The following is a 72,089-nucleotide window of genomic DNA, read 5'->3' on the forward strand; positions in this document are numbered from 1 at the left end:
TACTGAAATGTACTTAGCTGATTTACATGGAGAGTTCAGTTGGGGATCAAGCTGGAATTTAAGTAGTGACTGTGAACAAATCAGACAGTATTTTAAAGCAAGTCTGTCTATCAGATCAGTAATCCTTTCTATTCTTTATTACTTCAACAAGCATAAGGAAATGTTTGAACTGTAAGTAAACTTTAATCTTGAGAGTAAAGAGTGCTCTGCACCACATTTTGTTGGCACTTTTTTTATCATGCGACTAAGCACTTCCTTGGTGATCAGAGAACCAGTTCAAGCACTCTGGTCCACAATCGTGTGCTCAGGGCACTGTAGAAACTGACAGGTACTTTCTTACTGGCAGTCATAGAATGGCAATTATTTTATGAACGGCAATTCTAAAATATATTATACTCAGAAAATAGCCAGTGACCAAGTCTTCAGGTGATTAGGAATAAAAATGATTATACTGCCCTGATGGACAACCCAATGTTGTTGCTGTCAGCAGAAAAGTTCTGCCACTAATAGCTTGATGTGACATTGTCAGTGTTAGGAAATTTACTTATTTTCCAAAAGCCACTAATCAGTCTGAAACTTTTAGAACAGTTTTAAATCTGTCTATTGGCTGTAGGGAAATTACTCTTTCTGCATGCTGAAGCTTTGGTACTATAGGCCCTTTGTAGCAATACATCCATTTAGTAATATTATGTTAGACTCATAGTTTAACCATGGTGTTCTTATAACATGTATCATCTATGAACCAAAACTCTAAACAAGGGTCTGTCTTTCAGATTTCAAGGGGGCCGGACTAGAGCCAGTGGGAAAATGTCCTGGCATCCAGTGGGAGTAAACAATGCCCTATCTTTGGTGTCAGTGGGAGGAATACTGCCCCATCGTTGGTGTCAGTGGATGAAATCTGCCCCATCATTGATGTCAATGGAAGAAATTCTGCCCCATCGTTGGTGTCAATGGAAGTAATTCTGCACCATCTTTGGTGTCAATGGAAGAAATTCTGTACCATCTTTGGTGTCAATGGAAGAAATTCTGTCCATCGTTGGTGTCAATGAAGGGAGTTCTGCCCCATCATTGGTGTCAATGAATGGAATTCTGCCCCATCATTGGTACCAGTGGAAAGACGTGTGCTCCACTGTTGATGTCATTGGAAAGAATTCTGCCCCATCGTTGGTGTCAATGGAAGGAATTCTGCCACATCGTTGATGTCAATGGAAAGAATTCTGCCCCATTGTTGGTGTCAATAGAAGGAATTCTGCCCCATTATTAGTGTCAGTGGGAGGAATAGTGCCCCATCATTGGTGTCAAGTGCCCAGAGGGCCGAATAAAGGCAAGCAAAGGGCCGCAGTTTGGAGACCACTGTCCTAAAGGCTGAATCACACATTTTCAATGCAGTTAATTGCAGGACTGTCCGTGTAAATTTTAAATAGCACCCTGTGACGAGACCCTTGCTCGCTCGCTTCCGCTCTCCCGACACTTCTCTGTTTCTAGTGAGTCAGCTTGCAGATCGCAACGTCTGATGGTTCGGTCAACCAAGGATCCAAGATCCGAACTACAGCTATGTGCCGTCCGGAATCCATTAGAACAAACACCAAGCAGGCTGTATGTAAGTTCAAACAGGAAGACAATTTATTGGAAGAGCATAGCACACTTTTATACAGAATTTGGAACATCCTGCCCCCAACAACCGCCCTCCCATTGGTCAATTGCAAAGTACCTGCAGTTCCCCTTCAGGTCCTCTCCAGCCATGCAAATGAGAACTTGAAAATGAGTCAACAGGGATTGGTCCAGGTTGGATAGCTTGACCAGAAGGACTGTTATGTCCAATGAGACAGAAGCCCCAGGGGGCAATCAATGTACACAATAGCCAGACACAGAACAATGGTTCCCTAACGAGCCCCCAATACACATTACTCTGAGTGTCAATACATCCCCTAGCAGACAACAGGTGAGTTCATTAGCACACCCGACAATAGGTGAATGGAAAGCCACCTCAGACAAAAGCAACATTGCCAGACAGTCCGTCTCCTCATTGAACTTCCTGGAATGACCATATTAGGAGTTGTACTTCCTGGCCAGAGATCTCATGGCAAATGGGAACAAATGACCTTGCTGACAAATATGAAGCAATTCAAACCATCACCCATCTGTCCTTAATTCCAGTGACGGTGAACACCGTCACACATCCCAACACAGCTCCTATGCGCATGCTCTGCAGTGCACCAGAACGTATGGTAACACACTACCATGCATTGCCTTGCCCTGCATTAGAAAAAAAAAGGCTGCATGTAAGTTTTCTGATCTGTGTTTGTGCGTTGGCAGCCCATTCAAAATAAATAGGCAGCTGTAACCCAAAAAAGTTAGGGCATGATAACGGTGCATTTATGCAATATACAAGAATGGCAAAGTGTGAATGAGCATTAAAGATTTGTATAATGACATTGCTAAGCAGCAGTTTACAGTAAATGGCATAATTCTGAAAACCACATTCCACCTTACACAAATTAACATTTGCTGTCACAATATTAAAGGGATTGTAAAGGCAGAATGTTTTTTTATTTTATCCTAATGCATTCTATGCATTAAAATGAAAAAACGTTCTGTTTGCAGCTGCCCCCTTCAGCCCCCTCAATACTTACCTGAGCCCGTCTTTATCCAGCGATGTTGCAGGAGTTTCTAAGCTGCCTGGGACTCCCTTCCTCATTGGCTGAGACCGCAGTGCAGAACGATTGGCTCCCTCTGCTGTCAATCAAAATAATTTAGCCAATCAGGAGAGAGAGAGGGGGCGGGGCTGGGTCACAACTCTGTGTCTGAATGGACACAGGCAGCTGTGATTCGGCTCGGGTGCCCCCACAGCAAGCTGCTTACTCCCTCAACAGGAGGGAGGGGGCAGGAGAGCCAAAGAGGGACCCGAGAAGAGGAGGATCCGAGCTGCTCTATGCAAAACCAACTGCACAGAGCAGGTAAAAGAACATGTTTGTTATTTAAAAAAGCAAAAAAATTAGTCTTTACAATCACTTTAATGATAGTTCAAATATGTGGAGGCCATTTATAGTTATTATGAATAGGGATCCTGGTGTATTTTTAGATTACCATTTCATATTTTGGTTTTGGGTGAAAATACACTTCAAACAAGAGTACAAAAATTAACAAAAGGACCTCTGCTCTGTACCAATCCTCTCTCATTAACTAAGCAAGCCAGCAGTCTAAAACACATATATAAAACCAGATCAAACATATTCACTGCAGAGCTGAACAAACCTATTGATAGTACATTCAAAAATTCCATCAAATAGTAAAAGTGGCAAAATTACTAATCATCACATACAGTATCTCACAAAAGTGAATACACCCCTCACATTTTTGTAAATATTTAATTAAATCTTTTCATGTGACAACACTGAAGAAATGACACTTTGCTACAATGTAAAGTAGTGAGTGTACATCTTGTATAACAGTGTAGATTTGCTGTCCCCTCAAAATAACTCAACACACAGTCATTAATGTCTAAACTGCTGGCAACGAAAGTGAGTACATCCCTAAGTTAAAATGTCCAAATTGGGCAAAAAGTGCCAATATTTTGTGTGGCCACCATTTTTTTCCAGCACTGCCTTAACCCTATTGAGCATGGAGTTCACCAGAGCTTCACAGGTTGCCACTGGAGTCCTCTTCAGCTCCTCCATGATGACATCACAGAGCTAGTGGATGTTAGAGACCTTGTGCTACTACACCTTACGTTTGAGGATACCCCACAGATGCTGAATAGGTTTTAGGTCTGGAGACATGCTTGGCCAGTCCATCCCCTTTACCCTCAGCTTCTTTAGCAAGGCAGTGGTCATCTTGGAGGTGTGTTTGGGGTTGTTATCTTGTTGGAATACAGCCCTGCAGCCCAGTCTCCGAAGGGAGGGGATCATGCTCTGCTTCAGTATGTCACAGTACATGTTGGCATTCATGGTTCCCTCAATGAACCGTAACTCCCCAGTGCTGGCAGCACTCATGCAGCCCCAGACCATGACACTCCCACCACCATGCTTGACTGTAGGCAAGACACACTTGTCTTTGTACTCCTCACCTGGTTGCCGCCACACACGCATGACACCATCTGAACCAAATAAGTTTATCTTGGTCTCATCAGACCACAGGACATGGCTCTGGTAATCCATGTCCTTAGTCTGTTTGTCTTCAGAAAACTGTGGGCTTTCTTGTGCATCATTTTTGGAAGAGGCTTCCTTCTGGGACGACAGCCATGCAGACCAATTTGATGCAGTGTGAGGCGTATGGTCTGAGCACTGACAGGCTGACCCCCCACCCCTTCAACCTCTGCAGCAATGCTGGCAGCACTCATACGTCTATTTCCCAAAGACAACCTCTAGTTATGATGCTAAGCATGTGCACTCAACATCTTTGGTCAACCATGACGAGGCCTGTTCTGAGTGGAACCTGTCCTGTTAAACCAACGTATGGTCTTGGCCACCGTGCTGCAGCTCAGTTTCAGGGTCTTGGCAATCTTCTTATAGCCTAGACCATCTCTATGTAGAGCAACAATTCTTTTTTTCAGATACTCAGAGAGTTATTTGCCATGGGGTGCCATGTTGAACTTCCAGTGACCAGTATGAGAGAGTGAGAGCGACAACACCAAATTCAACACACCTACTCCCCATTCACACCTGAAACCTTGTAACACCAATGAGTCACATGACACCAGGGAGGGAAAATAGCTTTCTGTGCCCAATTTGGACATTTTCACTTAGGGATGTACTCACTTTTGTTGCCAGTGTTTTAAACATTAATGGCAATGAAAAGATATAATAAAATATTTACAAAAATGTGAGGGGTGTACTCACTTTTATGAGACACTGTATATACTACAAATTAAAGTCTAATGGAGCATCAGCATATGCAGTAAACAAGGAATACTGAGCAGGGACGCCACAGTGGGTTCAAGCTCCTCCCCAACATGATGATGTCATCTAGGCTCTGCCCTGTGTATTGCATTCGGGTTTTTTAGGTGCCACCCACTGTACAGTGGCATTAGCGTCCTTGCTTATTGCATGGTGATTTCTGCATACATGTGGGTTGTTTTATCCCTATTTTTATAAAGTGAGTATTTTATGAAAAGCAGTATGAGATTTTTTTATGCTTTTTCCTGAGCTAAAATGTTACTAAAGGCATTTTTTTTAAATTAAAATAACAAACATGTTATGTCTACCTGCTTTGTGCTTTCTGGGGTCTCCTGTCGGCATTGTCCGCTCCTCCTCTTCTGTGTCTACCTCCATAATAAGCACTTGTTATGGGGGCAGACATGTGGGCTCGCTCCTGAGCCTGGATGTGTGTGTTTATAGACATACATAGCGTGGCTTGGACCCATCTCCTATTAACTCCTTACTGAATTTGATTGACAGCAGCAGGAACCAATAGCTCCCGCTGCTGTCTCTGTGCCTGTAAGGAGGGAGAGAGCAGCAACAGTGCTGGATCGAGATCAGACTCAGGTAATTATTAGGGGTGCTGGGGGGGGGGGGACTCATCTTGGAAGTTTTTTTCTTTGATTAAGAGAAAGCAATAAAGAACTATTTTTGGATAGAGCAAGGGAGGGTTATGATCTCAGTTTTTTTTTTTTCCACCATCTGTGTCCCATTGCAGAGATTTCCCTTCACTTCCTGTCCCATAGGCAAACAGAAAGTGAGAAGAAATCCATGTAAATTAAGGAAATCCTTGGGGGACCCCCAGGTCCCCATAACTAGTGTCCCCATTGGAAGATTTCCCCTCTATTACTTTTCTGGGGACAGCCCAAAATTTGGGATTATCTTTTACTTTGCACAGACAGCAATAAAGCTGACACATGTTCTAATCCCTCTCCACTCTATCCAAAATTATAAAAAGAAAGTTTTACCTTTTGTTATACTTTAAGGTAAAAAAAGTTTAGCCTTGGAAGTCTGGTGTTACTCCCTAAGATGATTTGGTGTGAAGTTTTCTGGAGGGAATCACAGAATATGTGTATAAAGGAGTGGGGATTCAACTGAACTATTTTACACATACTTTTTTTTCAGTATTTCACTGACATACATATTGTGGATTCATAATTAGCACTATGATTGCGATTTTCACCTATGCACTTTAATTTGTAGTATATATGTGATCATTTGTAAATTTGGCACTTTTTTTGCTTGGTGGTATTGCACATTTTTAAAAGTGAAGTATAGTCAAAGCCTTTTTGACCATACTTCTCTTTTTGGGTGATAGGACTGCACTTATTTTTGCACTTCTTTTACCCAGAGTCAGCCGACAGCTAGATTAAGGCTTATGTCACAGAACAGCTCTAGGCTTTGGAAGGATCCTGACCATATTGTCTGGATCCACCAGCTTCCTGATTGACAGCTGGATCTGTCTGTCAGTAAACAACTGAAAGTGGAAGCCAGCTGTGTCCAGTGTTGCCAACCTACCAGATTGAAATTTACTGACACAACACCCAAAATTTACTGGCACAGCCAAGTTTTTACTGGCATTTCCAAAAGTTCCAAAATTACAGTTTGAAGTGCAAATTTCAGTATTTAGGCTCCAAACAAGTACAATATGCAAATAAAAATGTGATTTACAGTAGGTATTAACCACATCCGGACCACCCGCCGCAGTTATACGTTGATACTTTGAGGTTAAATACCGGGTTTATGGCAGCAAATAGCTGCCATAACCCCGGTATTTTTTTTAAACTGCCGGTGGTCCTCTTTCACATAAGGGTGGTCCCAGTGTCGGATTTGACGTGGGATCACCCTTACGGTGTGGCTGAAGAGATGCCCCCCTCCCGCTGCTTCCCGGTCTTTTTCCCCGCTTACCGGACCCGCCGGCAGCGGGGAAAACGATCCGGTCCGGGCTCCTCACAGGCAGGAAGTCGAGGGAGAGCAAGATGGCCCCTACTCGACTCTATAGTCTTGGAGGACCGGAGCGACGTCAAACGTCGTCTCCTAACGATGCATTTAAAGAGCCCATTTTTTTTCATCATGAAAAAAATTACTCTTTTTTTTTTTTTTTTTTCTTTTTTAGTGTAGGTGTGAGATCTAAGGTCTTTTTGACCCCAGATCTCACAATAAAGAGGTCCTGTCAGGCTTATTTTTATTACAAGGGATGCTTACATTCCTTGTAATAGGAATAAAAATTATCAAAAAAAAAAAAAAAACTGTAAAAACAAAAAAATAATAGATAAAATAAATAGGAAAAAATTAAAATGCCCTGTCCCCGTTAGCTCGCGTGCAGAAGTGAACGCATATGCAAGTCCCGCCCACATATGTAAACGGTGTTCAAACCACACATGTGAGATATCGCCGCGATCTTTAGAGCGAGAGCAATAATTTGAGCTCTAGACCTCCTGTGTAACTCTAAGCTGGTAACCTGTAGAAATTGTTAAAATGTCGCCTATGGGGATTTTTAAGTATCAATGTTTGTCGCCATTCCACGAGCATGTGCAATTTTGAAGCATGACATGTTGGGTATCTATTTACTCTGTGTAACATTATCTTTCACATTATAGAAAACAATTGGGCTAACTTTACTGTTTTCTTATTTTTAAATTCAAAAATTGCATTTTTTCTAAAAAGGTTTAGAAGACCACTGCGCAAATACAGTGTCATAAAAAATATTGCTACGATCTCCATTTTATTCTCTAGGGTCTCTGCTAAAAAAAAAATATATAATGTTTGGGGGTTCTAAGTAATTTTATAGCAAAAAAAAAAAATGATTTTAACTTGTAAACAACAAGTGTCAGAAATAGGCCCCGGTCCTTAAGTGGTTAAAGCAAAAAAACATATTTTTATATTTTATTTTCAATATATATATATATATATATATATATATACAGTATATAGAAATTAGCTTAGGGACAGGACTCAGGAGGGCAAGAAAATAGAATGGGCAAGCGCCGCTCGGCTCCCTTGCACCATGACATCTAACGACACGCTCAGGCACCACCTCCACCAGACCCACTCCGTTTCGGCGCCATCCGAGCACACTGTAGCAGGCACTCGAATGGTCTCATCCGGTTCTGGACTGGAACTGCGCATGCGCAGTTCCAAGCCAAGCATCACAGCCATATTTTTTACTGGCAACCTTTTTCCTGTCACTGGCATTTACTTGCAGGAGTAAAAATGCACAGTTGGCGACACTGGATTGCGTCTGCCCTCTCTCCAGCCTGATAATCCAGTGAGCACTGGAGGAGCACAGCAGAGCCTTACGATCAGTGCCTTCTGCTCAGAGCTGACTGAAAACAATGCAATCACCTAGATCTCAGGCTTAGAGCCAACAGGGGACAGTTGCAGTATCAGTATCTTCTCCTTTAATCTATGAACATGGAACATTTGGAAATTGGGACTTCTGAGATTGTGGGCGGGGCGAGCAGCTGTGGGTGTGATGTTATTCTTGTGCCACATTGAATTTTAGGTGAAAACAAGTTGCACTAAACGTGGGGGGAGGAGGCCTAAATAATAATATCTAAAGTCTACGGTATAAAACCAATCAGTCTAAAAAAGCAAAGTATAGTTTTATAGCTTATGACAACCCTCTACTACTAAGAATGAACCAAAAACAACAAAAAGTAAAACTAGAACCATGTCTCTCTCTAGAAAAAAATGATTTATTCTTTATTATCATTTGTATTTCAAGGGAGATAATCACTAGTTTCCTGCTGGCCTGCTTGTGCTTCACCTGAACTGTTCCCCCTAAAGCATTACTCCACTTTTCATGAGAAAAAAACATTCCCCTATGGGTGATCTCTGTACATTGCAAGAATTTTAACAAACTTTGTTGCAGATTCCTACCTTTTGTTATTCTGAAGAAATCATTATTTGTTTCTCTGTGCCTCTGTGCTGAGTGGGTTAAATGGGAGTGGTTATATAATCATCAATAAGCTGTGCAGATGCAGAGCACTAATGAGGAAATCTGCAGGGCTTGCACCCCTTTAGATGTGTTCCTATTGGGAGTATCTCTCATTTTTGTTGCAGGCTGTGCCAGAAATCTGACTTGTATCTTAGGCAGACTTCTGGAAAAATTGATGAGCCAATCACACAAGCAGGAAATTATGTTTCTGGGGGTGTGGTCAGTATACATTCAGTGTACAGAACAGCTCCAGGTAGCCATATTGCATTGCACTTTCAGAAAATTACAGCGGCTGCAGATTGAAAAGGAAAGCTAATTTTTAATAACATTCAATTACAATATGATTTGTGTCGCAATTGTATACGATATATTGTCTTTTCTTTATTTGCTATTTTTTTTTCCGCATGAAAGTGGAGTTCCTCTTTAACCACTTTAAGACCGGAAGGATTTGCCCCCTTAATAACCAGGCCCTCAATTTGCGATTTGGCACTGCATTATTTTAACAGACAATTACACGGTCGTGCGACGCTGTACCCAAATAAAATTTACGTCCTTTTTTTCCCACAAATGGAACTTTCTTTTGTTGTTATTAGATCACCTGTGTGATTTTTATTTTTTGTGCTATAAACAAAAAAAGAGCGACAATTTTGAAAAAAAAAAACTATATTTTTCACATTCTGCTATATGACATTCTCAAAAAAAAAAAATTAAAAATCAAAATTTTTAACATTTTAGGCCAATTTGTTTTCTGCTACATATTTTTGGTAAAAAAAATCGCAATAAGCGTATTTTGATTGGTTTGCGCAAAAGTTATCGTATCTACTAACTACGGGAAACATTTATGTCATTTTTATTGTTTTTTTTTTTTTTACTAGTAATGGCCACAATCTGCAATTTCTTGCGGGGCTGCGACATTGTGGTGGACAGATTGGACCCCTAACTGACATTTTTGACACTTTTGGGGTGCCAGTGACATTACTACAGTAATCAGTGCTATAAATATTGCAGGGAAGGGGTAAACCCTATGGGTGATCAATGGGTTAAGTGTGAGCCTAGGGGAGTGATTCTAACTGTTGGGGGGTGTGGCTTGTAAAATGACCATCGAGACATGTGATCCTATATAGAAGGATCACATGAGCTCTGTGATCATTTCAGGGAGAAGAACACAGCTGGCAGTCCTTCTCTCTCAGCGGGGAGCGATTGTGGGTGTCAGGCGGCAGTCGGAGCCGCCAGACCCGTGCATCGGCTTCCCCACTGCCGAGTGAGCGGGAGCACACCACCAGCCGCAATGCGCTCGCCCCCTAGCTTCCCACGCGCCACCGACATAGGTCTACGTCGGTTTGCGCAGGAGAGCCACCCTGCTGCAGGAAAAAGGCAGCGGATGGCCGGGAAGTGGTTAAAGCAGTAATTTGCTCCCCCAGGCAAAGGCCCTATTTTTCACTGAAAGGAAGGGTATCTGCTAGGGCTGGGGAATATAATCGAAAGATCGATGCATCGCGATTCGACCCTTCGCGATTCTGCATCGATGCGGGCTGCCGGCATAATCGATTATACGAAATGACGTCATCAGCCGCGGCCACGCCCTATCGCGCAAGGGAAAAAAAATAAAAAATCACAAGATCGCAGGATCGGCAGCTGATTGGTGGGTTAGTGGCGGTAGCTTAATAAAAAGGCTCCGCCCCTCCCCTTCCTCCTCTTTGACCCGGGCCGAGGCGCAGCAAGACATCCCCCGCGTGTATCGGCGTCCCACCTGCGGCCTAGAAGCCAGCCAGCCATCCAAGCCAGAAGCCGCCAGTCCAGTGAGTCCACACACAGGAGCGAGGAGCCCCAAGTGCGTCCCCATCGCAGCCAGCCAGCGCCGCCAGCCTCACCTCACCTCACCGTAGCCGACAGGCCCTGGAGGCCCAGCCGCCACGCCACTGCCAGTGACGCCAGCCGCCCGCCACAGAGCCCAGAGAGCAGAACAGCACCTGTCCTCCTCTGCAATGCAGTGCACAACAACCCACACAGTCACACAGCAGGTATGTCCGAACAAATAATTGTGTAATCATTCATGGGGGTCTCTCGTCTGTATCTCTGGGGGATGTCTGTGATGGGGGGGGCCTGGGACAGGGGACGGTCGGTCGGGGCCCGGGGGTACTGTTCTGCTGTGGCAGTCTGGCAGCCAGGGGGGTCAGTCAGTGTCAGTGGGGGCCTGGGGGTCTCTGTCAGTGTCAGTCAGCTATGGGGGTCCGGGCAAGGGGGGGACTCACTCAGTGTTTGTCAGTGCTGTGGGGGATTGGGGAAGGTGTGGGGGACATCCAGGTCTCTGTCAGTGTGGGGGTCTGGGCAAGGGGGGGGACTCACTCTCACTCAAGTGTTTGTCAGTGCTGTGGGGGATTGGTGAAGGTGTGGGACTTCCAGGTATCTGTCAGTGTGGGGGTCTGGGCAAGGGGGGGACTCACTCACTCTCAGTGTTTGTCAGTGCTGTGGGGGATTGGGGAAGGTGTGGGACATCCACCCAGGTCTCTGTCAGTGTGTCAGGCTGCAGTCAGCTCAGCTGTGGGGGGAGGGGGGTCTCTGTCAGTGTCACTGTCACTGTCACAGGCAGCTGTGGGGTAAGGGGGGGGCCCCGGGGGTTTTGGCTCAGTGCATGCAAGGAAGGGAGTCTGACAGACAGACAGTCATATTTTATGAAAGATGTTGCTTGGTTGATTTGTTGCGGCTTAGTTTACAAGTTTTTTTTTTTTAGTTTTTTTTTTAAACACTGACAGAGTTTGGCAACTTACGTCATCCGTCTCCGTCACATACGTGGTAGTATGGTGGTAAATATGGCAGAAGGAGAAAAAGATTGAGAGATAAAAAATGCACCTAGCGTTTTACGAGCAAACATCTGGGCACATTTCGGATTTTACGAACACACAGGGAAGCGTGAGTTGGACAAGACACACGCCGTATGTAAAGCCTGTCACACAAAAATTAAATACCTAGGGAATACTACGAACTTGAGAAACCATGTTAGCCGTTTTCACTCTGAGTTAGTAACACCTGTCGCCACCAGCAGTGCCACCACTGCCAAGGAAAGACTGCTAGACCCAGATCAGCCAAGAATTGATGCCATACTGTCAACTTATCCGCCCAACTCAGAAAAAGGGAAGAAACTAACCAAAGCTGTGGCAGCTTTCATCGCCAAGGACCTACGGCCTTACTCAGTTGTGGACAAAGCCGGGTTTCGTTACCTTGTGAAGACGCTAGAGCCACGTTATAAGATCCCATCACCCAGGCACTTTACAGAAAACGTTATACCTGCACTCTACCACGACACCAAAGCTCAGGTACTTGCGTCAATGAACCAAGCCAGTCGAGTCGCAATAACGTGTGATTCATGGACGTCAGTCACAACGGAGTCCTATGTTACAATAACAGCACATTACGTTACTAAGGACTGGCAGGTCTTGTCACATGTGTTGCAAACAAGAGCCATTTATGAGTCTCACACAGGTGCTCATCTGGCAGAGCTACTGTCTCATGTTGTGGAAGAATGGCAGCTGTCTGATAAATCTGTAGTGCTTGTGACCGACAATGCGGCGAACATGATAGTTGCAGCTCAAGTTGGTAAATTTCCTCATGTTAAATGTTTTGCCCATACACTCAATCTTGCATGTCAGCGGGCACTGAAAGGGGCCATGCTCTCCAGGCTTCTCGCCAGAGTGCGACGAATATCCACATTCTTCCATCGCAGCACTAGAGCAAGCCACTGTCTAAAAGAGAAACAGAAATGTCTGGGCCTGAAGAATCATAAGCTAATAACTGATGTGCCAACAAGATGGAACAGCGCATATGACATGGTCGAGAGGTTCTTAGAACAACAACCTGCAGTTTGTGCCACCTTGCTGTCTCCAGAAGTCAGAAAAGGAGAGTCTGATCTCTGCACTCTCAATGAAACAGATGTGTCAAATGCAGAGGACGCTGTGAGTGCATTAAAGCCAATGAAGGATGCAACCTTGCTGATGTCAGAAGAGCGCAACCTAACAGTGTCTCTCATTGCCCCTCTAAATGCACAACTGCTCCAGAGCATGACAGACACCATGGGAGACACAGCCATGACCCATGAGATCAAGAATGCAATCAAAACAGATCTCCTGAAGAGGTACAGCAGTGAGGCAGAGAAGAAGATCCTTCATACAGCCTCTGCTCTGGATCCTCGCTTTAAAGGACTGCCTTTTATTCTCACAGAGGAGGAGAGATCGGAGATATACAGAGGAGTGACTGAGGAGGCTGCATCTTTGGAGGTAATTCGAATTTCATCATGTTTCCTGCCAGACAGCTAGAAGCTCAGCTACATTGTGTTGTGTAATAACATGCCCTGATTCACTGATGCGGTGTGGGAAGTGGAACTGTATGGTATGGATTACCGTGCAGTTTCCCACACCTCATCAATGAATCACACTCTTAGTGAGTTCAGCTCTTCTTATACTATTATCTTTTGTTCAAACACACAGATTACATCTAATAGAAGGACAAATGTGGATGAAGTGCCTAGGGTAAAAGCAACTGTGGAAGAAGAAACAACACCCATTGAGGACAGCCATTCTCCTCCCAAAAAAAAAGGCCACAACATCGCTGCTCATGACTTTGCTGGGGCAGTCTTTCACTGATGGTGCAATAGAACCTAAGACCCCCTATGCCAAGGCAGAAGACGAAATGGAAAAATATTGTAAAGCCCCACCTCTGCCTCTCACTGAGGACCCTTTAAAATGGTGGCGTGAGCATGAGGTCATATTCCCCCTCCTCTCTCAGCTGTCAAAGCAATACTTGTGTATCCCAGGTACAAGTGTATCTGCAGAGCGGGTTTTCTCTACTGCAGGAGATGTTATAACAGCGAAAAGAAGCAGTCTTAAACCTGAGCATGTGGATCATCTAGTGTTCTTACAGAAAAACCTACATGTTCCCAAATGCTAAGCACTGAAATAATTACTAATTCATGTTTTTAATGAATTAGTAATTACTAATTCAGTCTCCCGCCAGTCACCAGTAAGTCACATCACCAGTCTTGTTTTATAGCTTTATAGCACTGATGGTTTGTTTTTGAAGATTGTCCTGTCCAATGTGTCCATTTCCAATCCATAATCCGTTCCGTTGCTTCACACTAAAAGTGTCTAGGCAAGTACTAGGGGTTCATTTAACCCTCAACCAAATAAATAATATTAAAGTGTATTTTCTTCTAGACAACTGACACCAAGCCAGCCACGGTGCAGCATTATAGGAAGGAAAATCATTGAGAGAAATAACTTGTACATTTGAAGCTTAACCTCGAGTAAATCTTATCTTATTGGATCACAAACACCAATTGTGGATTCTTGTGTAATATACTATATTTGTGAGTTTGTGAATGTGACCCCCATAGGATTTCCTCAAGGTTAAGCTTCAGTTTACAATTTATTCTCTCAAGGATTTTCCTTCCTCTAATGGTGGCTTGTTGGCTAGCTTGGCTTCAGTTACAGATGTAATCGACATGGTAGAGTGCTGCTCAGTGTAGTGCAGGTAGAGTTTTCTTTCTGTAACGTGACTGACTGACTGTCGTGACAACTCAAGAGCTTATAACGCAGCTCTAGCATTAACTCAACACACACACACACACACACACACACACACACACAGTGTGTGTGTGTGTTGAGTTGATGCTGATGAGGCTGCGTATAAGCTTTTGAGTAGTCATGACACACACACACACACACACTGTGTTTAGTTGACTGGCAATGGCAGGGGCAAACACAATCGCAGTGAACCTGGAACATTTTATATTTTTTACAGCTTTTCTAGCACTGGAGAGATGGAGAATGGCTTGTTTTCAAAAATGGTCCATTCACATAAGTGAATTGATAATTATTTTAGCTTAAGCTTATATTTGTATAACTCCCCTCTAGCAGCCATCAACTCACTTCACTTGAGTTGACTGGCAGTTGCAGGGGGAAACAAACATCACGGTGAACATGGAAGTTATGCAGCAGTGCACTATTGCCAGGTTCACCTTTGATATTTGCTACTAGTCAGGAAGTGCTCTGTTTTGTAGAGGACAGGTTATGGCACACACCTGGAAATTATTGCAACGCATGTCTGTCTGCTGGTCTGTTGTACTCTGTAGCAATAGCAAGTGTAAGGGGTTCCCTCAACCAAACAAATACTAAAGGTAAAAGTGTATCTAGACAACTGAAGGCAAGCCAGGCAGCCACGGTACAGGAAAGGACATCCTTGAAAGATTAAATCAATCATACATTGAAGCGTAAAACCTTGATTAAATCTTTACTGGATCACAAATACACACAAACCTGACCTAACCTATATGCCTTGAGTTGTACCAGTGTGGCAATGCCAAACCTTTCTTCAGTTCTCATGATTCTGATGCAGACAATTGTGTTGTGTGTTTTTTTGTGATCCCATGAAGATTTACTCAAGGTTTAAGCTTTAGTTGATGATTTACTCTGTCAAGGGTTTTCCTTCCTCTAATGGTGGCTTTGGCTTGGCTTCAGTTGGGTTTAATCGTGGTAGAGACAGAGACTGTCTGCAGGACAGGTAACGTTTTCTGTAAAGTAAGTGACATAAAAGTGACAAGTGAATTGATAAGCTTAAAGCTTATATTTGTAACTCCCCTCTAGCAGCCAATCCATCAACTCACTTGAGTTGACTGGCAGTTGCAGAGGGAAACAAACATCACGGTGAACATGGAAGTTATGCAGCAGTGCACTATTGACAGGTTCACCCTTGATGTTTGCTACTAGTCAGGAAGTGCTCTGTTTTGTAGAGGACAGGTTATGTCACACCTGGAATTTATTGCAATGCATATTCACATAAAAGGATTTATATATAATGTTTTGTGGGAATTTATGATGACCATTTTCACAAGAATATTAGCTTGGCTGGCTGGCTTCTTCTATCTTGGCTTGCCTTAAAGTACAACTATAGGCCAAACTTTATCCAAAATCCAAAAAGTTATTTGTGACTGCTTGATTGTTTGTTTTTTTTATAAAGTTTTGAAAACCATTGGGCAGTGGGCTGGGCATGGGCATTGGGCAGTAATCGTGATGCATCGTGATGCATCGCGGAATCGAATCGTATCGAATCGCGACCCTAATAATCGTAATCGCATCGAATCGTGAGGTAAGTGAAGATGCACAGCCCTAGTATCTGCTGCATTACACAAGCTTTGATACTGTGCCACTGGTTGTTTGAATGCACCCTCGTCCTGGCCCTGAGTGGTAATAGTGGTAATATTGTATTATATTGCAGCTTATCAGTTCTTAGATGCAATGATTGCATTTGTTTCTTTTTTAAAATTTACCTTAATTTTTACCTATTGATTCTGCCAGCAAGTCTGTTATTTGTCAACTTATTTTAACAGACCAAGCTGTCCAGACAAAGTGGCAGTTAGAGGGTTGAGACAAACTATTTAACACTGATAGAGGTCAGTTTTTTTTTTTTTTATGTAAAACCCTAATTCCAAAAGAAACAAAACAATTGTTGCTGTAACTGCTTATAAAGTGTTAGCTGGAGTTTTGCTTTAATCACCTCAGCTCCGGAAGATTTTACTCCCTTCATGACCAGGCCATTTTTTGCTATTTGGCACTGTGCTACTTTAACTGATGATTATGTAGGAATCCAACGCTGTACCCAAAGGAACGTTATATTATTTTTTTTCTACAAATAGAAATTTCTTCAGTGGTATTTGATCACCACTGTTTTTTTATTTTTTGCAATATAAATGGAAAAAGACCAAAATATGTGAAGAAATATATTTTTTACTTTCTGCTATAAAACATATCCTATAAAAAAAATAGAAAAATCTAGTTTTTGATAGGTATCCGCTTCCCACTTCCGTTCCAAGTGCTGTGGCGCTTGGCAACAGAAGTTCTCCTTCCTCCCTCCCCCTGCAGTCTTCCGAGACACTGAAAGGTCCCAGAAGACTGCATCCATCATTCTCGATGCGCAGCGTGACTCGCGCATGCACAGTGGGCACCCAGCTGTGAAGCCGCAAACTGTCATGGCCGGGTGCCCATAGTGAAGATGGCAGGGACCGAAGACAGCGTGTGGGACTGACTAGGGTGAGCTCCCCGCTGGATCCTGGGACAGGTGAGTGGCTATTTTTTAAAAGTCAACAGTTTTTTTTTTTTTTTTTGCTGCTTTTACTAAAAGATCTCTCAGTTTCTAACAAATTGCTGTCTCTGTACAGAGCTCTGTGTTGTTTATCAACACAAAAGCTCTGGGCTGTGAGTGCACACAGCCGATCACCAGGTCCCATGAATCATTGCTGACATGCTCTTGCTGTGTGCAATCACAGCAGGTGCTGGGCTGAGGGGGGGGGGTCGCGTATGTGCATGCCCTAAACCTGGCAGTAGGCAGCAATGTACCCCTTTGCCTACTATGCTTTACATTGTAGGCAGGCACTGTACTGAGAACTGAGCGATCAAAGACCGTTCATCACTCTCTGAGCAGAGAGTGGTCACTGGCAGCTCTCTGCACTGCCCCTCCAGTGCTCACTGGAGCGCTGGGCTGTGGAGGGGCCTGGGTCAGCTTGCTCAGTCTCCCATTGGTTTGCTGAAAGGCTAAGCCAGCTGTTGATTCAGGCATCTGGCTCAGGATCAATTCAGAGCCTGGACCAGCTGAGGGAAGTTAGCCAATAACGGGCTGTAGCCCAGTGTGGGCTGAAAACAGGTCACTGGAGTGGAGAACTAACAGCACTCCTGTAATCTATAGGAAAAGTAAGGCCAAAATAGCTTTGGCTATATTTCTCCTTTAATTTTTTTATCCAAGTCCAATCTGCTAGAGCAATGCTTTCTCTACAGACTGAGACAGCATTTGATCAAGGGTGTCCCCATTGCGCCTCCATTCATATTGGAGACACCCTAACACAGGAAGTGCGTTACTTGCTGGATCACAAGGTGAAAATAGAAGAAAAAGCCTATAAAAAAGAAAACATATCGCAGCTTATCAAAAGGATTGGTAAGTTACAAAAAATTACATACAGTATTTGACTTTGGGTTAAATACCACTTTAAATTTAGCTTGAAAGCACCAATTAAGTTCTTAACCACTTAAGCCCCGGAAGATTTTACCCCCTTCCTGACCAGGGCCTATTTTGCGATTCGGCACTGCGTGACTTTAACGGACAATTGTGCGGTCGTGCGACACTGTACCTAAACGAATTTGACATCCTTTTTTTCCCACGAACAGAGCTTTCTTTTGGTGGTATTTGATCACCTGTGCGATTTTTACTTTTTGCACTATAAACAAAAAAAGACCGTCAATTTTGCAAAAATAACAATATTTTTCACATTTTTTTATATGAAATTCCCCAAAAAAATTTAAAAATCTAAATTTTGTAACATTTTAGGCCAATTTGTTTTCTGCTACATATGTTTGGTAAAAAAAAATTGCAAAAAGCGTATTTTGATTGGTTTGCGCAAAAGTTATTGCGTTTACTAACTAAGGGAAAGATTTTTGTTGTTTTTTTTTAACGCGTAATGGCGGCAATCTGCAATTTTTTTTGCAGTACTGCGACATTGCGGCGGACAGATCGGATCCTTGACTGACATTTTTGACACTTTTGGGGTTACCAGTGACATTACTGCAGTAATCAGTGCTATACATATGCACTGTTACTGTAAAATGACACTGGCAGTGAAGGGGTTAACTTTTTTTGAGAGGGAGGGGTTATGTGTGTCCCTAGGGGCGTGATTCTAACTGTGATTGGCTGTGGCTTGAGGTGTATGAACAGTGATCAACGGTCCTACATAGTAGAACCGTATGATCACCATTCATACACAGGGGAGAATGACAGGCAGCTTGTTTACATTCGCCGCCTGCCTTTCTCTAACGGACGATCGCGAGTAACCGGTGGACATCGGGTTCGCCAGTCACACGCGCGGGGGGGTCCGTGACCGCGTGGGAGCGGGAGCGGAACTGCGCCTCCGGCAGGGGCGCTCGCTCCCTAGACCCTCACAGGCTAGCGACGTAGCCCTACATCGCTCTGCCTGTGAGGGGCTGACTGCCGACGTAAATAGTCATGCGGCAGTCGGCAAGTGGTTAAAGAAACTTACCCTTGATGACCCTGACATGATTCCAATTTACATGCCAATTTCATAAGACTACAGATCAAAAACGATTCACTGACTACACTGTTTGAGGATTGTGGATAATACATTTGAAGGCTGAGCATCTGGACATGCAAGCTGGCACTGTAACAAGGGCTTTTTAGGCCTGGCTTCATATCCGCAGCTTGTTTTGATTGTGATGTTGAAATGCAAGCCAGGACTCTTGAACAGAAGCCGTAAAATGGTTTTCTGTTCTCTTGTAAACTAAAGTGCTTAAGAGAAATCCCATTTGCCTTATGAAGAATGTCTCTTACTTCAGCGTTATCAATCAGTAAGAGAATTCGTGGTCTCCGGAGCACTACAGCAATTCTGTGCCGAGACGTTTCATCAGTTTGGGATATATGTACACATATAAAAATATATATGTATATAAATATCTTGAGCGTCCAAAACATAGGATGATATTATTCATAAATGTTACAATTTGTTCCGTAACATTTTATGTTTTAATTTCCTTGCTTCCTCTTATAAAATCTACTGTGTGCAATATTACTGCATAAAGAAAACTACAACAGTTTCCTAACATCATTTTTTAGCATGTGGGGTATAAAATTCAGAATTTAGGTACATTATCCTGTTATGGTTCTGCCTTGCAGTTAACATATTCCATTTTTTTTTCAGTTGTGTTTTAGAAAGTTAATAGAGAACTCCATACAATAAAAAAAAAAAAAAACTTTGTGACTATTCTTATGTTTTTAATAATACTCTGTATACGGCCTGTAATACACTTTCATTGCAATCATTTTCAGTGCGAATTGTCAGTTTGACTGACTATTACGTGGCCATGCAGCATTGTACCTAAATACATTTTACTTCATTGATTTGAGTCAGATAAAGTTTACTTTTCATGGTATTTATCAGCTGTTTTTTTTTTTTTTTTTTTATTTATTTTACTATAAAAAAGAAAAAAAACCACCAAAAAGTTTGAATAAATCTGTTAACTTTCTGTTAAAATAAAAATTCCAGGACAGTGCTAACACCCCCAAAATGTTTTTTGAAAAGAAGAAACATTCTGGCATTTAGGGGGGAAACATTGGCCTTATGCCTCTTACACAAGCAACGATTGTTGGCCGACCGATCGGCCGTCTTTTGTCCAGTGTTGTTGTGTTGGTTGAAATGTGCTCTAGACTGCACACAAATTTTTTCGGCCAACAACAACCAACTTGAAGTGATGTCATGTACTGGTTAACTTTCCATGTGTTTTTTCTTCTCTGAGCATGCCCAGTCTTGCTCATCTGATGTTTGTCTGCTGAAATCTGTACTGACTGATGAACAATCGGCCGTTCTGGTGATGGCCATCAAAAATTTTATAGCATGCACACCAGATTTTGTTCGGCCGAAAAGTCGCAGTCGGTTGTCGGAAGCATCATACTAACAAGCCGAACATCGGCCGATCTGACGTTGGCCGAAAATTCACGGCCAACAATCGTTGCGTGTGTACGAGGCATTAGTAATGGTGCACATTATTGTACTTGTCATAAATAGAGGGAGGAGGAAGTGATGGAGTGAAAGTACAAGTAACATACAGTGTAAAATATTTTAATTACAAAAATGAGATGCTGCAACCCCTCAAACTTGCCAATAAGAATGAAAGAGCAGCAGCTATGCCCAAACCAGCCGCAAAAACTGCCAAACAGAAAATCCAAGCAAAAAGCTCCGCAACATAGTGTCTATTGCTCATAAAATCGTATTTATTATAAATCCATCAGGAGTAAAAGAATTCAATACACCGAAGATTGTTGACAGGTTTCAGCCCTGGTTATAGATTAGTCATGGTTACAACTAAAGCCTAGCAGGGTTGAAATGCGTCAATGTTGTTTCTGGGTTCTTGGTTTCTTTTATTCCTGATGGATATATGATAAAGAAGATTTATGAGCATTGGACACCGCGTTGCTGAACTTTTTGTTTGACTGCACAGTGGAGGGATGGAGATGAAGAAGGAGTTAATGTACAGATATGTGGGATAAGGGAGGTGAAGGGCTAATACATTTCATATACAGGGGCAGGCTGGAAATCAGATGTGCATGAAAGAAGAAGGGGGGGTGGAGTAAAAAGGTTAAAGAACAATCTCACAGTCAGTGAAAATTGGGTATTGGATCAGCAGATTCATTCTTTCATTCGCTATTCATAATTTACAGTTTATCTCCTCTTGTAAGAGAAATGGGATGAATCAACAGTGTAAACAGTAGCACACAATTGCTGTGATTGGCTGTGTTGTGGAAATTGTATTAGGACTAGTGTGGACATTTTTCAGGATGTCTATTATTTAGCTTGTCATTATGGCTCCTGTTGTCAGTTTGCTTGCAATACGCTCATTAGAGCTTGTACGGGTTAACCGGCATTGAGGAAAGACCACTGGCAGTGAAAACCTTCCCTTAGATGTATAGACGCATTCGCTCTACAAATAACTCTCCTCCGGCGAACATTCCGTGCGCTATGCGCAAATCTGTTTACTGGTAGAGATCTATGTGTATTGCGGTGTAGAGTTCAAGGATATGACCACCAGCAGGAGCCCTGTATAATGTGCAGATTTGTTTGCTCGGTGGGGATATGTTTGCTCTGTGAAGTCAATATTATTTTGATATCTATCTGCCTTTATGAAGGGATACGCGCTCATGTCTTTCTAATGTGCCTGATCACCATAGTGGAAACAGCATGGCTCTTTCCCTGCAGATAGCCTCACATCTATGGGAACAGTAGTATAATCCTATTAGTTATTGTTCTCTGAGCCTTGCTGAGTGGGATTCACACCAGTAGAAGTGGTGGGAATACATGCACGAGTAGGGTTGAGCGGACACCTAGATGTCCGTGTTCGACGGGTTCGGCCGAACTTTAAAAAAAAGTCCGGGTCCGTGTCCCGGACTTTTACCGAACTTTTCCCGGACACCGAACCCCATTGAAGTCAATGGGGACCCGAACTTTAAGGCACTAAAATGGCTCTAAAACACCAAAGGAAAGGGCTAGAGTGCTGCAAATGGCAGCAAAACGTAATTAAGAGCATGGCAAGTGCTCTGCAAACAAATGTGGATAGGGAAATAACTTAAAACAACAAAAAAAAACAGAAAAATAAAACAATGTTCTTCTTCATCTCTGAAGGACGAGGCCCATATGGAGTAGGAGGGAGGTTGAGGTGGTGGTGGATGTGGCGGTGACATAGGCATGCGCACAGGGTGTGCCGGGTGTGCCTGGGCACACCCTAATCACCTAGGGCACATAGCATTGCCAGTGAGGAGATGGGAAAGATCTCCCTCGGACCTGCTCTGCTCTATTTCTCTTTGCCTACAGGTACATGGCCCCGATACATTACTCTCCCTGCTGGCAAACACATGCATGTGTATTTCAACTTTGGGGTGCACACCTTAATGCAATAGGCTGCGCACACCTATGGGCGGTGTAGGTGGAAGCGGCGGTGGAGGAGGACCAGGGCCGGATTAAGAGCATCATGGGCTTGGTGCAGCACGAGTTTTATTAGAGCAGCGTTTACGGTTCTACACGCTGGTTTCATTGTGTAGTGCTACGCATGAATTTCACTACACGTGGGTTTCACTGTTAACTACAGTCTGTGGATTTCCACACACCAACGGCGGGAAGCTGTGCACGCTGTTTTGCTTGTTCACGATCGTGTACTTGGTATGTACATGCTATGTGTTAGAAGCCTGAAGGTGCTACTTGCATGTTGGGCTTATGTATGTAGCCAGTCTATGGAAAAGTCTCACACGTGGTATCGCCATACTTAGGAGGAGTAGCAGAATGTATTTTAGGGTGTCATTTTCGGTATGTACATGCTATGTGTTAGATATATTTTAAAAGATGACAACTTTGTGTTAAAAAATATGTTTTCATTTTTTTTCCCTACATTTTCCAAAAAACTTGTGGAAAAAAATAAATGACATGTTCAAAAGACTCTTTATGCCTTGTAGAATATACATTGGGGTGTTTTCTTTCCAAAATGGGGTCGTTTTGTGGGTAATACTATTGTCCTGGTGCTCCAGGGCCTTCAAAAAATGTGATAGGTACTCAAGAAATGAAATGTGTAATTTATGCCTTTGGAACGCCTGACGGTGCTGGTAGCCAGGCTTGGATGTTTTGCAGCCAGTATGTAGCTAGGCTGCGAAAAGGTCTCACATGTGTGGTATCGCCATACTCAGGAGGAGTAGCAGAATATATTTTGGGGTGTAATTGCAAGTTTATCCATGCCATGTGTAAGAAATAACTTGTTAATATGACAATTTTGTGGAAAAAAAAAAAAACTTCATTACCCAAATTATTGTGGCCAGAAAAGTGCAACTTCAAAAAAACTCACTATGCCTCTTATTAAATACCTTTGACTGTCCTCTTTACGAAAAGGGGTCATTTGGGGGGTATTTGTACTGTCCTGACATTTTAGGACCTCAAGAAATGAGATGGGTAGTCAGTACATCAGGACTGATCAATTTTCAATGATACGTAGCCTAGCATTTAGAGTTAGACTCTATAACTTTCACACAAACCTATTATCATGCACTTATCAGGATTTTTTTTTTACCAAAGACGTGTAGCAGAATACATTCTGGCCTAAATTTATGAGGAAATTTGATTTTATTGGATTTCTTTTGAAACAGAAAGTACAAAATATTATTTTTTTCAAACTTTTCACTTTTTTACGCTTATATCACAAAAAAAAAAACCCAGTGGTGAATAAATACCACCAAAAGAAAGCTCTATTTGTCTGAACAAAATGATAAAAATTTCATTTGGGTACAGTATAGCATGACTGAGTAATTGTCATTCAAAATGTGAGAGCGCTGAAAGTTGAAAATTGGTCTGGGAAGAAATGGGGTGAAAGTCAGTGGCGGCCCGTGCATAGCGGGCGCCAGGGCGCCGCCCCCCTACCCCTAAAAGAAAGAAAAAAAAAAAGAAAAAAAAAAATGACAGCGAACAAATAAAGTTTAAAAAAAAAAAAAAATTGGGTTCGCCGGCCTTTGTAATGGAAGTGGTGGCTGGGGGGGGGGGGGGGGGGGGTTACATCCCAGAAGAGGCGCCGATCGGCAGCCTTCTGGGGGCGTAACCCGATCGCAAGTCCTTGCGATTGGACACCCCCACTTTCGGATATCCTGGCTGTGATTGGTCCAGTCTCCAGCCTGGACCAATCATCATCCAGGACATCCGATCCCTGACGTCACAATGGGGGCGGTGCCGGTGCGTGAGTCAGTCGCTCACCGTCACCGCTGCTCGGAGGACGAGGGAGAAGCCGCTCTCCTTCCCGCCGCCGCAGAGAGGATGGACTGGATCGAGGAGGGAAGAACCCGCCGCCGCCAGGTAAGTGCATTAAATTGAAGGGAGCATGCACGCTGCACTCTGCATTGATTGGGGGACAATGCTGTGGGCACTCTGCATTTATTGGGGTACATTGCTGTGGCACTCTGCATTTATTGGGGTACATTGCTGTGGCACTCTGCATTTATTGGGGTACAATGCTGTGGGCACTCTGCATTGATTTGGGGACAATGCTGTGGGCACTCTGCATTGATTGGGGGACAATGCTGTGGGCACTCTGCATTTATTGGGGTACAATGCTGTGGCGCTCTGCATTTATTGGGGGACAATGCTGTGGGCACTCTGCATTTATTGGGGGACAATGCTGTGGGCACTCTGCATTTATTGGGGTACAATGCTGTGGGCACTCTGCATTTATTGGGGTACAATGCTGTGGCGCTCTGCATTTATTGGGATACAATGCTGTGGCACTCTGCAATCATTGGGGTACAATGCTGTGGGCACTCTGCATTTATTGGGGTACAATGCTGTGGCGCTCTGCAATCATTGGGGTACAATGCTGTGGCACTCTGCAAAATTTGGGGTACAATTCTGTGGCACTCTGCAATCATTGGGGTACAATTCTGTGGCACTCTGCAATCATTGGGGTACAATTCTGTGGCGCTCTGCATTTATTGGGGTACAATGCTGAGGCGCTCTGTATTTATTGGGGTACAATGCTGTGGGCACTCTGCATTTATTGGGGTACAATGCTGTGGGCACTCTGCATTGATTTGGGGACAATGCTGTGGGCACTCTGCATTGATTGGGGGACAATGCTGTGGGCACTCTGCATTGATTGGGGGACAATGCTGTGGGCACTCTGCATTGATTGGGGGACAATGCTGTGGGCACTCTGCATTTATTGGGGGACAATGCTGTGGGCACTCTGCATTTATTGGGGTACAATGCTGTGGGCACTCTGCATTTATTGGGGTACAATGCTGTGGCGCTCTGCATTTATTGGGATACAATGCTGTGGCACTCTGCAATCATTGGGGTACAATGCTGTGGGCACTCTGCATTTATTGGGGTACAATGCTGTGGCGCTCTGCAATCATTGGGGTACAATGCTGTGGCACTCTGCAAAATTTGGGGTACAATTCTGTGGCACTCTGCAATCATTGGGGTACAATTCTGTGGCACTCTGCAATCATTGGGGTACAATTCTGTGGCGCTCTGCATTTATTGGGGTACAATGCTGAGGCGCTCTGTATTTATTGGGGTACAATGCTGTGGGCACTCTGCATTTATTGGGGTACAATGCTGTGGGCACTCTGCATTTATTGGGGTACAATGCTGTGGCGCTCTGCATTTATTGGGATACAATGCTGTGGGCACTCTGCATTTATTGGGGGACAATGCTGTGGGCACTCTGCATTTATTGGGATACAATGCTGTGGGCACTCTGCATTTATTGGGGGACAATGCTGTGGGCACTCTGCATTTATTGGGGTACAATGCTGTGGGCACTCTGCATTTATTGGGGTACAATGCTGTGGCGCTCTGCATTTATTGGGATACAATGCTGTGGCACTCTGCAATCATTGGGGTACAATGCTGTGGGCACTCTGCATTTATTGGGGTACAATGCTGTGGCGCTCTGCAATCATTGGGGTACAATGCTGTGGCACTCTGCAATAATTGGGGGACAATGCTGTGGGCACTCTGCATTTATTGGGGTACAATGCTGTGGCGCTCTGCATTTATTGGGGGACAATGCTGTGGGCACTCTGCATTTATTGGGGGACAATGCTGTGGGCACTCTGCATTTATTGGGGTACAATGCTGTGGGCACTCTGCATTTATTGGGGTACAATGCTGTGGCGCTCTGCATTTATTGGGATACAATGCTGTGGCACTCTGCAATCATTGGGGTACAATGCTGTGGGCACTCTGCATTTATTGGGGTACAATGCTGTGGCGCTCTGCAATCATTGGGGTACAATGCTGTGGCACTCTGCAAAATTTGGGGTACAATTCTGTGGCACTCTGCAATCATTGGGGTACAATTCTGTGGCACTCTGCAATCATTGGGGTACAATTCTGTGGCGCTCTGCATTTATTGGGGTACAATGCTGAGGCGCTCTGTATTTATTGGGGTACAATGCTGTGGGCACTCTGCATTTATTGGGGTACAATGCTGTGGGCACTCTGCATTGATTTGGGGACAATGCTGTGGGCACTCTGCATTGATTGGGGGACAATGCTGTGGGCACTCTGCATTTATTGGGGTACAATGCTGTGGGCACTCTGCATTGATTGGGGGACAATGCTGTGGGCACTCTGCATTTATTGGGGGACAATGCTGTGGGCACTCTGCATTTATTGGGGTACAATGCTGTGGGCACTCTGCATTTATTGGGGTACAATGCTGTGGCGCTCTGCATTTATTGGGATACAATGCTGTGGCACTCTGCAATCATTGGGGTACAATGCTGTGGGCACTCTGCATTTATTGGGGTACAATGCTGTGGCGCTCTGCAATCATTGGGGTACAATGCTGTGGCACTCTGCAAAATTTGGGGTACAATTCTGTGGCACTGTGCAATCATTGGGGTACAATTCTGTGGCACTCTGCAATCATTGGGGTACAATTCTGTGGCGCTCTGCATTTATTGGGGTACAATGCTGAGGCGCTCTGTATTTATTGGGGTACAATGCTGTGGGCACTCTGCATTTATTGGGGTACAATGCTGTGGGCACTCTGCATTTATTGGGGTACAATGCTGTGGCGCTCTGCATTTATTGGGATACAATGCTGTGGGCACTCTGCATTTATTGGGGGACAATGCTGTGGGCACTCTGCATTTATTGGGATACAATGCTGTGGGCACTCTGCATTTATTGGGGGACAATGCTGTGGGCACTCTGCATTTATTGGGGGACAATGCTGTGGGCACTCTGCATTTATTGGGGTACAATGCTGTGGGCACTCTGCATTTATTGGGGTACAATGCTGTGGCGCTCTGCATTTATTGGGATACAATGCTGTGGCACTCTGCAATCATTGGGGTACAATGCTGTGGGCACTCTGCATTTATTGGGGTACAATGCTGTGGCGCTCTGCAATCATTGGGGTACAATGCTGTGGCACTCTGCAATAATTGGGGTACAATTCTGTGGCACTCTGCAATCATTGGGGTACAATTCTGTGGCACTCTGCAATCATTGGGGTACAATTCTGTGGCGCTCTGCATTTATTGGGGTACAATGCTGTGGCGCTCTGCATTTATTGGGGTACAATGCTGTGGGCACTCTGCATTTATTGGGGTACAATGCTGTGGCGCTCTGCATTTATTGGGATACAATGCTGTGGCACTCTGCAATCATTGGAGTACAATGCTGTGGGCACTCTGCATTTATTGGGGTACAATGCTGTGGTGCTCTGCAATCATTGGGGTACAATGCTGTGGCGCTCTGCAATCATTGGGGTACAATTCTGTGGCACTCTGCAATCATTGGGGTACAATTCTGTGGGACTCTGCAATCATTGGGGTACAATTCTGTGGCGCTCTGCATTTATTGGGGTACAATGCTGAGGCGCTCTGTATTTATTGGGGTACAATGCTGTGGCGCTCTGCATTTATTGGGGTACAATGCTGTGGGCACTCTGCAATCATTGGGGTACAATGCTGTGGGCACTCTCAATCATTGGGGTACAATGCTGTGGCACTCTGCAATCATTGGGGTACAATTCTGTGGCACTCTGCAATCATTGGGGTACAATGCTGTGGCACTCTGCAATCATTGGGGTACGATTCTGTGGCACTCTGTAATCATTGGGGTACAATTCTGTGGCACTCTGCAATCATTGGGGTACAATGCTGTGGGCACTCTGCAATCATTGGGGTACAATGCTGTGGGCACTCTGCATTTATTGGGGTACAATGCTGTGGGCACTCTGCAATCATTGGGGTACAATTCTGTGGCACTCTGCAATCATTGGGGTACAATGCTGTGGCACTCTGCAATCATTGGGGGACAATGCTGTGGGCACTCTGCAATCATTGGGGACAATGCTGTGGCGCTCTGCAGTGATTGGGGACAATGCTGTGGCGCTCTGAATTGAAAGGGGCATGCACGCTGAACTCTGCATTGTGGGGGCACAGCACAGTGTTTATTGCATTGAAGGGGGCACAGCACAGTGTTTATTGCATTGAAGGGGGCACAGCACAGTGTTCATTGCATTGAAGGGGGCACAGCACAGTGTTCATTGCATTGAAGGGGGCACAGCACAGTGTTCATTGCATTGAAGGGGGCACAGCTTCAAAGTCACGCAATTTTTTTACTGCGTTTTTTGGCGAGAAGCAATACCTATTACATTTTTCTTTTTGCGCCCCCCCCCAAAAATTTTGAGCACCAGCCGCCACTGGTGAAAGTGCCCTGTATTGAGGTGGTTAAAGAGGAAGTAAACTCAAACTCATAATTTGTACCTATAGGTAAGCCTATATAATAAGGTTTACCTATAGGTACTGTAAATATCTCCTAAACATGTACAGTTTAGGAGATATTCACATTACATGCAGCTGATGACGCCATCGGCGCATGCGTTTTGAAGGAACGGCTGTCCGTGCCGTTCTTTCAGATACCTGTGCCATGAATAATGACTCCCCCGCGCATGTGCAGGAATGACGTCATCGTGGCTGCAGGCAGTCGCACAGTCAGAGACCACCAGAAGGAAGATGGGTGAAGATGGACGCAGCCTCCAGCGATTACATGGCATCGCTGGAGGGCTTTGTTTTTAGGTAAGTTTCACACAATGTGCTAGTATGCAATGCCTTTATCTTGCAGGCCCTAAAAAATAAATAAAACAACCAGCGGTTTACAACCGCTTTAAGTACACAGAATGTGTTGAATATAGAGTCCCAGGAGTATGTTTTTTTGTGTCAGTAAAATATTTTTGAACTCTTGGACTGTTATTGAACTTTGTAGGCTGCGAGACAAACCTATGTAGCAGAGCTGTATAAATCTCAGAAATGGATGGACATAAAATAAAAATCCTTTGGCAGGTTAAACCACTTCCTTATATGTATACTGCCTGTGTGTTTTAGCTGTTTACCTGGAGTTGAGCATAAGGGCCCTTTCACACGGGCTTTCCGTATGTCCGCAAATCATCCTATTTTTTTGCGGATGATTTGCGGACATAATGTAAGTCTATGGCATTGCGGATGTCAGCGGAATACCATCCGCTGACATCCGATTTCCTTCCTTTCAGTTCTGTTCCGTTTTTTGGAACGGAACAGAACCCTATTTTTCCTCCGTTCAAAAAACGGAAAGGAAGGAAAATCGGATGTCAGCGGTGTCATCCGCTGACATCCGCAATCCCCATAGACTTACATTATGTCCGTATATCATCCACAAACGGATGGGATGATATGCGGACCTACGGAGCGGATGACAGAAATGTCATCCGCTCCGTGAAAAAAAAAAAAAAAAGGACCGCAGCGGAGCTCTCACACGGAAAGCCCGTGTGAAAGAGCCCTTAGTGTTATTTGAACCAAAAAAAGGACACATTCAGATACTTATAGACTGTGCACTTTGCAAAGTGCAGTATCTCCAGAACTTAGTAAATGTAAACCTTCACTTTGCAAAGAGTACCCAATCATGTGCCAGAAAAAAACAAAACAGCATTTTTATTTGCACATGATTGGATGATAGAAGTCAGCAGAGCTTCTGCTCATTTACTAAGCTCTGGAGCAACTGCACTTTGCACAGTCTATTTGCTTTTAGTAAATCAACCCCGATATGTACTTTAACCACTTACCGACCAGTCGCTGCAGTTATACGGTGGCAGGTTCCCACAAATCGCCGTACCTGTATGGCGGTTCACGGGAGCGATCCTGTGGGCGTCGGCGCCCAATTGCCAGCGGGGGTGCCGAGGCGCAGGGCCAGCTGCTGCGATTGCCGTCGGGCACCCGCGATCGCTCCCTATAAAGAGAGAACGAGAGAAACACAGCAGACCGTTGTTCTCTCTGCTATCAACACAGAGCCCCTGTGTTCCCCTGTGTTGATATTACAAGCCCATCCCACCTAACAGTTAGAAAACACCCCCTAGGCTCACATTTAACCCTTTGATCGCCCCAGTGTTAACCTCTTTCCCGCCAGTGTCATTATTACATAACAGTGCATATTTTTAGCACTGATTACTGTAGTAATGTCACTGGTCCCCCCAAAAGTGTCAAAAATGTCAGTTAGGGGTCAGATCTGTCCACCGCAATGTCGCAGTCCCGCTAAAAATCGCTGATCGCCGCCATTACTAGTAAAAAAAAATGACATAAATCTATCCCCTAGCTTGTAGACACGAAAAATTTTGCTCAAACCAATCACAATACGCTTATTTGGATTTTTTTACCAAAAATATGTAGCAGAATACAATTTGGCCTAAAATTATAAAAAAAAATTAGATTTAAAATTTTTTTTTTTTGGGATAGCAGAAAGTGAAAACTATTGTTTTTTTTCCCCCAAAATCGTCGCTATTTTTTTGTTTATAGCACAAAAAATAAAAATCGCACAGGTGACCAAATACCACCAAAAGAAAGCTCTATTTGTGGGGGAAAAAAGGACATCAATTTTTTTGGGTACAGCGTCGCACGATCGTGCAATTGCCTGTTAACCACTTGCCGACCAGTCACTGGGACTGTACTGCGGCAAAGTGGCTCGATTCCGTCCAGCGACGTAGACCTACGTCGCTGGACTCCTCCCCTTGTGGGCGGCGCTCACGCTTTGTTTTCAGTCACAGCGGGAGTCGGGCCAGGGGAGGAGCAGTGGTGATCACCGCCGCTCTTCCCCGATCGTCGCGGAATTGAGTCTGGAGATCCGCCCGCTTGTGTAAACAAAGCGGGCGGGTCTCCTAAGTGACAAACAGTGACAGATTGCAGGGTTCAGCATAGCTGAACATGCGATCTGTCCCTGTGTCACTTAGTCACCTCCCCCCACACACGTTAGTAAGCACCAGGCATACATTAACCCCTCCTGCTCCAATAAAATTAACCCCTTCCCTGCCAGTGTCATTTTTACAGTAACAGTGTATATTTATAGCACTGATTACTGTAGAAATGTCACTGGTACCCCCAAAAGTGTCAAAAATGTCAGTCAAGGGTCTGATCTGTCCGCCACAATGTCGCAGTCCTGAAAAAAAAATCGCAGATCGCCGCCATTACTCGTTAAAAAAAAACACCAAAAATGACAGAAATATTTCCCTTAGTTAGTAAACGCAATAACTTTTGCGCAAACCAATCAAAATACGCTTATTGTGATTTTTTTTTTACCAAACATAGGTAGCAGAAAACAAATTGGCCAAAAATGTAAAAAAATTTTGATTTTTACATTTTTTTGGGGGAATTTCATATAAAAAAATGTGAAAAATATTGTTATTTTTTCAAAATTTACGCTCTTTTTTTGTTTATAGCGCAAAAAGTAAAAATCGCACAGGTGATCAAATACCACCAAAGGAAAGCTCTGTTTGTGGGAAAAAAGGGACGTAAATTTTGTTTGGGTACGGCATCGCACGACCGCGCAATTGTCAGTTAAATTCGCACAGTGCCAAATTGCAAAAAGTGGCCTGGACGTAAGACAGCAAAATCCTCCGGTGGTAGAGTGGTTAAAATAACGCAGTGCCGAATCGCAAAAAATGGCTGGTCATTAAGGGGCAAATCTTCTGGTTAATTGCACATCTACTGGAAAATGAATTTGGAACTTTAGTGCAGGCATTTCTGCAGCTTAATACAGGAAGAAAGGACACACCATATGCGTGTTTGCTGGTAGTTTTCGTCTTGCTTCAAATTCTCCTTTAAGGGTTTGGTCCAAAACATAATTGCATTCTCCAGGCCCTCCCTGTGAAGTCTGAAATCAGTTTATGAGGCTTTGAGTGCTGTTCATGTCATTTATCCATCAGCGCTCAGTCCATTTAATCCGGGCCTCTCAGCTGTACAGACCACAGCCCCTGTTGTGAGTGATCGGCCTGCTTGAGTGCTCCCAGCTTCTCCTGTCACATCACATTTGCATAAAAGAGGACGGATAACCAAATTTGAGCACACAAATGAAAATGTTAAGCGCTGAGTCTGTCACAGTTGTTGTTCAACTAATTGTGAAAAATTTGATTTGCTTGCTTTTCACTGTTTATCATGTAGACCCTTTTTTCAAATTTGCCTTGGTTTATGCTTCTGAACATGTAGCTTTTAAACTCTAGGCCTTAGCATCCTACCCTTGGGATTACTTACCTCACCTACCAGCTTTTAATGTTGGCTCGTCTAGTTGACTAAATTAGGCCACCGTGGCAAACAAACACATAATTAAAACCCGAAAAAAAAAAAGAAAAGGCAAGTGTACTTGTACAGCCGAAACTGATTTTTTCTGTTTTCCCTCATATGCTGTCATATTTTACAATTCGACAATATAACATTCACATGAACCATCTGTGTGAGCCGGAGAGCACACAATAAAATTGTCATTTCTGTATTCCGTTATGTTGCACAAATTAGACCTTTCAGAGGTGCAGTAAAGTCTAAGTTCAAAGCACAGCACAATGGAGTTTTGCCGTGTCTAATTTGAACAATAATGAGGTACATAGATTACATATACTTTGTCTTCTTTTTTTTTTTTCTTTTATGGTGGTTTTAGGAGTCACACCACATTGCCGGCTTTTTAAATATTTATGGCGTCTAATATTAAGCTGTAGATTCAAAGGTTTACATTGTTTAGATGATTATGGTTAATTGATCCTTGATTATGTTTTTATGTCTTTTGTATTGATGGCCTGTGGAAGAGCTACAGATATGTACAGTCTGATATGGTTTACTTGCTAATTTTATTCATTCATCAGACCAGAAACAGCACTAAAGGTTCTAGTTAAAATTAAATACAGAATTGGCTTCTTAGAACAAAGGGTGTTATTGCTAGAAACATGGAAACAAAGAAACTTATAGAAGAGTGACATAAAAAAAAGGCCAAGTTGACCATGGAGTCTTCCCCTTTTTTTAAAAAATGTTTTATTTAGCACTTCAGCCCTGGAAGGTTTTACCCCCTTAATGAGCAGGCACTGCGTTATTTTAATTAAAAATTGCGCAGACGTGCGACGCTGTACCCAAATACAATTGATGTCCTTTTTTTCCCCCCAAATAGATCAAATAGACCAAACTTGATCACCTCTGTGGTTTTTAGATTTTGCGCTCTAAACAAAAAAAGAGCGCCAATTTTGAAAAAACTCCATATTTTTTTATTTTCTGCTATAAAACATTCCCAATAAAAAAAAAATTTAAAAATTAGATTTTTTTATCAGTTTAGGCCAATTTGTATTCTGCTACAAATTTTTGGTAAAAAAATCCCATAAAGCGTATTTTAATTGGTTTGCGCAAAAGTTATAGCGTTTACAAACTACGGCATAGATTTTTGGACTTTTTATTTATTTTTATGTTTTTATTAGTAATGGCAGCGATCAGCGTTTTTTAGCGGGACTGCGACATTGCGGCGGACAGATCGGACCCCTAACTGACATTTTTTACACTTTTTGGGGACCAGTGACATTAATACAGTAATCAGTGCTAAATATTATGCGCTGTTACTGTATAAATGACACTGGCAGGGAAGGGGTTAAGACTGGGAGTGATCAAAGGGGTTAATGTATGCCTACGTATGCTTGCTCACTGTGGGGGGGGTTCTGTGACAGGCACAGAGAGATCGAAGTTTCAGCTTAGCTGAAACTCCTGATCTCTCCCTGCCTGTCTGACAGAAGACTCGCCTGCTTTGTTTACATAAGCAGGCGGGTCTTCTGTCAGTTTATCTGACGATCGCGGGAGGAAGGCGGTCATCGCCGCTGCTCCTCCCGCGCCCTGCCGAGACCTCGTGCACAAAATCACATAGTACTACGGTGGGTGGTCAGCAAGAGGTTAAACAGTATAGATCTATGTATGTCCAATGCATGTTTGGGGCATTCCTGTGCATTTTTTGTGCGTTTATTTTGTTTCTGGATGCATTCTAGGTGTTTTTCTCTTCTATTTTCCTGTTTTCTTTTTTTTTTTTCTTTGTACTGGGGTCCAGTGCAGTTTTATGCATTTTACTGCATTCCAGTACAGCCCAGTGCAGGAAAAATGCAGCATGTTTTACTTTTTTTTCTGGAGCAGGAATGCCCTGAAACTGACCACACTGGTGTGAACTATGTCATTGGAAGCCATATAACCTAATTTCCATGAATTTTTGATGCAGAAAAAAAAAACACACTGGACTGCATGTAGTGTAAACTGGCCCTTACTGTTAACTGACTCACTACCTTTGCTGGAAGACTGTTCCAAACATCAACTACTCTTTCAGTAAAGCAATATCTTCTAAGATTATTTTCAGATTTTCTTTTTGCTAATTTGAGGTCATGTCCCTGTGTCCTTGATTTTACTGCCCTCCTGAACTAATTTTACACCTAAAGTGGTAATAAACTCTGTTTTACCACTTATATCTACAGGTATGCATATAAAAAGGCTTAACTGTAGGCACTGTAAATATCTCCTAAATTTGCACTGTTTGGAAATATTCAGAGTGCATGCAGCCGGTGACATCACTGGCACATGCACTCTCAAGGTCTGGCATACTGTGCCTGTGCCATAAACGACTGCTCCCGCGCGCATGTGCAGGAGTGATGTCATCATGTCCCTGGCCACTCATGTAGCTGGAGAACACGAACCCGGACGGACAGGTGAAGATGGAAGCCCTCTCAGCAGTAACAGCACATCGCTGGAGGGCTTCAATTTAAGGTAAGTCTCTCATAATGTGCTAGCATACTAGCACATGATGACATTGCCTTGCAGGAGAATGATTTTTCATCTTCAACTGCGGTTTACTACCACTCTAAAGCTAAACTTCAGCTTTCTGTCACCTTAAAATAGTTCACTTGGACCCTTGCCTTCAATAACAGATGTGCTAGCTAGGGGCACTCTATAAACTGTATGTAGCATCAGCTACATGAAGTCATACAGTGTATAGCACTGTTTCGGCAGCAGGACAGGGACTTCCTAACCCAATCTTGGAACAAAATTGATTCACGCTGAGCACTCCTCAGCCATTCACAGGAAGCTTTGTATTTTCTGAAGGAATACAAGGCTTCCTCTGATTGGTTGAGGTGGAGATCATGATGTCATCCACTTGCCTCTCCACCGCAGCCAGTCAGAGAAAGCCCTGTGTTTATTCAGAAAATACAAAGCTTCCTGTAAATAGCTGAAGCCCAACCCAACTAGACTTTGTTCTGGGAGTGGGATGGGAAGTTCAAAAGAGAGCTGACACGTTTTGAGGCAGGACTCCTCTTCCTCAGAGATTTAATTATAAATGGTTGCAAAGGTAATGCGCTAGGCTGGTCGCCCTTTTTACAGTACTCTTGTATTATATATGTATACAGTAGTCTTGTATATAGCTGATTCTACATGCTGTTTGTATAGAACTGACAGGAGGGGCATCTGTTAGTGAAGATGATAGTTTGTTTAGCCATCTTGGTCTATACAAGCTATTTTAAAGTGACAGAAATCTGAATTTGGGCTTTATTGTCTCCCCTTTCCCTTCTTTCCTGTAAACTGTGCACACTTAGTTCCTCCACTCTATCCTGGCATGTTTTATCCCTCGCCAATTTTGCTCCTGAACTTGTTCCATCTTATCAATCAACTTTTAGTAAGTGAGATCTTCAGAAATGGACATAGTATTTCTAATCAGGTCTAACTAAAGATCTATATATAGGGGAATCAGAAATTTCTTCCTCTTAATGGTGTTCCCTCTAGTGATGCACTCGAGAATTCTGTTCCCTCTTCCCAGGGCCAGGCCACAATGTTTGCTTGTTTTATAATTTGAAATATGCACCTTTAAATTTTCCTCTGTAATTCTGGCCAACACAGAGCCCCCAAGATTTTTTTGGTCCAAGTGCATTATTTTGCATTTATTAATGTTGAACTGCTGTTTCCACTGCTTTTAACCAATCATACAACAATGTCAAATAATGGTCCATATTACCAAAACCTCCAGGAATATCACCCCTACTTCACTCCTTTGATGCCATTTTGTGGAACCGTATCAAACGCTTTGCTGAAATCAAGATCCACAGCACCATCCTTGTCCAAGATTGTCGGCCGAAAAGATTCGTCCGACAACTGATCGGCCGATTTTCGGCTTGTTAGTATGATGCTTCCGACAGCCGACAGCGCACTTTAGGCCGAAAAGAATCTGTCGTGCAAGCATTAAAATTTTTGTATGCCGACTGCCAGATCGGCCGATTGTTCGCCAGTCAATACAGAATTCGGCCGACAGACAGCAGATTTGCAAGACTGGGAATGCTCAGAAAAGAAAAAACACAGGGAAAGTTAACCATCACATGACATCACTTCTGCAGTCGGCTGTAGTCGGCGGACAAAATTCTTGTGCAGTCTTTTGCACTTTTCAACAGACACAACAGCCCGGGGACAAAAGACGGCCGATCGTTCGGCCGACGATCTGCACGTGTGTACGGGGCATTAGCCTGACATGATCTGCCCCAGCTGTCTGCTTTTTCCTTACTACTCTTCTCGTGGGTAGGTACAATATTAGCTGTTTACCAGTAATGGGGAACTTCTCCTGTTAGAAGGAGTTGGGTAAAAAGTTAGTGGTCCAAAAACTATAGCTTGTAAGTTTTCTTAGAACTCTATGATAAATACCATTATCACCTTTTGCTATATTAAACTTTACCAAAGCCTGTTCCTCTGCTACTTCTTTCTCTACAAACCCTGGAAAATAACCTTCACCACTAGAACCATATAATTTCACTACTTGTTTTTGTTAGTGTCATTTACTTCTGATAAAATTGAACAGAAGTAATTGTTTAAATGGTTTCCTACATCTACATTTCTTAAGTACTGCTTCCCATAGATTTTCCTCTTTTGTCTTTTTTGTCAACTGATATAATTAAAAAAGATTTGTCTCTTTTGTTAATGGATTTAGCTATTCTCTGCTCATTCTGTGTTTTAGCATCATTGATAATATGTTTGGACTCTTTTTTACCATTCTCCATCAGTCTCACTTTCTGTTTTCTGCAATCTCCTGTATGCAAATGTGTTCTTCTTTACTATTCTATTCATCTCTGTAATGAACCATAATGGTTTTCTCTTCCATTTACTATCACTGAGTTGCTTTCAGGATGCAGAATTTTATTAGTGGCCACTTATTATGGACACCCGTCTCTTACTCAAATCATTTAATTAATTTTTTTCGAAATTCAGCCATTTCAGCAAAAATTGTCCTTTCGAAATGTAAAAATTACATTTTTCTATATGATTTTTCACTTTTTGATCAAATATCAAACCAAAGGCATTGGTGATAACCTGAATCCAAATGTTATCCCACCTTAATATCAGACAATTGATCCCCATTAATCAGTACCAGGTCTAGAATATGTGCTCCTTTGGTCAAGCTTTTTACAAAGTGTGCTAACTCTTTTAGAGAAACCCCTTTCAATTTTTCTAACATACCTCCGCTCCTGCTTGGAAGTGCAGATTTAAAGCTCACTGTCTAACAAATTCAGAAAACTGGTTTTCCACATTTATTTAGAAGAGCAGGCAGATGTGTAGACCCCCGCCCCATGATCACCTTAAGGGTTGTTTTGTATAAGTTGTTCTAGGATAGATTAGATGATAGCTTTATTCATTTAAAATGGTTTAGTCATTACATACACAGTATTTTGATCAATAGAACTTACATTGGCGACTGTATTATATTGAGAAGATTGTACACGCTAGGCCTGGGCATATTGTGCACATGCTCTGTATGTTTTTCTGGATACTAGGTGGCCTAGGTCCCAAACTTCTGATGGCAATTTGATTTTACAAAACAAAATTTGCTCAGGTAATATCAACTGTACACATCACAATGGCACAGTAGACAACTCTTTGTTCCCTTTTTCACAGCTTTGTATTTACTGGTCCACCTGTCATTGACTGCCACTGTGATATTTCAATGAACTACACTGTGACCGGTCAGTTACTCACACTGTGACCAGTCACTGAGCCCCACTGTGATCTCTCAGTGACCCACACAGTGACCTGTTAGTGACTCCCACTGTGACCTGCATTTGTCCTCTGTGACCTGCACTGTGATCTTTCAGCAAACCCCATTGCAGTGTTGCCTACCTACCAGATTGAAATTTACTGACATGACACCCAAAATTTACTGGCACAGCCAAGTTTTTTACGGTATTTCCAAAAGTTACAAAATTACGGTTTTAACTGAAAATTTTAGTATTTAGGCTACAAACAAGTAAAATATGTAATTTGCAATATCATTTAAGGTGGATATTAAGGCAAAAAATATACTTCATCTTTTATTTTCGATATAGTAAGTAGCTCAGGGACAGGGCTCAGGAAAACAAGAAATTTAAATGGGCAGGCGCACACACATGAAATTGACTCACACAGTGACACTGACAGCAGTGTGCAGCAGCACTGATAATGATGACACCTCACCAACACGACACGTCACCTCCTGAGTCACAGTGACAGTCTCTCTCCACAGCAGTCCACTCCAGTCCAAACAGCACTGACAGTCCCTCTCCTAGCTTGCCTTTCTCTCGCCCCACAGACCAGCACATGAGGCTCCTGCTGCTCCACTTGGCTTTCTTACACAATGACATCACATGACTTGCTCAGGCACCACCTTCACCAGACCCGTCCGAACAGTAGCAGGCATTCGGATTTTCTCCGCCGGCTCCGGACTGGAACTGCACAAATGCGCAGTTCTGAGCCAAGCGTCACAGCCATATTATTTACTGGCAACCTGTACCTGTTACTGGCATTTACTGGCAGGAGAAAACTGCCTGTTTTTGTACTGGCAGACATTTAAAATTCTGGCAGTTGGCAACACCTGCCCCATTGTGATCTGTCGATGAACTGCACTGTGACCTGTCAACAACCCCCACTGTTATCTGTCAAAGTTTCTCCATGTGATTGGCCAGTAAACCCCACTGTGACCAATCAGTTACATCCACTGTGACCTGGCTGTGACCTCCATTGTGACCTGTCAATGACCTACACTGCGACCTGTTAGTGATCTGTATCATGACCTTTCAAGGACCTGCACTGTGATCTGTCAGTGACCCCCACTGTAAATGGTAAGGGACCCTCACTGTGACTTGTCAGTGACCCGCACTGTGATTTCTGAGAACAGAATAAGCATCAGGCGCTGGACTTGAATTGAACTCATGTCAAATAAAAAATAGTAGCAGAACCTGATAAATTTTGGTTTCTCAAATACACTATGCAGAGGATGATTTGAATGCATTTTTGTAGTACGCAGGGGTTCTCACCCATGCAGGGTTCTAAAGGTAAATTGACTTACAGTTTGCCCAAGATGAATATGTTTTTAATGGGACCCGGAATACAGAGATTCAGAGAGACTATTGGGGGGGGGGGGATAAGAGCCTCCAACTCTGGTTACAGAAACTTTGGTCATGAAATGTTTAACCCACCAAAGGAGGCTTCTAAAATTAAAATAGCCAACGGGTATCTGTGAGACGAAGTGTAAGGCAGGACACAATTTTGGAACAGAATGGTGGATTGCTGTGACTGAGGCACTGCTAAGTGGCAAGTGACCTGGCTTTTGGAACCCCTGAAGCAGATGAGGATGCAACCCTGTTAAGGGCCAAGTTTTACAGGTGCTGAGCTGAAAGTTTGATTTTTGTACTAGGCATTTGGACTGTTTAGTTTCCTGTTTGGCTGAAGAATGCTGTTTTGTTTATTTGGAAACAGTAAAGACCTGTTTTACTTTTACTAATGTCTGGTTGGTAATTCCGGGCCCACATATTACAAATGGCGGTCAGATGTGGGCAATCAGCCATAAAATGTGCATTTTTGTTGGTTTTTGACATGGTATATGCATAGTTACATTTGTCCAAGCTAGACCAATTTAACTATGTGTAGGGATCTGCTGCCCCCTACTGTCTGTATTTTAATTAGCTGTTATTTACCAGAGTTAGTTGGTTATAGACAGGTACTTCCTCTTCCTGCTAGCTAGGTAAGAAATCCAGACTGGAGGACTATGCTATATACTTCTTGAGTGTGTAACTGAATCCTTGTGTACCTGAATCAGTGACAGATGTATCTTTGTCTTCTTATTATTACCTTGTTATCCTGCACAATGCCAAATAGCTAGGTCTGTGCTCCTTTATTTGAATAGTGGTTACCTTCCAGAATGTTAGTAGGTTTATTGCAATAGAGTTTATATACATCATGCTATTTTATTTAACCCTGTCCCTTCTGGTCCCATATTCTATAGCTAGTTTTAGCTCAGGGATGAATAATCAGCTAGACATCCCACAGCCACTTGATAGTTAGAGGTCCAGTTGCATGACAGATTAGAAGCTACTAGGGGCTAAGTTGCAGATAGGCTGACTTTGAGTTCCAGTGCCACACCACAGCTTCTGCTGGTGAGAAGCTGTGTTCCAGGCTGGTTGGACAACAGTTGCAGGATCTTTCCGTCATCACTGATCTTGTTTCAGATCTCCAACACCAGGACGGATGCAACATCATGATCATCCTCAGGGGCCTTTGCGGCAACATTCATCTGAAGATATCTTTATTAATACCTATAATTAACAGGTATGTGTACACGATTCCACCAGGACCCTTGTTGAGCCTTTTTCTGATAATACCTGATTGTAAATTTAATGTATGTGAAATTATTAAACTTTTTATATATAAAGCTTGTGTTGTTTTCATACTGGTGTGCATCTATATACTTATGCTTAAAGGTGTTCTAAAGACATACGTTTTTTTACTGTAATACATTCTATGCATTAGGGTAAAAAAACCCTCTGTGTGCAGCTCCCTCCTTATATTTACCTGAGCCTTATCTCGATCCAGTGCCATGCTCGAGAGCAGCAGCTCTCTCCTCTTTCTCTCTCAGTAATGGACAGAGAGGCAGCAGTGGCAGCAATTTAATGTTATATACTGGCTGCAGTAGTTCCTCTGCTCCCAAATACTTTGATTAGATTACTGGTTAATTTCCCAGGAAGGGAATTTCCTCTGTTCACAAAGGTGTGTCCTTAGTGGGTGCACTGCCAACTTTATGATAAAACCCTTCCCGTTAGCAAATGTTCCGTTCCTCTTGTTTACCTACAGGTTTAAGGCTGGCCATACACTATACAATTTTCTTGTTCAACTTTCCTTTAGATTTACCAAAACCATGTAATATAGGGTCAAACCTAAACACTTTCAATTTGTATGCAGTCAGGCAGGCCCTTGCACTACATAGCTTAAGGTAAATCTAAAGGAAATTGAATAAGAAAATTGTATAGTGTATGGCCAGCCTTATGCAATATTCTGCTTGGGAAGGGTCTTTGGTCGTAGCCCCCCCAAAAGAGGGCTACTTATGTTAAAATATCTCAGGTCTGGAATTCTTCTTTAAACCTAATACTTTTTCCTTCACATAGTCTTTAACCTTTTTATTTATTTTATTTCATTGTATTTCTGGTATTGTGATGGTTCTGTAAAATAAAATCTGTAACCAGTCATAACATTTCCTGCACTAATGCACTTTTTTTTTATTGGCACTGGGAAGAAATGAGCACACTTTTTAAAATCTACTCTTATGATTCACACCTGCAATCCAAGTTGTAGTGGAAATACATACACTGCAACTTGTAGGTTCAAAGGAATCCTTATCAATAGCAATATGTTGGCTGCATGTGTGGCTGAGTCTTTTTGTTGAGCAATTTTATACCAATGATTGCTATTTTTATCAATAAAGATCTTAAGTATGTGCAAGACTCTCAATGACTGCCTTGTCAGATCGCCATGGTCCCATAGGCTGCTCTTTAAAGCCACCAGAACTTCACTTTGTGAGATTGTCCTGCTTCAAGAGCACTGTCAGAGCCAGTTCACACTAGCGCGACTTGTCAGGCGACTTGTCAGCCTGACAAGTCGCGCTCCCTCGCGGTCCATTGACCGCTACAGGACCCGTTCTAATAGGAGCGACACAAGTCGCTCCGACTTAGAAAAAGGGTCCTGTACTATTTCGGGGTGACCTCGGAGCGACTTGCATAGACTTCCATTATGTGAAGTCCCTGCAAGTCGCTCCAAAGTCGTGGTGCATGGTAATGCACAAGTCGCCCCCAAAGTGGTAAGGAGTCGTGTCGCCTCAGTGTGAACCGGCTCTCAGAGTCTTAATTAGAAAAATGTGCGGGGAACAAGTGCCCCTTGAGCAGTCCATGACTGTAAACACTAATTTCAAGTACTCTGTGGTTTAGTCTTGTGTCAAGAGATGTCCTTTCAAGGGCACATGGGAATGACTGGGGATGGATCTCTGTGTTGAGCCCAAGCAAGGAAAGGAATAGGTTTCCACCATGCTTAGCTGTGCAAGTTTGTGAAGATACCATTATGTCACAACATTGTTCAGATCAGTTAAAGAGTCAGCTCACCTAAATATAATACATCAATTATCAGTGGTCTAGTTTGCAAAAAAAAAAAAAAACACATACAGGGGGTGCAAACGCCTAGAACATTACCCTAGATTTTTTAATAAAAGAATCCTAATAGCCCAATGACCTTGCCGCAGTTTGGTCACTCGTGCCACACTGGTTGACTAGCGGAGTTTGTTGTCATGCATGTTACTTTTGTCCTTTGTGAGCATTCATTTGGCTATTTCTTTTATTATTAAATCTTGGGTAATGCATTAGGCGTTTGCGGCCCCCAGTGTTTGTTTTTTTGCAGTGTATGTTTAGATTTCCCTATCTGAGGAGGCCTACACCGTTGAAGCACTTTTCCAGAGGAAATATAGATCCCACACAATGTCCTGGTCTAGTCACTGTCCTTTTCAGCACTGGAGTGGTTGTGTGTTCTTTTGTATCTCTAGTTTGTTTGTTTCTAATATCTCTTGGAAGCTTTTTGTCAATGGTGTTTGAGTGTTTTCCAAGAATCTTTTGCTTATCCCACTTCTCCCATAATATGAAATAGTAATCCAACAGGAAACATGGGACTTCCCTTCTTATGGCATTATAAGAAAAACCTGAAGTTCAAAGATCCTGTACCTGAGAGACAAACAAAACTCTGGTGGTTTACCACTTTACTAAAATTCAAAATATCAAAATATTTTGGGGCAGACTAACCCTTTAGAGGCAGGGGGGCCTATTTCGATAAGAGGGCCTGAAGCTGTAATACCATCAGATAACTTATAAGTGCGTCCCTGGATCTATATAATTGATGTTTCATGTAAGAGTCATCTTAAATTATTCACACTAAGTAGATGTGAGGCTAAAGTACATTGGCTGCATTTACTAACAAGCTGAGGTGCCATAATGTGTCTTCTTTTGGGATAGAATTTTAAATGTGGGACCTATTTCCACTGTTATTTTTACATTATTTTCTCCCTGGCGATGAAAGCTACATCCAGAACAAATGTTCTAATGCCATATTGAAGTGTATACATCTGACATTGGATTGTAGGACAGTTCTTTTATCCAGACACACATGATGCTAAACAATACAACACAAGTGTATTTTAAAGAGCTACAAATCTATTTTAAAATGGATAATTTGAAGTATTTATTTATTTACTATGTTTTCAAAGGCTGCGGAAGAGATCCAGAAGCATTGTATAATATAGTATGCAACAACATATTGAGCTACACTCCTGTGTAGTTTAGAATTTGTATTTTATTTATAGACTTCTTTTAGCACAATACAAAATTTGATTTATTTTTTCTATATTTGAAAAGAAAGCTTAACTCCCACCCATTCCCCTCCCTTTGGCACAAAAAAATGTTTGTAAAAATTTGTCTTAAAAAATGCTTTTGAGAGAATAGATCTTTATGGAATTTATATGCAAGGATTGTATATTTATTCTCAATCAGAAAAGCTATAATAGTACTCTTACACATTTATTCAATAAATATCGTTAGTTTAACCGCTTCTGGACCGCCCGTCGCAGTCATACTGCGGCAGAGCAGCCCTCCTGTGCGAACCAAAGGTAGGTATACGTCGGTCACGCTTGCAGCTATGGCGGGGACTCTGATGCACCCGCAATCGCTCCCAGCTGAGAGAGAAGTACGGTCAGCTGTTTTTAACACAGCTGACCGTTTTTCTCTCTGGAATGATCACAGAGCTCCTGTGATCCTTCTATATAGGAACACAGGTCTCTGTGATCATTTCACAAACCACGCCCCCCCACCACAGTTAGAAACACTCCCCTAGGTACCCATCTAACCCCTACTGTGTTAACCCCTTCCCTGCCAGTGTCCTTATTACAGTAACAGTGCATATTTTTAGCACTGATTACTGTAGTAATGTCACTGGTCCTCCAAAAGTGTCAAAAATGTCAGTTAGGGGTCCGATCTGTCCTCTGCAATGTCACAGTCCTGCAAAAAATCGCAGATCACCGCCATTACTAGTAAAAAAAACAATAAAAATGACATAAATCTTTCCCGCAGTTAGTAGACGCAATAACTTTTGTGCAAACCAATCAAAATACCCTTATTGCATTTTTTTTTACCAAAAATATGTAACAGAAAACAAATTGGCCAAAAATGTTAAAAAAATTTTGATTTTTAATTTTCTTTTTTGGAAATGTTATATAGCAGAATGTGAAAAATATTGTTTTTTTTTTCTGAATTTTCGCTCTTTCTTTGTTTATAGCGCAAAAAAAAAAAAAAAATTGCACAGGTGATCAAATACCATCCAAAGAAAGCTCTATTTGTGGGAAAAAAGGACGTCAATTTTATTTGGGTACAGCATCGCACGTCTGTTAAACCACGCAATTTTCCGTTAAAGTAACGCAGTGCCAAATCGCAAAATATGGCCTAGTCATTAAGGGGGCAAATCCTTCCGGTCCAGAAGTGATTAATTATCACAATAAATGCTATTTTACAAAAATCAAATATCCACATTCTTAGAAATGTAAAGGGTAACTCCACTTTCATGGGAAAAAAATAGCAAATAAAAAACATATATATAGCATATACAATTGCGACACAAGTCATATTGTAATTGAATGTTACCTTCCCTTTTCAATCTGCAGCTCTGTGATTTTTTGTAAAGTGCAATGCCATATGGCTACCTGGAGGTGTTGTGTACACAGAATGTGTACAAAACGCTCCCCATAAACATAAGTTCCTGCTTGTGTGATTGGCTCACTGATTTTCCCAGAAATCTGACTAAGATACAAATCAGATTTTAGGCATCCCCTGCAACAAAAATGTAATTTTTGGTGAGATACTCCCAATAGGAACACATCTAAAGGGATGCAGGCCCTGCAATTTTCCTCATTAGAGCCCTGATTCTGCAGCAGATGATTTAATAATTATGAAACCACTCCCATTAAACCCACTCAGCCCATGGGCACAGAGGAGCTAACAATGATTTCTTCAGAATAATACAAAGTAGGAATCTGCAACAAATTTCGTTAAAATCCTTGTAATGTGCATAGATCGCCCAGAGGGGAATGTTTTTTTTCCTCAACAAAAGTGGAGTTACGCTTTAAGGTGATATGATCGAAGGGGTACCCGCTAAAAATGCCTCTGAAGTTGAGGTTTAACTTTATACTATACCTTATAGTTTAATTATTTCAGTTAAACAAAAATATTATTGCAAAATGATATCAGTAGGGTATGGATTTCCCATTAGAGATGTGTTGACAAAAGAGCCAAGGAGTTTCCAGTCACAACTTACCAACCAGCCTACAACCAACCAAATTAACCTGTTTAACAGTATGCGTTAAAAAAACGGGAAAATTAACCCCTGTTTTTAATGCATACTGTTAGACAGGTTGATTCAGTTGGTCGCGGGCAGGTTGGTAAGTTGTGACTGGAAACTCCTTTGCTTTTTTGACTTGCGTTTGCCCTTCCAGTGATCCTTGCTGTTAAAACCAGTTATAGGTGGGGGAAGTGACCATTTTTTTTTAATGTGTCAAGACTCACCAAAATCCCTAAACACAACAGTTCAATATTACAGATGACCAATCCTATGTACATCAAGTGGAGCTGCCTCCAATTTTTGGGCAAAGATGGGTATAAACTGAGTTCCTACTGATGTTTGCAGGTCTATGGGGCCCCAATGGGGCCCCATCCTTTTGCAGTTATGATTGGTTGATCTGTGATTTTTAACTTTCAGTGAAGTATGCTGAAGTTTATTCTCTATATATTTCTATGGATAGACGATGAGAAAAAACAGGAATCCTGCACTACTCCCACTTTAGAGCACTCATTGTAGTGACATAGGGAGAGATCACATCAGCGAGTGACATCAGAAACTCAGCTGAAAAGCAAACCTCAGCCTGCCAGAGCTATTCTGAGAGTGAAGGAAATTCCCTCCTCAGGGTCCCAGAGGGTTTTAAAAAGTAACATGTACTGTATATTGCAACCTCCACAAGAATATATGTGTAGTAGGTCTGTAAATGATCTTTAAAAATCAAATTTCTTCATCAATTTAGGCCAATATGTATTCTGTTACATATTTTTGGTACTAAAAATCCCAATAAGTGTATATTGATTGGTTTGCGCAAAAGTAATAGCGTCTACAAACTATGGGATACATTTATAGATTTTTTGTTTATTTATTTTTTTTTTTTACTAGTAATGGCAGCGTTTAGTGACTTATAGTGGGACTGCGATATTGCGTAGGACAAATCGGACACTAACTGACCCTTTTGACACTTTTTGGGGACCAGTGACACTAATAGAGTGATCAGTACTAAAAAATTGGACTGTCACTGTACTAATGAGACTGGCTGAGAAGGGGTTAACATCAAGGGCGATCAAAGGGTTAACTATGTGCTTAGCCAGTGCTTGTGTACTGTGTGGGAGGTGCTTTAACAAGAGGAAGGCATTGATCAATGTCCCTGCTTTGCATGAACACAGGATCAATGCCTTTCCTACTGACAGAAAGGCAGTCAGTCTTGTTTACATAGGCAGATCACCGTTCTGGCTCTCTGCCTAATAATCGGTGGGTCCTGGCGGACATCGAGTCCATGGTACCCGCAAATCAGCTCCCTGTGTGCATAATCACAGTGGGAGCGGGTCGCTGGCAGTGCACATGCGCCCCCCTCCCCCCCCCCCAGACCCAGAGGTGTTACTGTTTTTTGTTTTTTATTGGTTGAGCCAGATGGACTTGTGTCTTTTTTCAACCTTACTAACTATGTAAGGTGCAGGATCACAAACTAGGTATGTGATCGTGTGCAGCAGAGCTGCCTTGCCATCGAATATGTAAGTTTTACGGTTGGGAAGACGTTAAGCTTTTTTTTTCTATTTTCATCTGGGTATCTGGCCATCTGGTAAGTCTGTTTTTTTCAAAAGCACAAACTATCCTGCAGTTACAAGGATAAGACAAACTATCTACCTCTGAAAAGGGTGCTAACAATGATCAGCTGTTTTTCAATTTATATACAACCTTTATCTCACCCCTCACATTTTTGTAAATATTTTATTATATCTTTTCATGTGACAACACTGAGGAAATTACACTTTGCTACAATGTAAAGTAGTGAATGTACAGCTTGTATAACAGTGTAAATTTGCTGTCCCCTCAAAATAACTCAACACACAGCCATTAATGTCTAAACCACTGGCAACAAAAGTGAGTACACCCCTAAGTTGACATGTCCAAATTGGGCCCAATTAAAATTAAATTTGGTGTTATCGCTCTCACTCTCTCATACTGGTCACTGAAAGTTCAACATGGTACCTCATGGCAAAAAAACTCTCTGAGGATCTGAAAAAAAGAATTGTTGCTCTATATAAAGATGGCCTAGGCTATAAGAAGATTGCCAAGACCCTGAAACTGAGCTGCAGCATGGTGGCCAAGACCATACAGCGGTTTAACAGGACAGGTTCCACTCAGAACAGGCCTCGCCATGGTCGACCAAAGAAGTTGGGTGCATTTGCTCAGCATCATATCCAGAGATTGTTTTTTGGAAATAGACGTATTAGTGCTGCCAGCATTGCTGCAGATGTTGAAGGGGTGGGGGGGGGTCAGCCTGTTAGTGCTCAGACCATACGCCGCACACTGCATCAAATTGGTCTGCATGGCTGTCGTCCCAGAAAGATGCCTCTTCTAAAGATAATGTACAAGAAAGCCAGCAAACAGTTTTCTGAAGACAAGCAGACTAAGGACATGGATTACTGGAACCATGTCCTGTGGTCTGATGAGACAAAGATAAACTTATTTGGTTCAGATGGTGTCAAGCGTGTGTGGCGGCAACCAGGTGAAGAGTACAAAGACAAGTGTGTCTTGCCTACAGTCAAGCATGGTGGTGGAAGTGTCATGGTCTGGGGCTGCATGAGTGCTGCCACCACTGGGGAGCTACAGCTCATTGAGGGAACCATGAATGCCAACATGCACTGTGACATACTGAAGCACAGTATGATCCCCTCCCTTCGGAGACTGGGCCGCAGGGCAGTATTCCAACATGTTAACGACCCCAAGCACACCTCCAAGATGACCACTGCCTTGCTAAAGAAACTGAGGGTAAAGGTGATGGACTGGCTAAGCATGTCTCCAGACCTAAACTCTATTGAGCATCTGTCGAGCATCCTCAAATGGAAGGTGTAGGAGCACAAAGTCTCCAACATCCACCAGCTCCATGATGTCGTCATGGAGGAGTGAAAGAGGACTCCAGTGGCAACCTGTGAAACTCTGGTGAACTCCATGCCCAAGAGGGTTAAGACAGTGCTGGAAAATAATTGGTGGCCACACAAAACATTGACACTTTGGGCCCAATTTGGACATTTTCACTTAGGGGTGTACTCACTTTTGTTGCCAGTGGTTTACACTGTTATACTAGCTGTACACTCACTACTTTACATTGTAACAAAGTGTTATTTCTTTAGGGTTGTCACATGAAAAGATATAATAAAATATTTACAAAAATGTGAGGGGTGTACTCACTTCTGTGAGATACTGTAAATCGAATGCAGCCACCACATCTGATGATTGGTTTGATGATCTGCATGTTTTTGGGTTTTAGGTTTAGTACTGCTCTACATCTGATTTATTGCTATGTATTACAGAATACCATTTGTCTTTGGCACTTTTTTGCATTTATGTCTTTTACAAAAATGTAAAAAGGCAGACTACACCGTTCTTAATGTATTTAATATGCCTTTTCTATGTTTTTTAATTACACAGTCACTATATGGTTATATTTTTATTTACTTTTAATCACATTAGCTGTGCTGTGATACAAGGGAGTTGAAGAGTAATACCAAATTACTATTTCACACAGAGTACAATGCAGCTTAATATTGGCCCTGATCCCACATCATCTTCTTAGGGTCTAGTCACTTGCAGAAGAATATTTCGACCAGCAGCACTTACCAAAATGGACGTAGCATTTTTTTTTTTTTTTATCAAAGGTTACATGCAGCCAAACTTTATTCTAGGGATTGTTCTATGAGGCACTAACACAGTAATTGTTCAAGTCTATCCATTAGGGGGATCTTTTATTGTTTTAATTAACTGGAATTTCCTGATTCTCAATCACTAATATAAAGTAATAACCTAATATAGATCTATTCACTCAAGTGAATAGAAGTGAAGATGCCAATTAGCCAATTTTTCTTGGACGTTCCCATCCCAGAGACACATTCTGTACAGCCTGCTGCTGTTGACATATTATTTTAATTTATCCCTCTATTTTGATTCCAGCAGACGGAGGTTAGCAAGTGTAATAATGCTTTCCAGTTTCTTTATCGTGTAAGACACATAATTTTAGGCATTTAATAAGGTAGATTTATTCTAGGCACTTTGGTTTGCACGTTCATTCAAATGGGCCTCCCCAAAGACAACATTAAAAATGTGATTAGTTAGCTGCCATCAATAACACAAAATAAGAAAACACTCTCTGAAGGGACAGCTTTGTAGAGGACACAGCACAGTGTGTAGTAAAAATATATGGCCTAATAAGTTTACATTTGCAGGCTCATTTGTTAAAACTCTTGAATTTCTAATTTGTGTCGGAAAGATGAATGGACGGGGCCTCGCTATAGTGTGAGATTAATACTGATGGATGGAGATAGCGCTTTTTGCTTGCCTCTTACTTCAGTGTAACACAGTAGGCAGTTTATGTGCAAACCAAATGTAAGTAAAAAGGAAGACATTATTTACTTTGGTCAAGGCCAATTACCAGCTATATTGCTCTTTTAAACTATACACATTACATGTAAATCAAGCCTATCTAATTATTGTTTAATGCTTTTTAGCAATCAAATCTTAGATTGTGTAATTGGATGCCAAAAAATGCTTATCAAATGTTGTGTATTAAATGTTAGATAAATGAAAATTACTGACAGCATACAAGTCAATGGTACAGGTAATAGACTTGTTTACTATGCTTTACTCTATGTATCTGCTCTGTTTTATTTCATTATAATTAAGTGCACAGATGTAACTACATTGTGTTGAGGAAAATATTCTGTGCTGTTACAAGTTGTATTTTTTTCTATGCTGACTTGTCTGCTCTATGCAGTTGGTTTTGCACAGATCGGCCCAGGTCCTCCTCTTCTCAGGTCCCTCTTCTGTGCTCCTGGCCCCTCCCTCCTGTTCAGCGCCCCCACAGCAAGCAGCTTGCTGTGGGGGCACCCAAGCCGAGTCACAGCTCCCTGTGACCATTCAGACACAGAGCCGTGACCCGGCCCCACCCCCTCTCTCTCCTGATTGGCTGACTGACTTTGACTGACAGCAGCAGGAGCCAATTGCGCCACGCTGCTGTCTCAGCCAATGAGTAGGGGAGTCCGGGGCTGCCAAGAAACTCCTACAACTTTGCTGCATCTAGATGGACCTCAGGTAAGGATTGGAGGGGCTGAGGGAGGCTGCTGCACACAGAAGGCTTTTTATCTTAATGCATAGAATGCATTAGGATAAAAAACCTTCTGATTTTACAACCACTTTAAGGGCAGTATCACTGACCAGTAGTGAGGTGTGGAAGGAAAAGTGCCTGAATACCACATCCAGGAATGGGAGTTGGTTTTGCACAGGGCAGCCCTGATCCTCCTCTTCTCAGGTCCCTCTTCGGTGCTTCTGGCCCCTTCCTCCTGTTGAGCGCCGCCACAGCAAGCAGCTTGCTATGGGAGCACCCAAACCGAGTCACAGCTCCGTGTGATCATTCAGACATGGAGCCACAACCCAACCCTGTCCCTTCTCTCTCCTGATTGGCTGACTGACTTTGATTGACAGCAGCAGGAGCCAATCGCACCATGCTGCTGTCTCAGTCAATGGGAAGGGGAGTCTAGGGCAGCAGAGACACTCCTGGCACATTGCTGGATAAAGACAGGCTCGGGTAAGTATAAAGATATAAGGGCGCTGATAAAAATGAAGTATATCACCTGATATATGAATAAACTAAATGTGTATAAATGGATGTGATGTGACACAATAAAATCAGCTCAAATACACATAAATACAGCTGTATGGGATATACAAAATAATCACAATAAACACATTAAAATATGTGCAGTGGTAAAACAATTACTAAAAGTTCAGTGCTTTCCAGGTATAGATGAACCATAAGGTTTGTATGTCCTGGTATAATGAAATAACTGTGCTCAATACAGTGCTTGATATAAAGGAACCAGTGAAAATCAATAAATAATTCATGGATATGAAGTGCCAAATGCAAATTATAATTAGGATTCGAATTTAAAGTGCTAGATATTGGACTGATTAAAAGAGGCAGGTGAAATAGTTATCAGCGCTAGTGACACTTGTGATCATATACTAGTGCCTAAAGGTTACTTGTACAGTGGATCAATACTATAATAGAAGTGACTTTTTATCAGGCTGGTTGTCACTCAAGTGACATTTCAGTGCATATAGTGATAATCCTGAAGTGGATAAATAAAGTATCCAGGTGTGGATAGGAAATATCCAGGTATATCAAACGCGTGTTCCTTGTGAGCTAGGTGACAATATTTAAATGCTCACCAGAGGTAGGTGGGTCACGCAGACCCTGCGGGCTTTGGATATATATAAGTAAGGCCACTCCTTCTCCTCCTTCCTCAATAGGTATATATGGATCATGCACTTGGAAATCCCTTAGGGCTTCAGGGGGTTAATAAGTCACTTTGTTTCACCAATACACGGTCCCTTGATCCGTGTCTCCAATAGGGGGTCTCTAGACAGGTATCTCAGTGTAGGAGGTATAAGGGACAGGAAGCCAGAAATAGCATAATACCGTTTTATTTATGCAAACATATAAACAGGATAAAATGGGTGCTTACATTCGATGGTGCTCTCCAGGCACAGATAAGAAGGCTTGGTATGCTGAATAAAAGCCGCTAAGTACTGTCTGCTGACAGGAAAACTTTAGGGCTTCTCAATAACCGGTAGCGTGGCGGCGGTCGGCGTGCGTTCCACCAGGCTTGTATTAGGGGGTGTGAGGGGGGCTGCTGCACACAGAAGGTTTTTCTATATAGAATGCATTAAGATAGAAAAAAAAAAAACCTTCTGCCTTTAAAATCCCTTTAATGCCAACATATTTACAATCAATTTATATAAAAGCTGCTTTGTTGGACTGGAGGATCTGATCAAATGTTTCTGTACAAGTATGCTTTTAGATCTCCACATAAGTGCGACGGGCAACAAAGCTTTATGCTAGTACATGTCAGTGGAAAACAACAGGGGAATGGTCATAATTTTCTATCTTTTTAAAAATGATCTCTCTCTTTGTGTATGACAAGTTTTAGACACATTTTCCTGGGTTTGGGATTCTGGTCTTATATACAGCTAACTTTTTGCTATTAAAATTTCCTTGTAACATTGAGATGTTAAGAATCCAACTTGGTTCCCCAGCAGCAATATGTGCAACGAATGCAATAGTTGTAGGTATAAAAGAAACCTATTTTGAGGAAATACAAAAGCTGTCATTACTGTCCTCTCCTATTAAAAATGCTAGTTTTCTATCTGTAATGCATATCCTATAAATTCTGTACCTTCCTTAAACAAATATAAAGTTTAGGTCACATTGATGTATGCTTGGTCTAAACTGGTAATTTAAAAGGTCAAAGACAGGTAGGTAGGAGGTTCGAATTTTCAGAATGAAATCGTCAGTATCAGTCGCCATGTTTTTTTTTTTTTATCATCAGGATTTCTGCTTCTTGTTATTTGTATGTATAGGGAGTTGCAGTGTTCAGGGCCTGCCCATCTTCCTATGATAGATTTACAGATACTCATGGCTGCTTAGTAATGCTAATCATCTTTACTTACCAAAATGTAACTACAACCAAAATGTTTTTTTTTCCAGTTTCTGATAAAATAGGTAATTTTAATCTGTCCTTTCACAAGCCTTCTGTTATTCCCCACACATTAATATTCAAAAAGGGAGAGGTAGAGATACCAGAGCAGCCAGGTTTATAGGGGTATCTGTGATTAATCTCCATAGTGTGCCACATCCCTTAATTGGACAAAGAATCTGAAATTCCCCTGTAGTGGGACTTTTTAGGCACTTAGCATATATCAAAAATGTGTCTTATAAAATCAATTTTATTCATATTCCATCAGTAAAAACCTTTTACAAAATATACATGGAATACACAATTAGGGTTACACCAATATATAAAGATACCAGATGCCAGGTTTAACTCAATCAGCCTTTATTGTATTGCTTTTTTATTTGAATCTAACAAATGGGGGTTTACCCATCACCTCAACTGAGGCTTCTAAATCATCCAATCAAAGTCTTGACCACTTTGTATTGCTTTGACTGCAGTGGAGAAAAGTTACGATATAGTTTTATTGTCTGAGTTACAAAATTGGATGAACAGAATTGCAAATTGTTCGACAGATTTAACAGTTCACACATAATTTTAATTATGTATTTATCTATTTCTGCTTTCAATAATGTTACTCATGGGCTCTTTGACACAGCTTATATGTATACAATAAAATAATCTTTATGGGGGATTTGCATAGTGAGGAAGGTTTAGCAGGTCTCTCTAGTCTTTGTTACAGTGACAACCTTCAAAGCTATTAAAAAAGGTTTTGGCTAGAGTTGGACTTTCAGTTGCCAAGATTCATGTTGCCATTCCCCTTACCAAAGTCAGCAAACCTGAACATTCAATTATTGCAGGACAATTAGCAATGTTATCCAGATGCAATGTGGTCACTGGCAGCAGCGCCCATCCACAATCTGATGCCATAGAGAGTAGGCATGATCGAACTTTTGAAAAGTTCGGTTCGGCCAGAACATCCGAACTTCCAGAAAGTTCAGCCCGGATTTCGGAACCCAATTGAAATCAATGGGACCCGAACTTCGGTAATCAGAAAACACAATTTTTAAGCCCTAAAACCCAATAAATGCCCCTAAAAAGTGCCTAGGGTTCTGGGTCATGCCCCATTAACTATTAATCACACAATAAAAAGTTCTTAAAAATTGTTATTTTTGATAAAAAAGCCAATTATTGAAAAAAAATAAAAAAAGAGAGATTTTTTGATTTTGATTTTAGTATCTGGGGGGTCTAAAAAGTGTACATGTGAAGTTTCAGCTCTGTAGCATGTCCAGAACCATAAAAAAAAAGATTGTTTGTATTAGAAAACTTTCAGCACAGGAGTATGGCTTCGCTGCTGTAACACCTTGCCGGTTTAATAGAAGGCATTTTTTTGGGTTCTTTGCAGTCAGGAAAAACATCTGAACTTGTGTATAGTGGTGCTGTGCACAAGTTCTGATGTTTTGCCTGCCTCCAAAAACCCCCAAAAAATGCCAGCAAAAGCACACCTGGGCATTTTTTTTTGACGCTAGCATTTTTTTGGCATTTTTTGGGGTTCTTTTGAGGCAGGCAAAACATCTGAACTACTTGTGTATAGTGGTGTATATACACACATACATATATTTATATACACACCTAGACATATATAGGTGTGATAGTAGCAGAAATATATGCTTGCGCTAATGAAATCATTTACAGTAATATATTTCTGCTACTATCACACCTATATATGTCTAGGTGTGTATATAAATATATGTATGTGTGTATATACACCACTATACACAAGTTCAGATGTTTTGCGTACCCACTGTATATGTCTAGGGGTATATATACAGACATATATGTGTATATATACCCCCTATACACATGTTCAGATGTCATGTCTGACATCAAACATGTCCTCAAAAAAGCACTGGCAGTGGCAGCCCCTGCAGCATGAAAAATGCTTGGCTGGTGAGAAGCCATATGCCTGTCCCGAAGCAACTCAGAGAAATGATAATTTCTCTATAGCGGTCACCCTGCTATGGAAGGGTTTTGTCACCCTTCCATAGCTGTCACTGTCAGTTAACCCTATACTACACTACGGTCCCTTTACACTTAACACTTTCCCTACAGAAACTAAATTTTTGAAGCTAACTTAAGTGTAAAGAAGCACTCTAACTACACTAGATATCCCTTTCCTCACACTAAAAATAGCTAAATGACACTTTTAAAGTAAAATTAACAGAACTGCTTCCACTCTCTTCCATGTCCAGTATAACAATGCTAGGAATATGGCGGGGGCGATCTTATATACTGGGGGGCATATTCACTAATGATTGGTCTAGGGACCCCCTAGTCACTCCAATCACATTCCTAGCATTCTCCTGCCCCCCCAATTGGCTTTTGCTAATGGTTCTGGTCCAATCACGGGCTTTTAAAGCCCATTTCCTGAAGCATTGCATTTTGGTCGGTTCTGGTTGCCGAATTCCGAACTTTTTGGGCAAAAAGTTCTAAATTCGGCCGAACCTCGAACACCCAATGTTCGGGCCGAACCGATGGTGGACCCGAACCGTTCGATCATCCCTAATAGAGAGGAGGACTGGACCATTGTGGGACCATGGAGTAAGGTCAGTTTTATTGTGTGCCAACCCCCTAGAGAAACAAGACAAACAATACATTCTTCATCCGTGGGGAAGGATTGGGGGGGGATCTTATTGTTTTCAATGTTTTTAATTCGATATAGTAGCTCAGTGATGTCCAGCTGGTTGTCCACAGGATCTTATTTTGGCTGCAAGTTACCAGTGGACATAATGCAGAGTGAATTGCTCTTTACATTCTGGCACCTGCCACTTGAACCCTACTGTCTGTCAGATGAACCAAGCTCCTGCCTAATAAGGATAGCGTAGTCCCACTCTGATATCCGAGATAGGAAGCAATGTGGGAGTGTGTGCTCATGTAAGCAACAAGTGAACACCAATACATTTTGGAAAAAAAAAAAATTTTCTTTGTTTCTCTCATACAGTTTTGCAAACAAATAATCATTCTTCATACATTTAGGCCAACATGTATTCTGCTACACTTCTTTGGTAAAAATAAAACAAATCAGTGTATATTATTTAGTCTGTGACAATCCCCATGTACTGATGGCATTTCGTGAGATCCTAAAATGCTAGGACAGTACAAATACCCCCCCAATCGACCTCTTTTTAGAAAATAGACAATCCAGGGTATTTAGTAAGAGGCATGTTTTTTAAAGTTGTATTTTTTGTGAAGTCAAATGTTTCCTGTCACCAGAGCAGGGACACTGGTGACCATATAAAAAAAAAAATTAATTCACTTTTTTTTTTTTACTATTTTTTTTTACATTTTTTTTAGATACTGTGACCAGAGCAGTACAGTGTCACCATAGTGATGCTGTACTGTTCTGGAAAAGTGATCAGCATTTTTTTTCACTATGATTGCTTATTACAGTGAGGATCTGATTACTGGTATAAGAAATTGTTTTTGTGAATGGTATCCATTCATGTGCCAATGTGTACTATTGTGATAACTGTGATTTGCCACAGTTATCACATGGTACAGGCATCACACAATAGTATACAATGAATGGCTATGAATGAAAGCCATTGTGTACTATTGGCATTGGATAACTGTAATTGGTCACAGCGATCATATAGTACCAGGGCCGTGCGGTGGACACAGCGGGTGAAAGATAGCACCGCTACACACCCCTAGGGCATTCAGGAGGCGTGCAAGTGGGAGGACGTCAAATGGCAGGGTTTTATTACTGTTGCTACTGAACACCAACAGAGGGGCATTTCTATTTTTACTCCCACTGAACACCAGTGAAGTAGGATTTTAAATTTTGCTCCCACTAATCCCCAAAGACTGAACACCAATGAAGAGGGATCTTTTTTTGTTGCCACTGAATACCAATGAAGAGGAACCCTCATTTTTTTCCCAATAAACACCAATTACTAGACACCAAAGCTAGTGGATCTTTATTTTTGCTCCTCCTGAGCCCCCAATGAAATTTGTCATGATTCTGTCCCTTTCCTCATGTAGATTTTGTTGAGAGAGTTGTCATACTTGTTTTTCTTTTCAGATATTTCTCATGTGTCACATTCATTGTGTATGTTACAGTATGGACCTTCCTCTCCTTGTACCTTAGTGTCCAGGGTTTTTTGTTTAAACTTCAGGCTGTTCCCAGGTATTCATTTTGTTTGGGCATAACTTTTTTTTCCAGCTATCCTGTATAGGAAGTAAAAGGTTTGGGGGGGGGGGGGGGTTCAGCCATGCCTCTGGTTGATACCCACTTGGTCTTTTAATTTGGTTATGCCTTGTCGGTCCTAGTTTTCCTTGTACTAGTTTCCACGTTTGTTGGATATTTAAGTGGCTGTTACCCAACCCTCAGCTGAACTACTTTCGGATGTCCTAAATGTCTAAGACTTACTATACTCCTGTGCCCTTCAATGGATGATAAAATAAATACAATTTTTGTACTTACTGTAAAATATTTTTCTTGAAGTTAATTGAGAGATTACAGATCTTTTCCCGCTGCAATGGTCTTATAGTGTCTTGTTCACAAAACTGAGGCATGACAGTTGATGGCTGAGTTATATTGTGGCGGGTTCAATGCTTTTTTGTATTTTTCTGAGGTGGGAAAGAGTGTAAAATATACGTTTTAGGATCCGTGCTATGCCTGCTATCCAGAGAACCCTAAATGAATGATGTACAGGTTCAGGTTAACCCTAAACTTTATGCCTGCAGCGACAGACTGGAGTGCAGCCACAAACTGGAGCTCACTGTTGATTTACAGTGGCACAGAGGTATATTTGTCATTCAAAAAGAACCATGTAAGAAATGGGATGATTTACTTTTGTATTAGAACTCTGAGAGAAACATCACAATATGGTTGGTTAGCAAACAACAAGACAGAACAAAAGTAAAATGAATATCACATTAAAGCCCAATTTTAGTTTCCAAAGAAATTATACAAATAAAGCCAGGGTGCATAGCATGTGTTAAATGTCTTAAAGTATATCTAAAGACCCAAGTTTTTTTTATTTTTAGATAGATTAGGGACGGGCTGTTACTTTTTCTCTATAAGTGTCTCATTATGAAGTTTTTACTTCCTGCCATGTGGACTTACCAGGAAGTAAGAGGATATGTTTCTAATGTGAGGAAAGTCTCCACTTAGACAAGTGTCCCTATTGAAATATTTCTCCTCTATTCCAGTTGTGGTGGCAGCCCAAAATTTTGGCATTACCCTCACTTTAATTCCCAGGGACATTGGTGATCAGGACAATCGGGGAGAGAGTGAATCTCTTTAACCACTTCAGCTCTGGAAGGTTTACCCCCTTCATGGCCAGGCCATTTTTTGCGATACGGCACTGCGTTACTGACAACTGACAATTGCGTAGTTGTGCAACACTGTACCAAAATAAAATGTATGCCCTTTTTTCCCCACAAATAGAGCTTTCATTTGGGGGTATTTGATCACCTCTGGGGTTTTTGTTGCGCTATAAACAAAAAAATACCAACAGTTTTGAAAAAAAAAAAATCCCAATAAGTGTATATTTTTTGGTTTGTGCAAAATTTATAGTATCTACAAACTATGGGATGTTTTTGTGGAATTTTTATTTATTTATTTATTTATTACTAGTAATTGCAGCAATCTGTGACTTGTAGTGGGACTGATACTTTGCGGTGAACAAATCGGACACCAAGTGACACTTTTGACACTTTTTTGGGGAACCAGTGACACCAATACAGTGATCAGTGCTAAAAAAAAATCACTGTACTACTGACATTGGCAGGGAAGGGGTTAACATCAGGGGCAATCAAAGGGTTAACGGTGTTCCTAGGGAGTGCTTACTGTGGGTGATGTGCTTTTACTATGAGAAGAGATCCGTGTTCCTGCTTAGCAGAAATGCAGAATCATTACCTTTTCTTCTAACAGAACAACGATCTGCCTTGTTTACATAGGCAGATCGCCATTCTGCTTCTCTCAGGAACGATCGGTGGGTCCTGTCAGACATCTAGTCTTCTGGGCTCGCTGACTGGCTGTAACGCTCCGGCATTTATTTGTGTGGTGTGGATTTGCAGCTGCGGAAGTTACACTCAGTAGTCATGTAGAGATGTGTTGAACTACCATATCCAACTCTCAAGACTCATCATTGTGCATCAGCCTGTCTCAGCAAGCACATACACAAACACAGACACTCATTAAAGATGTTCCTGGAGTGATATGTTTATATGTGAAAGTATAGAGGTGATACTGAGGGGACAGGCGTGGATAGTGATAGCAATGGTAAGAGGTAACAGATGGTGATAGTAAGCACTTAGGATAGCAATCATGTACAGGTAACAGGTGGTAGTGAAGAGCAGATGAAGTGTACAGGAGATGCTAGGCTAGTGCAGTGACAAGATGGTAATAGGCTCAAGAGCTTGCAATCTAAGTAGCGGTGCAGATGTTAGATGTAACAGTATAGTTCTTAGAGTAGCAATAGTCTTTAGTAAGCAGAGTAGTAGTGAAAGAAGATTAGGAAGGTATTCCCCTGTGGGGTACTTATCACTGGTAGGTTTGTAAGGAGAGGGTTCCGGCGGTGAGGTAATGATCTTGTAGCGAGATACAAGATGTTGTAGCAAGTCTTCGGTCAATCCAGGTATTAGTGAATAGCTGAAGGATTCGGCAGCGTTAGGTAATGCTGTAGCAAGCGGTTTGCACGAACACATGTGAGTGAATGTCGGCGGTTGAAATAGCCGCTCAGAGCGGCACTCACTGATGAGGTCATGGAATTTAAAGGGACAGGTACTAGATGCGTTCCACCTGTCTATATGGTGGAACGTAATGTACAAATAATAGGCTGGAAGGGTACCGCAGGTACCAGGATCTTACAGTACCCCCCCCCCCTAAGGCCGGCTCCGGAAGGCCTATAACACTGGTCTCTCCGGGTATTTGGAGTGGAACCTTCGTATAAGCCTGGGTGCGTGGACGTCAGAAGCATCCAACCAGGTGTCATCTTGGGGACCATCATTTTTCCATCTTATGAAATATTGGAGCTTTCCTCTGTGGATACGAGATTCCAAAATTTCTTTAATCTCAAATTCTTCTCCACCTTCAACTTGTATTGGAGGTGGAGGCGCGATGGTAGGTCTAATCCCTTGGTTGGGTGTATGTGGCTTCAATAGAGATACATGGAACGTGGGGTGTATTTTAAGATCTGCCGGTAAAGTGAGTCGAACTGCAGATTCCCCAATGAGCTTCTCAATTGGGAAAGGTCCCAGGAATAGAGGTCCAAGCTTTTTACTTGGAATTTTCAACCTCAAGTTCCTCGTAGATAGCCAAACAAGATCCCCAATAGCATATTGAGGTGAAGGTCTTCTGCGGAGGTCATAGTACCTCTTTTGTTGGCTATGAGCATGTGAGATGGTGGTGTTAAATAAGCCCAAAGAGTCTTTTATTTGGGTGAGATAGTCAGAGGCTACTGAGTTACTTGATGGTAGGATGCGTGGTGGAAGAATTGTGGGATGGAACCCATAGTTCAGGTAGAACGGACTTTGCTTAGTAGTACTGTGGGTTGCATTGTTATAAGCAAATTCTGCCAGAGGGAGGAGGTCCACCCAATCATCCTGTAGGTATGAGGTGTAGCAACGCAAATATTGTTCAATACACTGGTTGACTCTTTCAGTTTGTGCGTTGGTCTGCGGGTGATAGGGGGAAGTAAGTTTTCGCTCAATGCGCAGTATGTGACATAGAGCTTTCCAAAACTTAGAGATGAACTGCGAGCCCCGGTCAGATAAAAGAGTCTTTGGAATTCCATGTAGTTTGAACACATATTTTACTAGCAATTCCGCTGTTTCCTTAGATGAAGGTAGTCTGCGAATGGGAATGAAATGTGCCATTTTTGTCAGATGGTCCACTGACACTAGGATGGTAGTGAATCCCTTGGACGGTGGTAATTCCACTATGAAGTCTAAAGAAACAACTTCCCATGGAACTTTGGGTATTGGTAGACTGCAAAGTAAACCAGAAGGTTTTGTAATGTCAATTTTGGACCTTGCACAGATGTCACATGAAGAAATGAATTTTTGTACAGACGTCTTCATCCCAGGCCACCAAAATTGCCTAGTGAGCAAATTAAATGTCTTAGTCATACCCATATGTCCTGCCATAGGTACGTCATGGGATAACTCCAAGATTTTGGTACGCATACCGGGAGGTATGTAGAGTTTGTCGTTAAAGTAGCGGAAGCCTTCTGCATCAGTACTTAGTTGAGGTGGTGGTGAATCCAGTCTTAGACTGTGCAGAATCTCTTCCTTTAAGGGACGAACAACACCAATAATACGGTCATGGGGTATTATAGGTAATGAAGGAATTTCGGCACAGTTATCTTCGGTTAACCGTGATAACGCATCTGCCTTCTTGTTTTTGTCTGCAGGTGTATAGGTCACTAAGAAATTGAATCTTAGGAAGAATAGCGACCAACGTACCTGTCGGTGGGAAAGGGTCTTGTTAGTCTGGAGATATTGGAGGTTTTTATGGTCTGTATATATGAGTATTGGCAACCGGGTGCCCTCAAGTAGATGTCGCCAATTCTCCAGTGCCAACTTCATGGCAAGTAACTCTTTTTCACCCACTGGGTAGTTCACCTCTGGGTTACTTAGTGATTTAGAGAAGAAGGCAACTGGATGAAGTGGTGAAGTATTCGTAGGTCGTTGGGAAAGAACTGCTCCTACAGCCATATTTGACGCATCTACCTCCAGGATGTATTGGAGGGATGGGTCTGGATGACGTAGTATGGGAGCGGTAATGAAGCTTGATTTCAACAAGCTGAACGCTTTATTTGCTTCTTCAGACCATTTAAATGTTTGCTTAACACTTGTAAGTTGTGTGAGTGGTCTCACAATAGACGAGAAGTTCTTGATGAACTTCCTATAGAAGTTTGAGAATCCAAGAAATCGTTGTAAGGCCTTACGAGTTGTTGGTACAGGCCAATCCAGAATACAGGATATCTTGCTCATATCCATCTTGATGCTGTTCTTGGATATGATGTATCCTAAGAATAACACCTCTTCCTTATGGAATAGGCATTTCTTCAGTTTTACGTACAAGTTGTGTGCGAGCAATCTGGACAACACAAGTCTTACATGTCTTTTATGTTCAGACAAGGATTGAGAGTAAATGAGTATATCGTCCAGATATACTACGACACAGACATCGAGTAGATCTCGGAAGATGTCGTTTATGAACCGCTGAAATGCTGCGGGAGCATTACACAACCCAAACGGCATCACTAGATATTCGAATAGTCCGTATCTAGTTCTGAATGCCGTCTTCCACTCATCCCCACTACGGATGCGGATGAGATTGTAAGCCCCTTTAAGGTCTAACTTTGAGAAGTAAGTGGCTCCACGCACTTGTTCAATCAGTTCCGGGATGAGAGGTAAGGGATAGCGATCCTTTATCGTAATAATATTTAATTGCCTATAGTCAATAATAGGCCGAAGGCTTAAATCCTTATTGCGGACAAAGAAAAGTCCTGCAGCTGTAGAGGAAGTAGAGGGTCTAATGAACCCTTTTGCTAAGTTCTCATCCAAGTATTCCTTGAGATGAGAAAGTTCATCCTGAGAAAGAGGATAAACATGACCGAAAGGTAGCTTACTATTAGGGAGTAGGTCAATAGAACAATCGTAGTCCCTATGGGGAGGCAACACTTGAGCATTTTTCTCAAGGAAGACTTCTGATAAATCCTGATAGCATGGTGGTGGTGTAATTTCCTCTGACACCATGGACAGGATTTTCTTTTGAGATTGGAGGTTACACGTGGTCTCGCAATAGTGAGAAGGGAAGGTTAGGGACCGTGTCTTCCAATCAATAGTTGGTTGATGTATATGTAACCAGGGAAGTCCCAAAATAATGGGAAAATGTGGTGAGGGTAACACATCAAACGTGGTGGTCTCAACATGAGACTCGTTAGCAGTAGCAAGGAGTGCTTGTGTCTGAGTGGTAATTGGACCAGAAGATAACGGAATACCGTTAATCAAACTAAGAGAGACAGGTTTGGGTTTTGAAATAATAGGTATTTTATTTAAAGCAAAAAAACTAGTGTCAATGTAGTTCCCACAAGATCCTGTATCGATCATGGCCTTGGTGGTGATCCTAATTTGGTCCCACTGTAGGATCAAACGAATAAAGAGATAGGGATTAGTAAAAGAAGTCGTTAATCCCCCCAGCAAGACCTGTGAACACTCACCCTTTTTCTTGTGGACAAGGGGACAAACGCTTATCAAATGTTCGGCGGAGGCGCAGTACATACAGAGATTTTCTGTTCTTCTCCTGGCCTTTTCAGTAGACGATATTGGTGGGCGGATGGTTCCTACCTCCATTGGAGTAGGATCGAAGGACGACTCCCGAGAAGGGTTGGGTAATGGGATTCCCATTTTCTCAGCCTTCCTCTCTCGCAATCGTCTGTCTATTTTAATACTAAGTCTGTAACGCTCCGGCGTTTATTTGTGTGGTGTGGATTTGCAGCTGCGGAAGTTACACTCAGTAGTCATGTAGAGATGTGTTGAACTACCATATCCAACCCTCAAGACTCATCATTGTGCATCAGCCTGTCTCAGCAAGCACATACACAAACACAGACACTCATTAAAGATGTTCCTGGAGTGATATGTTTATATGTGAAAGTATAGAGGTGATACTGAGGGGACAGGCGTGGATAGTGATAGCAATGGTAAGAGGTAACAGATGGTGATAGTAAGCACTTAGGATAGCAATCATGTACAGGTAACAGGTGGTAGTGAAGAGCAGATGAAGTGTACAGGAGATGCTAGGCTAGTGCAGTGACAAGATGGTAATAGGCTCAAGAGCTTGCAATCTAAGTAGCGGTGCAGATGTTAGATGTAACAGTATAGTTCTTAGAGTAGCAATAGTCTTTAGTAAGCAGAGTAGTAGTGAAAGAAGATTAGGAAGGTATTCCCCTGTGGGGTACTTATCACTGGTAGGTTTGTAAGGAGAGGGTTCCGGCGGTGAGGTAACGATCTTGTAGCGAGATACAAGATGTTGTAGCAAGTCTTCGGTCAATCCAGGTATTAGTGAATAGCTGGAGGATTCGGCAGCGTTAGGTAATGCTGTAGCAAGCGGTTTGCACGAACACATGTGAGTGAATGCCGGCGGTTGAAATAGCCGCTCAGAGCGGCACTCACTGATGAGGTCATGGAATTTAAAGGGACAGGTACTAGATGCGTTCCACCTATCTATATGGTGGAACGTAATGTACAAATAATAGGCTGGAAGGGTACCAAAGGTACCAGGATCTTACACTGGCTCCCGTTGTGTCCAATCACAGGGAGAGCAGGTCGCCGGTGGTGCACGTTCACGCCCCATACCCGGGACTGCAGAGTCACATACCGGTATGTGATCCTGCACAGAAAAGCCACTTTGCTGCCGTATACGGTATATACAGTATACGCTTGGCAAGCGGTTAATGAGGACAAAGACAAACCTGATGGGTTCTAACCTTTCTCTACTTAATCCAAATATTTAAAAAATTTTTGCCTTTTTTTATGCATTCATGTTTTTTCCCTAGCTTCAGCAACAAAGTTGTGCCCTACAGGAGGCTGCAGATAAAGACCTCTGCACTCTATATGAGTTCATCTTTCTGAAGAGGTCTGACGTGCCCCCTGCCTAGTCAACAGTACAGCTGTGCAGTGAATAGCAATTGTCAGCTGTAGTTGTGACAAGGCAGGTAGCAAGTAAGACCACTGCAGAGACCACTGTTCTCACACCAGAGCTGGGAAAAGTTAGAAAGTATCAAGGGTAAGACATTTTTACTAGTTTGATGCACCCTGCCTTTAATTATATAACTGTTTGAAAATTACAATTTTGTCCAGAAGTGACGCTAAAGTGATCCATCTGATCTTAGATTTAATCTAGTGACTAAAGCTGGCCATATATTGGTCAGTTTTTTTTGTTCAATCAGTGTTGAATGTAAAAAAACTGACCCGATTTACACATTCAGTGTGGATGTGGGAATCCTCCCTGCTGTGCCATTTTATTCTGACAATGAGGATTGGAACCTTCCCCACCCTCAGAATACACAGATCAGCATTGCAGTCTAAAGCCTGCAGCGCCGATTGAGTGGCAATATACCAACAGGTTGGTTAAACAGCAGTTGATTGACTTCTGTTTAACCTCAGTGGCCACCCATGAAATTTAGTTGATTCAATATTCAATCCATGTATGGCCAGCTTAAATGAGCTGAGTACATTTGTGTGGTTCAGTTATTCACTATTGGAGTTGAATTGACCAGTTAGTCTAGATCAGCATGTGTACCTGTTACAGTAGCAATGGCTCAGTTGTTTTGTGACTAATTGTCTATATACAGTACATAACGGTTAAGAAAAATGTGTAAAGCGTCTAAGTTATATTATCAGTTACTTTTTATTGATGTTAATAACTTAAAAATCTAAGGCGTAGTTGTGAGTCCTTTCATCAGCCCATGACAGAAAAAGTTCTGTTCCGTGTATGATAGCTGCACTAAGCAGCTAATTCAGCTATGAATGGCAGGAATAGTTGTTCCTGCCCAGTGTTTGTTAAAATGTAAACACTGATACAATGAGGCTGATTACTAAAGGACTTAAGAATGTTCAAACAATAAAATGTGTACAAATTCACTTGTCCAAACGTGAACATAAAATCTCTGTTTACCTATTTCATCTGCACATGATAGTTGATGTAAATATTCACATAATTTAGTGTAACTTACTGTATATGAAAAAAATATTACATCTAAAAATCCCAGTCTAATATTATATACACATACAATACAATAACGTCAGGCCAATACCTTTTCTAGCATTTTGATCTTGAGAACCAAAACATATGTGACATTTCAAAATAAATTAATTTATAAAATGGCCTGTTTTGTATGGGAGTTGTAGCAAATTATTGAAAATTATTATCAGATAATTATCGTTTTAAATTGGGTTCCAGGCAGATTATGAAAATATAATAATTTAATCTAATAGCGTATTTGCAAAAAAAAAAAAAAAAAGAAATACTTTTCTAAACACCTAGTATCTGGAATACTGAATGCAGGCATCCAGCAGCAGGGATGGCCAGATCTATGTAGCTCACTCAGGAAATATAAAACAGACTATATATGATTAAGGGCTCTTTCACACGGTCCGCCTCCGTAGGCGGATCCGTGCTGCTCAGCGGGGATCGATCCGAGATCCCTGCTGAGCCGGCGGATGACAGCTCCGTCTCCGCTTGCAGTGTGGAGAGGGAGGTGTCACAGCCCCCGCTGCTCTCTATGGGGAATCGGATGAGAGCGGACCCCCTGTCTCATCCGATCCCATCCGATCCGATCCCCAGGACGGATGGAAAATAGGGTTTCCATCCGTCTGGATTTCACGGACAGGGTCGGAAGCGGATGGCAGCGGGTGTCAGCGGACATGTCTCCGCTGACATCCGCTGCTCCATAGGGCTGAATGGGGCATCCGATCAGATCCGCCTAAAAAACTGACAGGTGGATCTGATCGGACCGCCCGTGTGAAAGAGCCCTAAAGTAAGTTTATTAACAGTGAAAAAAACACATAAAAAAAAACCACCAGCAAAAAGGATACACAGCAAATAATAAAGCACACATTGACCTGCTTTTTGATTATAAGGGGTCATTGTTTTCCAGGGAGTGAGAGCCTTTTACTTGGGATACTTGGAGATCACTGAGTAGTTTGTTTTTTTGTGGCACGGTTAGGTGATGAGAAGATGAAAAGTGGACTAATTCACCACTTTTTGGACACCATTATTAAGCAGAGACCTAACCTGGAACATTTATTTTGATGATTACTATTCACAATATTTGCACTGATAATATATATGTAAATGCATATATATATATATATATATATATATATATATATATATATATATAAACACAGTGCCTTTCGAAAGTATTCGCCCCCCTTGAACTTTGCGACCTTTTGCCACATTTCAGGCTTCAAACATAAAGATGTAAAACTGTAATTTTTTGTGAAGAATCAACAACAAGTGGGACACAATCATGAAGTGCAATGAAATTTATTGGATATTTCCAACTTTGTTAACAAATAAAAAACTGAAAAATTAGGCGTGCAAAATTATTCAGCCCCTTTACTTTCAGTGCAGCAAACTCTCTCCAGAAGTTCAGTGAGGATCTCTGAATGATCCAATGTTGACCTAAATGACTAATGATGATAAATAGAATCCACCTGTGTATAATCAAGTCTCCGTATAAATGCACCTGCACTGTGATAGTCTCAGAGGTCCATTTAAAGCGCAGCGAGCATCATGAAGAACAAGGAACACACCAGGCAGGTCCGAGATACTGTTGTGGAGAAGTTTAAAGCCAGATTTGGATACAAAAAGATTTCCCAAGCTTTAAACATCCCAAGGAGCACTGTGCAAGCGATAATATTGAAATGGAAGGAGTATCAGACCACTTCAAATCTACGAAGACCTGGCCGTCCCTCTAAACTTTCAGCTCATACAAGGAGAAGACTGATCAGAGATGCAGCCAAGAGGCCCATGATCACTCTGGATGAACTGCAGAGATCTACAGCTGAGGTGGGAGACTCTGTCCATAGGACAACAATCAGTCGTATACTGCACAAATCTGGCCGCTATGGAAGAGTGGCAAGAAGAAAGCCATTTCTTAAAGATATCCATAAAAAGTGTTGTTTAAAGTTTGCCACAAGCCACCTGGGAGACACACCAAACATGTGGAAGAAGGTATTCTGGTCAGATGAAGCCAAAATCAAACTTTTTGGCAATGTTATGTTTGGCGTAAAAGCAACACAGCTCATCACCCTGAACACACCATCCCCACTGTCAAACATGGTGGTGGCAGCATCATGGTTTGGGCCTGCTTTTCTTCAGCAGGGACAGGGAAGATGGTTAAAATTGATGGGAAGATGGATGGAGCCAAATACAGGACCATTCTGGAAGAAAACCTGATGGAGTCTGCAAAAGACCTGGGACTGGGACGGAGATTTGTCTTCCAACAAGACAATGATCCAAAACATAAAGCAAAATCTACAATGAAATGGTTCACAAATAAACATATCCAGGTGTTAGAATGGCCAAGTCAAAGTCCAGACCTGAATCCAATCGGGAATCTGTGGAAAGAACTGAAAACTGCTGTTCACAAACGCTCTCCATCCAACCTCACTGAGCTCGAGCTGTTTTTCAAGGAGGAATGGGCAAAAATTTCAGTCTCTCGATGTGCAAAACTGATAGAGACATACCCCCAGGGACTTACAGCTGTAATCGCAGCAAAAGGTGGCGCTACAAAGTATTAACTTAAGGGGGCTGAATAATTTTGCACGCCCAATTTTTCAGTTTTTTTATTTGTTAAAAAAGTTTGAAATATCCAATAAATTTCGTTCCACTTCATGATTGTGTCCCACTTGTTGATTCTTCACAAAAAATTACAGTTTTATATCTTTATGTTTGAAGCTTGAAATGTGGCAAAAGGTCGAAAAGTTCAAGGGGGCTGAATACTTTCGCAAGGCACTGTATATATATATATATATATATATATATATATATATATATATATATATATAATAAATGATAGCGTCACTTTATATACAGTATCTCAAGTATCTAAGTTCAGGTGACAACACTGAAGAAATTATACTTTGCTACAATGTAAAGTAGTGAGTATACAGCTTGTATAACAGTGCAAATTTGCTGTCCCCTCAAAATAACTCAACACACAGCCATTAATGTCTAAACCGCTGGCAACAAAAGTGAGTACACCCCTAAGGTAAAATGTCCAAATTGGGCCCAAAGTGTCAATATTTTGTGTGCCAATCCTTATTTTACAGCACTGCCTTAACCCTCTTAAGCATGGAGTTCACCAGAGCTTCACAGGTTGCCACTGGAGTCCACTTCCACTCCTCCATGAAGACATCACTGAAATGGTGTATGTTAGAGGCCGTGCACTCCACCACCTTTCATTTGAGGATGCCCCACAGATGCACAAACAGAGGTGTGTTTAGGGTAGTTATCATGTTGGAATACTGCCCTGTGGCCCAGTCTCCGAAGGGAGGGGATCATGCTCTGCTTCAGTATGTCACAGTACATGTTGGCATTCATGGTTCCCTCAAAGAACTGTAGCTCCCCAGTGCTGGCAGCATTCATGCAGCCCCAGACCATGACACTCCCACCACCATGCTTGACTGTAGACAAGACACACTTGTCATTGTACTCCTCACCTGATTGCTGCCACACATGCTTGACACCTTCTGAACCAAATAAGTATATCTTGGTCTCATCAGACCAGAGGACATTGTTCCAGTAATCCATGTCCTTAGTCTTCTTGTCTTCAGCAAACTGTTTGCGGGCTTTCTTGTGCATCATCTTTAGAAGAGGCTTAATTCTGGGATGACAGCCATGCAGACCAATTTGATGCAGTGTGCAGTGTATGGTCTGAACACTGACAGGCTGACCCTCCCCACCCCTTCAACCTCTGCAGCAATGCTGGCAGCACTTATAGGTCTATTTCCCAAAGACTACCTCTGGATATGACGCTGAGCATGTGCACTCAACTTCTTTGGTCGACCATGGTGAGGCCTGTTCTGAGTGGAACCTGTCCTGTTAAACCTCTGTATGGTCTTCACTACTGTGCTGCAGCTCAGTTTCAGGGTCTTGGCCATCTTCTTATAGCCTAGGCCATCTTTATTTTCGGATCCTCAGGAAGTTCTTTGCCATGAGGTGCCATGTTGAACTTCCAGTGACCAGTATGAGAGAGTGAGAGCAATAACCACAAATTTAACATACCTGCTCCCCATTCATATCGAGACCTTGTAACACTAGCGATTCACATGACATCGGGGAGGGGAAATGGCTAATTGGGCCCAATTTTGATATTGTCACTTAGGGGTGTACTTATTTTTTTTGCCAGCAGTTTAGACATTAATGGCTTTGTGTTGAGCTGTTTTGATGGGGACAGCAAATTTACACTGTTATACAAGCTGTACACTCACTACTTTACATTGTAGCAAAGTGTCATTTCTTCAGTGTTGTCACATGAAAAGATATAATAAAAAATGTACAAAGATGTGAGGGGTGTACTCACTTTTGTGAGATACTGTATATGTATGTTTATGTATATGTATGCATACATTTAGTGTTGTGGGGATCACTTGTAAAGGGGCAGTGGTCTTGAGTCTTGAGAGTAGAGGTTTATTGAGTTATATATTTATTTAATAGGTTTTACTGTGTGCACACAGAGCAGCCGCTCGGTTTGGGTGCCCCCCCATAGCAAACTGCTTGCTGTGGGGCCACTCGGCAGGAAGAAGGGGCCAGGAGCACTGGCGAGGGACCAGAGAAAAGGAGGATCTGGGATGTTCTGTGCAAAACCACAGCACAGAGCAGGTAATATAACATGTTATTATTTAACCTTCTTAGCGGCATTCCCGAGCGTGGCTCGGGGTTAAATTTCAGAGCCAAAAGCGGTAACCCCCGAGCCACACTCGGGGTACCGCCAGAAGCATCACTGGATCCTGTAAGCAGGGTTACTTACCTTGTCCCCGGGATCCAGCGATGTGTCCCGGCGGTTTATAGCGGCGGTTCTTCCTCCCGATTCTCTCCGTGCCCCGGCTTCCGTCTCCTGCGACGTGACGTTCGCAGGGGGGGTGAAACCTGTGGCAAATTCAAATGTAAAACACACCAAACACACTGATACAATTCAAAATAAAAAAATATCACATTAGTTTGCCCCCCAGTGCCCTTTCCTGCAGTTTTACTGTACTTTTTATGTATACATATATATATATATATATATATATATATATATATATATATATATATATATACATACATACATACATACATATATATATATATATATATATAATCATAAAAATATATAAATATAAAAATCACATTAGTTTGCCCCCCAGTGCCCTTTCCTGCAGTATTACTGTACTTTGTATGTATATATATATATATATATATATATAAACACATACATACGTATATATATATATATATATATATATATATATATATATATATATAATAAATGTATACAGTTGGTTTGGGCTGCTCATTCACAAGAATTACATGCAAAATAATGGTACTGCTTTCAGCACCTAAAATCCAAAAGAATCATACCGCCAGGGAGGTTAACCCAATAAAAACAAGGCTTTAGTATTACTTTAAATTGCGGCCACTCAAAGTGACTTACAAATTGTACATCAACTGGCTGTTTTGTCTTAAATCATATGCTCTAAATTTGTATTTCTTGATAAAACTTGCATTATCACTCTCTCCTAAATTGTGGTCCAATAAAATTGCTTACATACAGTGTTTCAAAAGTACAACATTTATGGTTATTTTTTGTGAAATAATTCACCGTAATTTATAGTTTATTATGAAACCTGCCTTAAAGTGATACTAAACACACACTGTTAAATATATATAATATATATATATATATATATATTATCCCTTCTCATTATGTATGTGAATGATGTCACTGTAAATATTTTAATAGTAAAAAAAAAAACGAAATAACCTTTTCCTAATCGATATTTAGTTGTCACACGATCCAGCTCTTTCGTAGCCTGTCTGTAGGTAAACAATGGCAG

At 42.0% G+C, this 72,089-nt stretch overlaps 1 pseudogene across 1 annotated transcript; it reads left to right on the top strand.

The window, feature by feature from the left end:
• The first annotated feature begins 12,938 nt into the window (after nucleotides 1–12,938).
• Nucleotides 12,939–13,797, top strand: LOC309546987 (E3 SUMO-protein ligase ZBED1-like; annotated as a pseudogene). Its single transcript has 2 exons — nucleotides 12,939–13,127; nucleotides 13,338–13,797. The product of its transcript is annotated as an E3 SUMO-protein ligase ZBED1-like (transcript).
• The last annotated feature ends 58,292 nt before the right edge of the window (nucleotides 13,798–72,089 follow it).

The sequence above is a fragment of the Pelophylax lessonae genome, assembly GCF_965119305.1.
Source record: "Pelophylax lessonae genome assembly, chromosome: 2".
NCBI classification, from domain to species: domain Eukaryota; kingdom Metazoa; phylum Chordata; class Amphibia; order Anura; family Ranidae; genus Pelophylax; species Pelophylax lessonae.